Below are 71,523 nucleotides of genomic sequence, written 5' to 3'. Positions count from 1 at the left end.
GTTGATTCACTTGAAGAGCAAGTAAAATAATATTGGTCAAGTGATCAGTTTCATATCAATCTTTCGTGATGCACCGTCATATTTACATTATTTGTACGGTACGAATGATTTGCTTTGGTACCTGCTCAAACTTAAGCTCTCCTTAGTATGGCTGGCTCCGTCTCTCCAACAGCGCACTCACGGGCAGCAGCTCCCCCCGCCCCCTCGCTCAGTCGCTTAGTGCCTGAGCTTGGATCATACCAATATCAGGGGGGGATTCACGCACAGTCGTAAATTCCCACAGTGTGCACTATGTGCTTCGAATATTGTGTGTACTTTTTGTTTTATACAGTTGTCAGCCAGGCATCTAACTATGAAAAAATTACACTCCAAAATACCCCGGGCTTCTGACAGAACAACCCGGGCTTAAGCCCCGTAAGCCACCCCCACGCTCCGCCCCTGCTCCTGAGGTCTTGCTTTTATTTTAGCCCACACAAAACACGACTGAATTTTTCTGATTGTTTCACAAGAAATGCAATAATTACATGAGCTTTGAAGTAATTGTCACATTCAATGGAGGGACTCAAGCGCAGAGCAGAGTTCAATATGATGTTGATTTACAGAATCACCAACTGCAGATATATACAGTGGGGGACCTGAGGGGGTCCAAGGGAAAAATCCAGGAAGGGAATCTCATTCACACTTGCTCTCTTCTTCACTCACGTTCACACAGTGGGTAGGTCACGGGTGCAGGAAAATTATACACAGGGAAAGTTCGGTTACTTTGAGGCAAAAACACACAGGAGGTTCACAAAGCTAGAGATTCACTAATGTGTCTTGCACTGTCATCCAGCGACGAGACCGTCTGCGTCCCGGCCTTAAATGTCCAACACATAATTGCAGCCTGATGAAGAGCAGGTGTGTGAGCCAAGGGCGGGAGCCCGTAATGAGCTCCGCCCCGGCGGGGAGGTGAGAGGAGAAAGTAAACAGAAACACATGTGGCCTTGTGGAGCCGTCCGGGCAGACACGGGGACCATGACAGTAATACCCTACCCCAAACCCTAAATCTAAGCGTATGTGATCCTGAAAAGGTCAAATACTACAATACAGTTTAGGTGTTTGTGTAACTTGGATATAACCACATTCTGCTACTGTAACATGACCTAACCCGACTTTAGTTGTGTAACTACTTTTAGTTTGTGTTGAGTAAATGTTTAAAATGTGAAGTCTGAGCTGACTCTAAATCATCAGAATAAACCTGTACGCTCTGCAGAAAATCAAAGACGCGGGACAGCAGGCTGGTTGGCGCTCATCAAGCGTCAGAATCGTGTAATTACGCAGGAATGTTGACAGGTGAGATTCACCTGATGATAGACAGCCATTGTCCTTCGTGTATAGATCGCCTGAGGGCCTGGCGATGATTTGGGATTTGACACTAATGACACTAATTTAAACTTTCTGTTCACCCTTCACTGTTTATTTGGAATAATTGACAATGCTCGATGTTCCTGCTGATCTAACGAGTGAACAAACGCTCATCAGACTGAAGAACTGACTCGTTTTCATCTAGTTGAGGAAATAGTAAAACATCATCATGTAATTACACCACATTAAAGAGAAGCAGTTTTTATTTTGCGGGTCAGAGACTGAACCCAGAACTTTAGTGTTATTTTCTTCTTGTGCTGAGCTGAATGTTTGAGCACAAATGCACCGAATGCACATCTGATAGTGAGCTCACACACTTACTGCATACTTATAACATCCTGTCAGGTAATACAGGCGTAGTATTAGTGGTACGACATGCAGTGTGTGTCTGTGTGGTTTCTGTTTGTGAGATAAACGTGTTTTAATCAGGGTGAGTCACTCACTCACTCACTCACGCATGGTATGTAAATGATCTTCTGGAAAGGTGGTAAAACCAGTCTGATATTAGAGGTAAAACAACAGATGAACGACTACATAAACAACCAGAGTGGAAAAACGGAACAAAGGCAACAATCTGGAGTTCCTCTAGCGCCCCCTGGAGGCTCACCAAAACCAAAAGATGGCCATACAGACTGCACAATTACTCATAGATTACTGGACTTCAGATTTTAAAGTCTTGGCATTAGCCAGGGGCGGATCTAGAAGGGTGGCATGGGGTGGCAAGTTCCACCCTAAAATGATCCCTTGCCCCCCCTAAGTGCCACCCCAGTTTTGTATATGACAGTGTTTGTCAAGGTTCTGGGTCCGTTTGACCCAGTATTTTGAGTTGTTATGTTTTGGTGTGTTTTTGCATTTTGGATTCTTTTCTTATTATGATGATAATGATGATTATGACTCTATCTTTCAGTTATTCTTGTTTAGGGATTAGTTCGTAGGTTTTTGTGTTCTCATGTTTATTGCAGGTTTAGTTCAGTGTCTAGTCTGTCTCTGTGTCGTGTCTGCGTTTTTGTTTAGTGGTGTCTTGTTTCCTGTTTTACTCTGAAGGTTCATGTTCCTGTCTTATGTCAGTGTTTCTAGCAAAGGCATATTGCAGTGTAAACGCTGTAACGAAAACCAGCGGAGTGATACACCCAGTGTTGCCAACTCCTCAGTAAGGAAAATCGCTATTGGCTGTCCTAAAAGTCGCTAGAAGTCGCCAAATGATGTCATCGCCTAATTTGCATAATTGGTCATGCTAATGTAATTGTAACCTATGTTGTTGGAGAGACAAATAACATCGTGGAAGAGACATAAAGTGAGTAAAAAACGTCCTAAATGCAGTTTGAATTTATTTAGAACCACAAATTAAATTTCTTTTAGCAATTATTGTTTTTTAATGTCACAATTCCAACACTGCTCGTTTACCCGGGCCTGGACGGGCAAAAATGACCCGAAATTGGCACTCTGGTGGAGTTACTTTGTGTGTGTGTGTTTATAAGTAGTTTTAAACCTTGTGATCCACAAAACAGCATAAGAGTAAAAGAAGAACTGACTGCGTTACAGTCAGTGCGGGAGCAGCAGCTTCGCTCATGCGCGATTCATTTGCCGTTTGGACGCACAGGTGTGAACATCTCCTGCCCTGATAGCAGCTGGGGGAGGACTGTCCTCCACCTGGGAGCGCTTTGGCACGGGTGAGGTGCCCACCGCAGCACCGCTGCTTGTTGAGAGTAAGAGCGATCCGCGCTTTTACGTCAAAAAGTCATCATAAATAAGTCTCCAATAATAGCAGAAAAAGTCGCCAGATTTGTCGCTAGTCGCTTTTTAGAAAAAAAGTCGCTAAGGGGTCTGAAAACTGGCTAAATATAGCGACAAAGTCACTAAGTTGGCAACACTGGATACACCTCCTGTTGTCAGGCCTGCAGGTTTGTCCCTGTGCTGTTCTCCTCTGTCTTTTGGTGGACAAAATTTTCTTTCTTTTTTTTACTGGCACACATCATTTGTGGGGTATCTTATTGCGACACCTAATTGTTCTCTCATTTTAGTTTTAGTAATATTTTTAAATGGTTGTAGAAAATGGAAAAAAAAAACAGCAGGTGTATTGGCTGCATTTTTAGATAAATAGTTGTGTATGTTTACAAAATGTCATGAACTAGCTGTGTGAAGGCAGATGAGGACCCAAGCACAAAACTCACGGAAACAGGAGCTGAACTCAAAATCACTGCTTTATTGCAGGCCTTACAAAGAAACAGAACTAAACTGGCAAAACTAAACTAAGGACTGGGGGAACACAGAAAGGCACACAGGTTCGGGGAGGAGACGTTGACAACGCGACACTGAATTGAGGGAGACATTCACATACAAATACACAGAGGGTTAACGAGGGAAGTGGGAGCACACGGGGAACACAGCTGACACAGATAATCATAACGAGACACGGCAGGAGTAACACAACACTGATGGGAGACTATCAAAGTAAAACAGGAAGTACACAGAGGTGCAGACTGGAGGAGAGAGAGCGCACAGGCATAGCGTGCTGGGGAAAACATTGAATGAAACACAAGGAGGGGAGACGAGGGCTCACAGATACACAGAGGGGCACACGGGGGTAAAAGTCACGAGGGGAAATCAAATAAGGAACAACTTAACAGAGCAACCCAGGAACCATGGCCTAAATAAAGAACAAAATACAAAAATACACGAAAACTAAGAATGCTGGGCCAACACGGCCCAGGATCATGACACAAAATGTACAATTTATATTTGCATTTCAAGTTATAAAAATTTACTCAACAGGTCTGGTTTTTTTACAGTAAAAAATACTACTAGGATTTTAAGTGTGATTTCAGATCAGTAATACTAATGCAGTATGTCAGTGAAAAAACAACTAAATTCAGTTGAGCTGAAAAGATACCAAACAAGGCAAGGGGAAAAAAATAAACTGAAACAATCTGAGGGTGAAATACAAACGTAAACTCAAAAGGAGTCAAAAATGGCCGGTTGTATTTCAGACCTCAGTGGGTTCATCCAACAAATCATGAAAAATTTGGTTTAAATTTTTGTTCATGACGGTGCAGATTTCTGAACATTTTGTGTAATTTAAGCTGTAACAATGTGACTGTTTTCTAACAAAACAGTGAAACTCAAGTTAGACTTGTGTTTGTAAATGAAGCGCCCCATGTTGTGTAGCTTTCTGGATTTTATACTTATTGGGCTACATATTTATTTATTATACAGGCTATACAGTACATAACATCAAAACGCACATGTTTTATGTAACTAAAGTGTATGTGGGCTACAGACAATAATTAAGTTCTAGACTATATTTATATGAAAAACGTGTATACTTACTGAATTTGAATCATTTTAACCACATGTAACCACCTGCAGGTGGGGAGAGAGAGAGTGAGAGAAAGAAAAAAAGCAGCCGGCTCACGTCGTTCACTTCAAAGAGTCGGCTCTACGAGCCGTTTCGTTCGCGACCGACACATCACTATTGTGAAGGTTCATTAGATGGACTACCTGAGCAGCCCGAACAGGCTGCTAAACTATTTCCTTGTTGTCAGTCTGGTAAAAGGAGCTGAAATGGATTCAATGGTTTGTGGAAAGACTGAGATCACTGAAGGTTAACTGACCCTGATCAGAAAGTCTTTCCTTCATCTTTTTTTGGCTATGATAGCGCCTAGTTAAACATGAAAACTCCCTCAGCAAACAGCTAAATGTTTTTTCTGCTGACTCACCCTGAAGTATTTTCTATTGTGGTTTCTATTGTTTTCAGATTGTTATCGGATTCCCTTCAGGATTGTAAATTAAAGAGACTTAGTTTCGACAATACGGTCGTGTTGTGCTTGGTGCTTAGTGGAAATTTCAGTGTTTCACTTGTTCTAAAACCTCTGTGTACTGAGACTCTGACTAAAGTTCATTCAGAGCAACCTGATGCAGTTTGACCAGTTTATTCCTGAGCAAGCAGCAGGCTTATTGTTGACACTCCCCACAGTGTCGGTCCCACTGCCAGCGCAGTAAAATGAAGGATGCAAATGCATTGGCTTCATTCACAGAGCAGATGTGTGGTATATCTGTGATTTATTATCTCTGGGTGAGTCCTACAGCACAAACAGAAGCTGCTTCCTTAATGATTTGCATCGTCTGTTAAAAGGGTATGATGGAAAAACTTTTCCGATTTCCATTCCTGCCATCAGGATTAAAGAGCAGAGTGATCAGCAGGTTATGTAGTTTTTGTTAGGGAGGGGCACGGTGGCGGTGGACTGGAAGGATGGAGGCACAGACGACTGAAGGAGACACACAAAAATGTCTGTAAGAATGTCAGTCAGCTCTAAAGAGCGGGTCAACGGACTTTCAACCACTGAGTTTGTAGGACAGTTTCCTCATATATGAGCTGTGCAGTTTGGATGTTCTTGTAATGTAGATGAATATTACCACCTTTGGTTACTTACTTCAAATTTTGACATTATTAATTAAAAACAATCCTCCATTGCATAAATCTGATTTGATAACTGTTCTCAAATTTTCTGAAGCATCAGAAAAACCTGAATGCTGTACACGGGAACACTATGAGTAAGCCTTTTGGGGGGTTCAGGCCCCAATTCCCATGCTATGCATAGAGTGCCTTGCATTTAATATTACTATGCTACGAGCAAAATAGTTCAGTCCTTTGACACTTTTTTTTTTTTTGAAAAATGCAGCTTGACTGAAATTCAAAATTAAAATGTTTCCTTCAAAGACAGTTGGATGACCTATTGTAGCGTCTCAGCGATTCAGGATGATTAACCACAGTTTTTCAAATACATTGTCGATCGGTAGTGATCAAACACGAGGTAAAGTTTCATATCATATTTTTCCAAAATAAGTTAATCAACTATTTGTAGCAGATAATTGGCAGTGGCACTACACACACCTGCACAAACAAACTGGTTACAATATTAAAATGTTTTATACAAATGCTCCCTTTATTGTGCAAAAGCAACACATCAGGTAAAATAATCTCCAACAATCTGACCTGCACTGGTATAAATGACAACAACGACCTCACAACAGTTTGCACTTTTTAATGTTTCAGGTGAAGTAGGTTTTCAATTTGCACCACTGATTTGTGTCATGTACTCACCTCCTCGTCTTTATTTATCCACGCCACACCTCTGTGTGCTCTGTGAGATCATGACATCACAAAGACTTGACAGTCTCCAGGAATGTGGACAGGTGAGATTCACCCGGTGACACAGCAATGGTTGTTGTTTTTGTGCAGATCACCTGAGGGCCCGGGAAGTATTTGGGACATGTACTTAAATGTTCTGCCAGCCGTCACTGTTTATTTACTGTTTCACTGAGTGAATACACAAAAGATGGATGAAGAATCAACTCAGCTGGTTTTAACCTAACTGGAAATGTCCTCATGTCATTAAACCACATTACAAGTGAAGCAGCGTTGAGTATTTGAAATGTACCATTAAAAATACAATTACCACACTGATCCTTCAGACATGTCTGCTGGCTTTGCAAAGCTGGTTGTGGAAAAACTGAAGGGTACAGTTCTGTGCAAAAGTTCTGAGCCACCTCCTTTTAATTCTTATCATGGAGGAAAATGTCAAATAGATGCTATAGATGATTTAATGACAGACTATAGGCAGAGTTTGTACAGTTGTGACATGGATGTGAATATTTGGTGTGACCAAGTTGTTTCTGAGCTCCCTGTCAGCTCTGTGAGGACCCTCAGGAACCGTTTTCCAGGTGTCTTGAAGGACAGTCAGTGCTCTTTGGATGTTTCTGCATTTTGTTCTGTTCTCTGTTAGGATGGTGCCACACTGCTTCAGCTAGGGCTGCTCAATTAATCGAATTTTAATCTCGATTACGATCTGGGCTTTCAACGATCATTAAAAATGGCGGAGCCGATTATTAGCCCCTCCCTCGTGCTTTACTCTCGCGCTGCTCCGTGTGGCAAATCGAGCGCACCTCTCTGCATTTTGAACACGCGTCACAACAATTAAGAGGACCTGAGGGAAGCTCGGGAAGCTAAGCAGAAGTTATTTGGAGAGGAGAGTGACTGCCGTTGGTTGAAAAGAGAGTTAAAAAACTTCAGTGGTGTGGAAACATTATGGGTTGGCGGAGTCAGACGTGGATCAAGTAGACATAGTGTGTAAACTTTGCTACGGTGTCGTAGCTGCACCACAGAGCAACACTGCAAAGTTCACTAAACACAGATGTTTATATTTTTCATTTGTTTCTTATATTGCAAACATTTGCACTGTTATCAGTATTTGCACACTATTTTATATTATTTTTTAAAGTCACTATTCAATACGTTTTTATTGTTAACCCTTTAAAGCCGGTCAGAGCAGCACGCTCCGTTTTGTGTAACTATTTTTAAATCCCTGTAGAACCTGAACCGTGTAAGCTAGCGCAATAATTTGTTTTGCATAAGAAACTGGAGGAGTTGTACTTACATCTGATGCCATCAGCTTGTCCTCGGTCACGGTTTCCTTCCACATAAAGCTTTGCAAAAATTGCATAAAAGGCGCTTGCAGCAACAAAAACATAATATTCCAGAAACAGCTTTGCCGATCGGATCAGCTGTTCGTAACACTTCCTACATTTGAAACAGAGGTCAGCGTGAACTATCGCATGTCTGCCATTTCCTGCCCGAAACCAGAAGTGACGTCATTTTTGCGGAAAATGTAGTTTTTTACTTGTAGGCCTTAAAAGCCAATACTGGTGTTTTTAAAAGTCATGTTTGACTTTTCTGAATAGTTTCTGGGATGCTTAGAACTCGAATTGCACTGCTGGAAATAGTTTATTTTGATGCACATGCTGTTTTCTTTGCAAATTTGCATCATAGGATTGTTTTTTGTTTTTCCTGCAGTATATAAAAATTGCTGTATCTCCAAAATAAAACTATGAAGACACTCAAAATAAATTTCCTGTTGTTGTAAACTATTTTTTGCATTTAAAGTTTTGAGGGATAAGCCTCTTAAATTTCTCCAAGTAGAAATATATGTAAAACAAAACAAAAACAATTTTCAATTCTTTTGTAGTTTATTGCACTTTTTTGCAATTTATGTAGTTACTATGGACTTAAGGCATACATATTATTAAAATATGGGCTATAACAGTTGTATTGATGTATATCAACTTGAAATGTTCCCACAAATGGCACTACAGCATGTACAAAAAATAATATAAGCTCTGGCGGACTTGGTTCTATAGTAGGTCTTAAAGGGTTAAATAAATATCGTCAAATAATCGAGATCTCAATTTCAGTGAAAATAATCGTGATTATCATTTTTGCCATAATCGAGCAGCCCTAGCTTCAGCTAATTTGAGGTCTGGACTCCGGAGAGGCCGATCTATGACCGATAGTATTTCATTTGAAAGACAGGATAAAGACATGCTGTAGAAGAGCCAGATATTAATAATAAGTAATGTTTCAATGCACAGAAGTGTATAAACACAGTGCATCATGGGAATCCCCTACACCTATTGCAGCATAACTAAGGGAGGATTCAGGGTCACCAGCTCTAACTATATGGTTTAGCAAAAAGGAAAGCCTACAGATTAAAATTGGCATGGCCCGGATCTGGCCCACACAATGTGCTTACACATGGCCGACATACCGCAAAGACTGACGGCACAAGCCCAGTTGCAGACACACTGGTGGTCCTGTGCTGGCCCATATGTGGACTACCTCTGGCAAACCTGATCTGGGGCACCAAAGGGCCGTCATTCTTAGCGGTATGTGGACCATGTGTAAGTTGTGTGCGGCTACGGGCCAGTTGCAGACGCACTGCTGGCCCAGAACAGTTTCAGCTCTGGCCCCAGATATCAGCCAAATGTGAACCTTAATCAAGCCATGTAATAAAAACATGTGCTGGAACATGCAAAAGTGACATGACAAAACTCTGTTCAGACATTGAATGGACTGACTCTTATATAGGTTTCTAGTTTTCTTTCTTTTCTAGTCTCCCGGATTACTCAATGTGCTCTATACAACATGCCACATTCACCCAATCACACTGAGTGCTTCCTAACTACATTCATACACATTCACACTGAAAGAGCCAGGGATCGAACCACTAACCTTCTGACCAGTTGGTGAGCTGGTCTACCTCCTGAGCTACAGCCACCCAATGGCAAAGATGAGTAAACCCTCACTAGGTTTTGGATAAAGTGTACACTCACAAACCTGTCAAACCTGCATTTGAAACATTGGCTACCATAGCAGTACAGTATTGCAACATGGCATTTGGGTCTTCTAACTAAATAGGAACATAAACAGTGCCATCATTGCCAGACCTGGCCCACATCTGGTTGACATACACTCTGCCATGACACCAGCCAGTTTGAAAACTGAAGGCTCTGCCTCCCATTCTACTTTTAAATACTCTAGGAACAACAAGTAGGCCTGCAGAGCGAGAGCGAAGTGCTCTAATAGGGTGATATGGTACTACAAGGTCACTAAGAGAAGATGGGGCCTGATTATTTAAGACCTTGTATGTGAGGAGCAGGATTTTGAATTCTGGATATAAACACTCACTGTTGTACCTTTCTCCTGACCTCTGTACATACATGATTGAGTGATGAGTCATCACCAGATTTGTTGCCACTTATTGTGTATTTTGGCATACCGCAGCCTTTACTTCTAGTTTCCTTTTAAGATTGGTTCTTGGTGGCCAACTTTCCACGAAGACAATTTCCAATGAGGTGAAAACCAGCCAATGAAAGAGATTATATGTCATGTAGTAAAATACCCTTTTGTGACGTTTGTGATGTTGACTAAAGGCGCCTTCAGCCTATTTTTAAAAGAAAGATTTACTATAATTGGACGTACTTTCCCTGCAGACTTTTGTAAATGAAATCCTGCTGAGGGGATATTTTTCTCTGATGAAACTGCAAACGAATGATATCTGAGGTATCTCCTCAGGTAAAGGAAAAATATTTCAGTCTGTAGCAGGGCTTTGGTTTCCTCATGTGCAATGGATAATTAATCTAAAAAAAAGTAAATCATTAATAAACAAGTTCAAGACTGATGCCTGAAAGCTGAAATTCCTGTTACAGCGTGTTTGTTGTGAGGGAGATCAGGTGAGCTGCAGTGAGGTGTTGGGCGTGTCAGAGAGAGGTGTGCTTAATGCAGACAGAGAGGAGGAGGAGAGAGGAAGGTTATTTAAGCTTCAGCAGGTCTGGAGGTTTGGATCTTACAGTGATGGCTTTCTACAAAGTGATGTGTTTGGCTGCTGGGCTGATGCTCCTGACCCAAGGTAAGAGCTCTCTGCACACACCTGCATCAGGTACGACTCAGAGGGTGAAAACACTCAGGAGCACAGCGCTTCACTTTAAAGTGGCACTGCAGGAAGTAACACGACAGGAAAAGGAGGACTGGTGTTGTGCTTTAGCTTCATCTTTATCTTGGTGATGAAAGCTTAAACACAGATTAATGTGACGATCTGTTTGGTTTGGAAGCAGCTGAGAGGCTGAACTGCTCTCCATCAATCAGCGTCTGTGTCACAGTTATTAGAGCTGCTTTATTTTATTTGAACTTTTAATCACTTTTTAACCTTTATTTTATGTTAATGTTTTTTTGTTTCATATCACAGTTAGTTTTTAAAATTGCAGTGACATGGGTGATATTAATCAGCGGTAATATTAAGTTCAGAGCTGGTATTGCAGCACAAATACTTTGCTCAGAGTCACCTGTAGATGTCAACCAAGTGTTTGGACTCGAAGATTTTTCAGTTTTATTGTTTGTTCTGCGAAATAAGTATTTTTCAGCCTTAGTTGTGGTTCTAGTGAACTGTGATGCCTTTGTGCTGTACAGTATTAACCCCGATTCTTTTGTCCCCATGATAGAACAGAGGAAACCGACTCATAGTGTGTTAAAACATTTATATTTCTTTTTATTCAATCATCTGGAAGAGAGAGACCCCTGCACAGCCCAGACAGTTGCAGGATCTCTAACATTAGAATCATAAACTGTGTCTCATATAGGTGTTATTTTGGCACTTTACACATCACTTAGTTTGTGAGTCAAAAGTGGTCTTGCTCTACAAACCTTCACGATTAAAGTACATAAAACAATATAATTAAACAATAGGAATACTAAGGATATTAATTACACGACAGCCATTACAGCCTGAGAATATAAATCACCTCTCATAACATGAGATTCTGATCTGTACAGCTTATTATTCACATGAATGATTTGATTACAGCACATGTACATATTGGGTGTTTTGGGATGTGATAATGGAGTTAGAAGAGAGCTTGCAGTCACATGACGTCTTTTCTTATTGGAGTAAAGATTTTTCTTTGAAAGTATTCTCGACTTTGTGGTTTGGAAGATACTCTCACAAATTAAACTCCATGCTTCTGGACATGATGCAACAATAATAAACTAGTTTCAATGTGAACTGCAGGCAAAGACATGAGACTAAAGCAGGGGTCTCGAACTCCAGGCCTCGAGGCCCGGTGTCCTGCAGGTTTCAGATCTCACCCTGGGTCAACACACCTGAATCACATGATTAGGTCATTACCAGGCCTCTGGAGAACTTCAGGACATGTTGAGGAGGTCATTTATCCATTTAAATCAGCTGTGATGGATCAAGGACACATCTAAAACCTCCAGGACACCGGCCCTCGAGGCCTGGAGTTCGACACCTGTGGACTAAAGGAAGTAAATTTGTCAGTTTCACACCCTGACGTCATCTTAAGATGCTTTTATTACACATGAATGGAAGAAGTCACTCCATCAGGTATAATAATTGTAGTAAGATTTTAACAGATTGAAGTGTTGAAGAGATTAAACTCAGACTTAGAAATTGATTTGGTGTATTGATAGAACACCAAATAACAACAGTAACCTTACGGCACTTTGAACTGCAAAGTAAAGACCATAACGATCACTGTAGGGTCTTTAAAACGCCGGTAAAGTTAAAAACTAAGAGGACCAGGGTCAGGGTGCGGCAGTCACCTACCTCGGCGGTTTGGCAGGGTGGGGAAGGAGATGGAAAAAAAGCAGAATGACAGAGGACAAACAATGGAACGACATGCTGCAATGCTGTGCAAACAAAGCTGACGGGTTTGTAGAGCTTTTAGCATAAATCTGACATTTTTTAGTGAAGTGGTGGAGTAAAGGTTCTTGTGGCTGATTGTTACTGATTATCTATTTGTGAGATTAATTAAGGCCGAGGAGATGTTTTGAAAAGATGTTTGAACTCTGAATTTTTGTAGATAAATGCAAATGATCTGAGGTGTGATGACAGGTTTCCTTCGTGACGATAAGCAGGAAGTTGGTCACGTCCTGAGATGGCGCCACATCTCGCTATGATTGCAAAACATTGATGAGGAAGGTGAATCTCCAGAAGCAGAACAGGCTGTCTCAGTAAATATCTCAGAAAACCATTTTCTAATTAACGATGGAGTAACTATGGAGGGCGAGGACTCTGTTGGGGTCAAGCATGAAGGATTAGTTGTACAACACACAGTGTGTGTCCTGTATTTCTCTGTGTGAGAGACCATCATCAACAGCTCGTCAGTGTTTTCATCTTACTGAGTCACACAGTAAACCCCTCCTCCCTCTGAGTCTGACACACACACACACACACACACACACACACACACACACACACACACACACACACACACACACACACACACACACACACACACACACTTTTATGTATATGAACACTATTGCACACTCTGGTAGATGTTAGAGGAACTGCAAGTCTTGGCTTAATTTTTAACACTCTTGCTTCTAGCAAACCAGACTTTCCCACTACTATTACAGACAGTGAACTAATCACAGAACAATGAATGGAGATTATTTGCTTTAAAATGGTTTGTTTCTGTGTTTCAGAGTCTGAGTCACAGCTGGATGGTAAGAAAAAGCCTCTTTGTGTAATAAATCTTTAGTTTCATATGAATATTAGTTTGTGAGTGAACTGTAGACTCCAGGATCACTGTGTCCTCACTCAGCAGTTTGTAGTGCTGAGAGTTTACAGCTCCTACAGTAATGCTCACTCTGTGTTTTAATGTCGGTCTTCAGTTTGTGGTCAGCCAAAGCTCAACACCAGGATTGTAGGAGGACAGGTGGCCCCTGTTGGCAGCTGGCCCTGGCAGGTCAGTCTGCAAACATCTGGGTCCCACTTCTGTGGAGGATCCCTCATTAACAGTCAGTGGGTGCTGACTGCTGCTCACTGCTTTGAAACGTGAGTAATGAGGCTGAAGCTGCACTCTAAACATGATTTAAAGACGCTGTGAAAGGTGCTAATCTGGGGGCTCAGGGGGGGTAACAGGATAAATATTTAACAGGGCAGGAAGTCAAACTTTATATATGTTTTCTCGTCTATAACAATTGTAACAACTGTGCACTGTTCGTGTCGCTCCTGATGATCTCAGCAGTACTCCAACCGGTCTGACTGTGAATCTGGGACGTCAGAGTCTACAGGGATCTAATCCCAATGCAGTATCTCGAACTGTAACAAAGATCATCAAACATCCAAACTACAACTCTCAAACTTTCAACAATGACGTCTGCCTCCTGCAGCTCTCCTCACCGGTGAATTTCAGCAGCTACATTTCTCCCGTCTGCCTGGCAGCTTCAGACAGCATCTTCTACAGCGGTGTTAACAGCTGGGTCACCGGCTGGGGCAGTATAGGAAGTGGAGGTGGGTCATAAAGACACCTGATCGTTTTTTAAGTAATGATGAGTATAATGTACCATTTTAGAAATAAATTGAGCAATAAAATTCTTATGTAAGGTCCAGGTCTGTGGAGACGCATTAAAAAAGAAAGAAACACAGAGAATTAAAATTTAACAAATGCAAAAGTTATATATATCATTATCATACACATTATGACAATGATATATGGAACAAGGAAACACACAACCATGAGTGATGATGCAACAAAAAGGAGATCTGAGGCTACAAATGGGGGGAGGAAACAACTGGGAGAACAGCTAAAAGTAATCAAGAAAACGATTCAAAGGAAGTAAAACTTCTGTCTCAGAGAAAAACCATTATCAAAATACACCAGGATGTAGCTAACAATGAATCAGACATACACACAACACACAAAGAGAAACACTCCAAACTAAACAAATAATATTAACAAACAGAAATACAGTAAACCACAAAAACTTTAATAATAAACCTTTACGGTAAAGAACCCTGGGACTGTGACACTTTTTCACATTTCTTTGTGTTTTACTGCCACCAACTGTCAGCCAGTGGAACAGCACAGGAGAACCCACAGCAGATAAACATGTCTCACTGTCTTTGTTTGCACACATGACTGCACTTTGTTTTTAAGTTTGGTAGAGCCATCCTTTGAGTGCATTTAATCAATCACGTTTCTTTGACCTGACTTTTTTGGGGGGTCCGTTCAGTGCCCCTTCCTTCTCCACAAAACCTGATGGAGGTGGAGGTTCCTGTTGTGGGAAACAGGCAGTGTAACTGTAACAATGGAGTGGGAAGAATCACTGACAACATGATCTGTGCCGGGTTAAGTGCAGGAGGAAAGGACTCCTGTCAGGTGATTGTTGTTACCTGTGTTTGGCACATTTTCACCTTCTACAGTTTCTTCTCCTCAGCTAACAGTAAATGTTTCTGCTCTCAAAGGGGGATTCAGGAGGTCCAATGGTGAGCAAGCAGAACGGTCGCTGGATTCAGGCGGGAGTCGTCAGTTTTGGGGAAGGTTGCGCCTTGCCTAATTTTCCAGGAGTCTACGCCAGAGTATCCCAGTACCAGACCTGGATCAACAGCAAGATCTCCTCCAACCAGCCGGGCTTCATGACGTTCACGTCCACTGGGACCAACAGCGACCTCAGTGTCTCCTGCACAGGACTGCCACCAGTGCCAACCACCACCCCTACTACCACCACCCCTCCAACCACCACCAGCAAACGTATGTTAAGCACCAACCCTAAAACCATCACCTTTGTAGCTACCACCACGGATACCAATACAAAACCCACAAATCCTACAACAACCACCACACCTAAAATCAGAAATGTACTGATCACTATTTTATTTGATTCCAACCAGCTGATACCGAGTTGTGTTTACTTCAGTTTACAAGTTTCCTTTGTCATATAACAGTCATATTATAAGACACTGGATTGAAATGAAATTTTTCACAGACAATGTAATAAATAAAAACCAGAAAACACAAAGAGGCCTTTTTGATTTAAGAACCTGATGAACGAAGGAAGCGAGGGGGCCTTCACAGTGGAGAAGCCCTTGTTTTTGCATCTGAGACGATCCTCTCAGCCATCACCCTGCGTTGCAGTCTTATTGTCAGTCATGCCACTATACCAGGGTGCGATGCAGCTCATCAGGATGCTCTGAGTAGTGCTTCGGTAAAAGCCTTCTAAGGAAGTGATTCCTCCTAAGGCAGCAAGGATGAGGAAGAGTTCCTCACTTACTTCAACCTCCTGAGGAAGTGCTTGCTGTGCTGAGCCCCTTCTCGGCCAGGTGTGTGGGTTTCAGAGTCCAGGAAAGCCCTTCATTGATGTAGATGCCTGGGAATTTTGTCCTGCTGACCCTCCGATGTGGGATGTCAGCCTTTGTTAAAGCCCACAATCAACTCTTTCCTCCTGTTTATGCTAAGCTAGTAGCTAGCAGTCTCTCACTAACGGTTGCACTTCTGCTCTGTAAGCAGTTTCAACTGAAACTGAAACAGAGTGAAGTGCTTAGTCCTAGCAGAGAGAGCAATAGTACACTCATGTCAACTACATGAGTGTACTATTGCTGTGAGATTTATTACTATTACTGAAGGTTACTCACCACACCAACACCAACTAGATGTTTAAATCTTAATATAAAACGAGTAACAGCATGGTGGACAATAGGTAAGGCTGCACTTTTTGCAGCGATCTCGTGTAGAAAACTAGTATGCTAATATGGTCCACGGCTCTGAACCGTAGTAAAGGGACCTCTGGCTAATACGTCGGGTTCATGTTGGGCTCATAGCTTTTTTTGAATAATACTTAAAAGTAAAGGTAAAGTAGGGGTGACATGGGCCGTGAGATTGAGACCCAGGCATTAGAGCCTCTTAATGCGTGTTTTGTTTAGGTTTCCACTGGTGTGGAATTACCAAAAATAAAGAGGGCATAGCCTAACATATGAAACAGGAGAAGACCGCTGTGTAATCCATTTATTTCAACAATGTAACTGTATTCTTAGTACCACCTTTTTAAATGGTAACTGTAACGGAATACAGTTACTCATATTTTTTATTTTAAATATGTAACGCCGGTACATATATTCCATTACTCTCCAACACCGTCAGTCTCCAACTACTGGGATTCATTTTTTCTAAGAACTTTAACTGATAGTATACACAGGCAAAAATCACATTTTCTCCAGTGATAGATGCTATTTTTTAACATTAAATAAAAATGTTTTGTTTTTTTAAAAGTGTTTCACCTCACACCCAAGTAGCTTCTTTACCTCTAAAACCATCCTAGGATGAACTTGTGTGCTTTCATAAAGTCTAAACTTGCTGACCTGAAATGATAGTTAAAGATTTTAACATTTCTTTGTGTGTGCCTCTGGTTTTTCTCTTTAGCGATATTCTGTGGACAAGCTCCGAAGAATTCTGGCATTTTGGGAGGAACCTCAATGGCGACAGCTGGCTCATGGCCGTGGATGGCGAGCCTGCAGAAGAATGGAAGTCATGTGTGTGGTGGGACTCTGGTGGCCTTGGACTCTGTGCTGAGCAACGCCAACTGTTTCTCAAGGTGAGTTGCCACTGGGGTTGAAGACTCTGATCTAACCAGAGTCTGGAACCTGACTCTGGTTCCAGACTACTACTGCTGACTACTCCTGACATGTTAGCTCTTTATACAGTAAAGTTACAGTGGGATACAAATAATAATGTTTAGGTGGTGGGGGGCCGCGAACAGTTTTCTCGTAAAACAAAGTGGGGCCCAGCAAAAAGGTTTGGGAACCAATGGGTTAGATTATTGAAGGAAACGGTTTCCAAGGCCTAATCCGTGGATCGACTTCCTTCGAGGCGTGGACGTCTATCAGCAGAGAATGTACCTTCACCTATCAGCAGAGAATGTCCCTTAGTCTGTAACACAGTCAAATATATTCTCAAGCAATATTCAAGCATGCCATTCAGCGTGTTAGTACGAGCTCGGGAGCAGCTTGGGAGAACAAGAAAACAGAGACTGCTTCAGGTTGTCTTCCCAAAGTGACTCAACTTTATTCACAAGTACAACAGTTTATATAGAGGGTAAAATTCATGAGACAGCAGATTATCAGTTTAAACCAGTACAGACCAAGATAAGGGAGCGTCTTCCTGCCCTTGGGTGAAGAAGCATCCTTTGTGTAGTGTATCAGTTCAGCTACAATTGTGATTATCTCAGCGACATATTTTCAAGGCACAAAACAAAGAGTTCTTACATTAGTGAAATCTGAAACAAACCATCTGGCCTTCAACAGGCGTCTAAAAGATTAAGAAACTAATGTAGCTGAGGGAGTGATCTCTGTGGTATTTCAACCTTGTACCAGCCTGTGATTCTCACACATCAATTCTTGGGTCAAAGAGAAAAATAACTAAAACAAAGGGGCCTTATTGAATGACAGAGTTTTCCTGCATAATGTCACTATAAAACAATATCCAGTAAATGCTACCATGGTACTAAAATACCTAACAGTTCCCCTCTTTTATTATTTTTAAAAATAATAACTCAAATAGAAAGGAAAAATCACAAATGTAATAACATAATATAAAAAGCAAATCATAAAATGTAATAGTTCACAACCTAATGTTCAATATACACATCAGGAACATCATTGGTAACATCTGGCACATCCTCAGGATCAATTTGTGCTAATTGCAAATACATTGAAGTAGCTGTACTAGTAGCTATATGGGTTATCATTGAAAATGTGGCTTGCAGAAATGTGAACAGGGTTGCACTTTACAATACGAAATAGTAAATAAAAATCCTAAGGTTAATGCAGTAGATATGATTAATAACCTAAATATATAAAAAAGACAGTTCTTTAGTCGTCTTCTGGCCTGGTCCCAGGTTCGAGAGACACCGTATAAGCGTCGTGTGATGACAATGGGCATTTCATTTTCTCCATTATCAGGATGAAACGAGTCTATCTTTATCAGGTTAGACATTGTGTGGTACTCTAGGCTTTCTGTTCCTGCTGGATGTTCGAGTACCTTGTTGTTGTTCTTTCAGGCGTTGTGTGTTAACCAGTGATTGTGTGTGTGTAGGTGGATTGGATCCGGGCGTTGGCTCGCCTGAGTCGTCATCTACTTGATCCGACGCCTTAGGTGGTTTGGTGGGGCTGGTCTTAACCCTGCTGGCATGAATCCACTGAGGTTGTCCGTCTGTTAGGATGCTGGTTCTCGTCACTGCAAGTACAGTCTGGGGGCTGGAACACGCGGCCTCCCCGAGTGCCCTTGGTTTTAGCGACTTTACCAACACCGCATCTCCTGGTTTCCACGGATGGGTTGGATCTATGGAAGGGAGAGGCTGAGAGAGACAAACTTTCTGATAGTTATTATTCAGTGTTTCTACCAGGTTATGAACATAGTCAGACAATGCAGTGTCTATGTCCCCTTCCAATAGCGGTGCCCCTCTGGAGGCTGACCATGGTGTTGGAAACGGTCTTCCCATGATTATTTCAAATGGAGATAATTTGGTTGCTGCGGATGGAGTCATTCTAATCTCGCAGAGGATTTGAGGAAGTAGTTTGATCCAGGTCATTCCTGTTTCTATCATTGCTTTAGTCAGGCGATTTTTTATGGTCCTATTCATTCTTTCTACAACTCCTGAACTCTGAGGATGGTATGGCACATGATATTTCCAGTCTATTGCTAGAGTTTTAGCACACTTTTGAATTACTTCTGATGTGAATGAAGGTCCTCTATCACTGTTAATTTGGTGAGGTATTCCAAATCTGGGTATTATTTCATTGCACAACTTTTGACAGACTACTTCTGCAGTTTCTTTTGATGTTGGGTAAGCTTCTACCCATTTACTAAATTGGTCCACTATTACCAGTAAGTACTTGATGCTTCCTTGTGCTGGCATGTGTGTAAAATCAATTTGTAATGTATGAAATGGGAAATCTGGTTGTGGTAAATGCTGATGTTTTGCTTTTGAGCTACCTACATTAGTTCGTGCACATGTTAGACAGGTTGCTAATATGCGTTTTACTGCGTGTGATGTTTTCTCGATTACAAATCTTGATTTTATTGCTCCTATTACCCCTCTTTGTCCGACATGACTCACACTGTGAAAATGGCAGACAAGGATTGGCAGTAGTGAAGATGGGAGGGCAATCAAACCCTCAAGGTTTTTGTATAAGCCGTCTCTGTTATCTAAGGTACAATTATTACTTTCCCAGTAAGTGTAATCTGAGGCAGAGGCTTGCTCTTGTATGAATTTTAGGTCAACATTTGCTTCTAAATAGTCTGGGAGTGTGACAAGTGGCAGCTGTAAAGGCAAAGATAATACTTCCTTTCTGGGTGGTTGCTGTGAGGCAGCAGCTGCTTTCGCGGTTACGTCTGCAAGAGCATTAGAAAACATAGCTGTTATCAGTATCTGCAAACATTTCACCCTTTGTGTTAAATGAAATACACAAGTTCATTTTTGCCATTAAATCTCTGCCTAATAAATTGACAGGCGAGTTTGGAAGAATTATGAATGGATGATATGTAATTTCGTCTGGTTTTGGGCCCCAGTGTGTCTTTAGAGAATGAGTTTTGGGGCATTGCACTAGAGTTCCGTTTATTCCCATGGTGTTGATGCACACAGAGGAAACAGGCCCACTATAGAATTTTCCAGACAGTGAACTTTTAGTGGCTCCACTGTCAACTAAAAAGGAATAAGTCTTTTCACCTATCTCTATATCTAACATGGGCAAGCTTTCTGTGTTACGGGACAATTGCAAATGCAGCATCGTGTGTAGTGCTTCACACTGTCCCTCATCATCACCTGGGCCTCCCTATGGTTGGTCCAGTCTTTCGTTATCATATGGGTGGGGATTAAAATGTGGATTATAAGGTTGCTCCCTAAGTGCAAAGGGGCCATTATTTTGATGTGATTCCTGTCTGCGTTGCCAGTTACCTTGTCTGTAAGAGCTCTGCTGACGCCTAGTGGCAGGAGCTGGTCCTGTGTTTTGTGGTTGAGACCTATGTGCTGCTGATTTGCATTCCCTCCTCCAGTGTCCTATTTTTCCACAGTAAAAACATACGTCTCCACTCCTATCTCTCCTTCTGAGATCTCCCTGCTGCGCTTGTTGAGGGGGCGGGGCCCCTGCATACATCATTTTTTCACTTTCCTCTGAGCCTTCAACATCAAAATTCAACATCATCTTAACACTTTTAGCCTTCGTGCTGTTGGGGAAAAGATCTGCACCAGCTTTTGTTTTGACAAGTGTGATAAAGTTCTTTATTTTCATGTCATAGAGATTATCAGTGGCAGTCAGCTTCAATAGTTGTGAACATTCTGGATGAATATTGTTTAAGAATGTTGTTATGAAAATCTGATCATTTCCTCCTTCAGGCGTGCATGCCTCATTAGTCCAGCAGTGTGTGAAACGTTTCATAAACACTAGAATGGATTCATCTGGCTTTTGCTTACACATGGTTACTGCATTTAAATCAATTTTATCTCTAGACATTGTGAGCAGAAATTTCTTTAGATTTTGAAAAAAGGCTGTGATTTTGTCATCGTTTATCCACAAAAACGAGGTGGTGTTGGCTGCTTGGTCATTTTTAGGGTCTAGTTCCTCTACTTCTTCAATAAGCTGAGATTCAGTCACACCTGGGATTCGTTGACATAATATATATCTATAATCAGGCCCACCCAAGTGGTGGTATCTGGTACTTCTCTGTAATGCAGAAACAAAGGCTGTAGGATTTTGTAGAGGATCGGGAAGTTCTTTAATGGTTGCTGCTAACTCTGAAATTTTAGGGGGTTGAATGCAACACATGTCCCCTATTATCATGAACGGGAGGGAGGGGCTGACGTCATTAAATTGTGATCCCTGCTTTTCTTTATAACGGGTGTTTTTGTGGGGGCCCTCTTGAGTTTTTTCCTCTTTTTTCTGCTTTAAGTAGTTCCTTATTAAATTTCTGGTGTTAGTTATTGCTTTTGGCACAGTTAAACCATTCGCTACTCTAGTGTGGCGCTGAACATGATTATCTATGACGGAAACGGCTTGCTGCAGTTCAGCTTCCGTACGTTCAGTTAAAGGATCTTTCATGATTTCCTCACACTCTGCCATTAACTGTTTTGTTTGCTTTTTATGTTCCTGTAACTCTCTTTCTCGTTCAGTGTATTCTCGTTCCTGTCTTTGATCTAGGTTAAACCAGTCATCTTCTTCTGATTTAGGTGTCATTTCAGTGCCTTCCTCACTCTTTTGGGATTCTGCTGTTATATCAGGATATACGCGCTGATGACGTGCAGCCGCCGCAGCAGCTATTAATTCTGTCTTTTCATCATAAGGCGGCGGAGCCGTAGGTTGAACGGATGGGCATATAAGGCTAGTTTTTTCTGCAGTGGATTTACTAGAGCCTACACTGGCTTGATTTAAAGCATTTACGTCTGGCTCGGGTCCTTTTTTCCATAGCGGTAGCATGCGATTGGTCACATCACGACATTCTATCATATATTTTTTACAGGACTTTTTAATCAGCCTACTTTCCTTATCACAAATAGTATTTAACATTTCTACTGACCTGTTTTCTGGCGATAATCGTTCGGGATAGGGCTCCGGAAATACATTAGGATGCATTAAAGTTATAGTTCTTAAGTTCGAGACGAAATCAGTCACGTAAGCACTTCCGCATGTTCTGGATACGTAATCATGGAAGTCTTCATTGATTCGCGAGCGTGGGTTAAACGTAACCGGAAGTGGGAGTCGTACTGAGCCGCTATTTGTGATTTTATATTTTATTTTTTTCGGTTTTACAGTTAATTTTGAGTTTTTATCGGACCCGTCTAAGGTCTTTGAATTATTCTGACCCATGGTCAGTGATTTCCAGAGGGGTTTAGACGCTTGAAGGATTTAAGTTAGTTTTTATTTTTGCTGTGGCACACCTGAGGTTACTTGATTTTTTGCTAGCAATTTTATCTTTTTAGTGAGCAACTTCTCACTTTTTAACGAGCAACTTCTCGTTTTATGACCCCAGACAACTTCCTGTGTCCTTTCTGCTGGTGAGCAACTTCTTAGTTTATGACAGCAGGCAACTTCCTGTGTCCTTTCTGCTTTTATTTACAAAACAACAGGCAACTTCCTGTGTTTCTATGTGGGCCACTAACGAAGGCTCCTCAGCGTATCCCACTTGTTACTATGTGGGCCACTGAAGAAGGCCTCGTCAGCGTATCCCGTTTCTATGTGGATCACTGAGAAAGGCATAACACAGTCTTATAAAATAAAAGACGAGTGCCTACCTTCGTCAGGATCCCACTTCTGACACCAAAATTGAAGGAAACGGTTTCCAAGGCCTAATCCGTGGATCGACTTCCTTCGAGGCGTGGACGTCTATCAGCAGAGAATGTACCTTCACCTATCAGCAGAGAATGTCCCTTAGTCTGTAACACAGTCAAATATATTCTCAAGCAATATTCAAGCATGCCATTCAGCGTGTTAGTACGAGCTCGGGAGCAGCTTGGGAGAACAAGAAAACAGAGACTGCTTCAGGTTGTCTTCCCAAATTGACTCAACTTTATTCACAAGTACAACAGTTTATATAGAGGGTAAAATTCATGAGACAGCAGATTATCAGTTTAAACCAGTACAGACCAAGATAAGGGAGCGTCTTCCTGCCCTTGGGTGAAGAAGCATCCTTTGTGTAGTGTATCAGTTCAGCTACAATTGTGATTATCTCAGCGACATATTTTCAAGGCACAAAACAAAGAGTTCTTACATTAGTGAAATCTGAAACAAACCATCTGGCCTTCAACAGGCGTCTCCTAAGAGATTAAGAAACTAATGTAGCTGAGGGAGTGATCTCTGTGGTATTTCAACCTTGTACCAGCCTGTGATTCTCACACATCAATTCTTGGGTCAAAGAGAAAAATAACTAAAACAAAGGGGCCTTATTGAATGACAGAGTTTTCCTGCATAATGTCACTATAAAACAATATCCAGTAAATGCTACCATGGTACTAAAATACCTAACAATTATGATACAACTGATGATGTCCATAAAAATTATGAACAGAATTGGTGACAAAGGGCAGCCCTGACGGAGCCCATCACCCACCAGGAATGAGTCAGACTTATTGCCGGCTATGCAGACCAAGCTCTTGCAACGGTCGTATAGGGATCAAATGGCCCGTAGCAAAGGGCCAGACACACCATACTCCCAGAGCACTCCCCACAGGACACCCCGAGGGACACGGTCGAATGCCTTCTCCAAGTCCACAAAACACATGTAGACTGGTTTGGCAAACTCCCATGCGCCGAGAGGATAAAGAGCTGGTCCAGTGTTCCACAACTAGGACAAAAACCGCATTGTTCCTCCTGTAGCAGAGGTTCGACTAATGGATGAACTCTTCTCTCCAGCACCCTGGCATAGACTTTCCCAGGGAGGATGAGGAGTATGATTCCCCTGGAGTTGGAACACACCCTCCGTTCCCCTTTTTTAAAGATGGAGACCACCACCCCAGTGGGTGTCAGTCCAGGGGTACTGCCACTGATATCCACGCAACATTGAGACGTTTCAACCAAGACAGCCCTACAACATCCAGAGCCTTCAGGAACTCGGGGCGGACCTCGTCCACCCCAGGGGCTCTGCCACCAAGAAGTTAACTGCCTCAGTGACCTCGCCCCCAGAGATTGGTGGGTCATCCCCTTTGTCCCCAGACTCTGCTTCCGCCACGGAAGACGTGCCAGTGGGATTGAGGAGGTCCTTGAAGTATTCCTTCCACCGCCTGACGATTTTCTCAGTCGAAGTCAGCAGCACTCCACCTGCACTATACGCAGTGCAGGTAGAATACCGCTTTCCCTTTCTGAGTCGCTTGACAGTTTGCCAGTATCTCTTCGAGGCAGTCCAAAAATCTTTTTCCATGGCCTCTCCGAACTCCTCCCACACCCGAGTTTTTGCTTCTGCCACTGTCCGCGCCGCATTCTGCTTGGCCTGTCGGTACCTATCAGCTGCCTCCAGAGTTCCACAGGCTAACCAAGCCTTCAGTTTGGTGGCTCCCCTCACCTCAGGTGTCCTCCATTTGGTTCAGGGGTTACCACCAGATGTGTCCTGGTGCCACGTGCACTTATGTTCGAACATGGTGTTCGTTAAGTCCAATAACAAAACACCGCTCAGGTTCAGAGTCCAGCCCCTCTCCAGGAGACTGGTTTCAGAGCCCAGGACATGCATTGAGGTGAGCCTGACTATATCTATCTGGTACCTCTCAATCTCACGCACTAGCTCAGGCTTCTTCCCCACCAGAGAGGAGACATTCCATGTCCCAATTGCCAGTCTTGGTAGCCGCGGATCGGACCGCCAGGGCCTTTGCTCCTGGCCGGCGCCCGGCACACATTGCACCCAACCCTGACGGTGCCTCCTGTGGGTGGTGGGTCTGCAGGAAGATGCGCCAATGTCCCTTTTTTGGGCTGTGCCCAACCGCGCCCCATGGACTAAGGCCCAGTCACCAGACGCTCGCCCTCGGGCAACCTCCCGGGGCCTGGCTCCAGGGCAGGGTAAACTGTTCCCTGGATGTTTTCCTCATAAGGGTCTTATGAATCGCTCTTTGTCTGGTCCCTCACTCAGGACCAATTTGCCATGGGAAACCCTACGAGGGGGCGGAGGTGACTTTAAACACTTTTTACTTAAATCCAGCTTCACGTTAAATGTGACACTTTTTACCTGGCATAGACTAATCCAGAGCTTCCCAAACTGTGGGGCCCACTCCCTAAGGGGGGGGGGGGGGGAATAGGGGGGTGCAGAGCCATTGCAGGGGGGTGCGGTATGAAAAGGAAAAAAAAGAACGCTTGGACACTGCTAGCATAATGGACAGGTTTTGGACGGGGCGCCCACACAAACGCAAAGCAGGAGATGAAGCATCGCTGAATATGTTTCCAAACCAACTTCATTCTAAGCCAAAGACTAGAAAATCTGCTGAAGCATATTTTTCCTTTGGCTTCACCTGCACAAGTGCCACGGTAGGTCTCCCCTGCAGAATTGTTTTTCCTTCGTCGGGAGCACATGTTGGGCTCTTCAAATCACAGACAAACAGGATCCCACATTTTTGATTTTTAGTTCACAAACACTTCTTGTAACGACTAACTACTCCTGACATTTTGGAGATGTTAGCTCTTTATACAGTAAAGTTACAGTGGGATACAAATAACATCAGGCTGATCCTGCCACGATTTGTTCCCCCGGTTCAAATCACGGACAAACAGTATCCCACAGTTGTTTATGTTTTGAAGCCATTTTGCACAGAGAGGCATTTTTTGAAAAATGTATTGATAGCAATGTTGAACATTATTCTCCAAAAGTTAATTCTGTTCATCTGGACGTAGCGCTTTGTGGGAGAAACGTTTCGTCACTCATCCAAGTGACTTCTTCAGTCTCAGCTGACTGCAGGTTTCCCCAAATCTTATAAACAGTACATTTGCATAATGGCTGAAGCCAGCCCACTGAAGGAACAATGGGCTGGGACAGGGGTCAGCAACACCCAAAGAGCCACTTGGACCTGGTTTCCACGCAAAACAAAACACCGAGAGCCGTAAATACTTTCTCCGCAAATACCCTCCGCCGACGCTAATCCGCTGCAGGTGTGTGGCATCCTCCTTGGGCGTGGCCAGTCATCCACAGGCCTGACGTGCCTGTAGCCCGGAGCACAACCACGCACACACACATAGGCTGTATCCCAATTCAGGGTCTGCAGCCTTAAAGGCCGCATTTTAAGGCCGATTACGTCACAGCGACGCGACAAAGGCTGTCCCAATTCGAAGGCTGCTCGAAATGCGGCCCTCAAATGCGTCCTTCATTTCCCTGAATTTTAAGGCTGTGGCGGTGTAGACTTCGTAGCCCAACGTATCCCAGAATGCATAGCGCAGCGGTGGGTGTGGATAATTTTGCTGAAAAAAAAACGGCGGATGAGGGGCGCCCAAAGAGTAACTTAGTAAACTAAGTGCTGAATATTATGTCACTTATTTATGTGCAAATGTTTAATAACGAAGAACATTGAACATTACTGTTGGCCACATGTCGGCAAAGTCATGTGACATTAGTGACGTTTGTACTAACTTGGTTTTAAAGCCTTTACTTTAAAATATACGCCGTTCAATAGCTGAGCTTAATCTTACAGAGAATGATCAAAGCTCATGTAGAAACAAACAAATGAACAAAAGATTTTCTCCTTCATTTCTGTCAAACACAGCTGTATGACACGTTTCCAGCTGTTAGTATCATGGTTGCTAGGCAACCTGGGCAGCGCAACAGAGGCTAGACCGCCCATTTCACAAGCCTCACACTTCCGGCCTTAGCGGTCTTTGAGAGAATTTGCATACTTATGATTAAGGAACTGACCTCCCAGCCCATTGTTCCTTCAGTGGGCTGGTTTCAGTCATGATGCAAATGTACTGTTTATAAGATTTGGGGAAACCTGCAGTCAGCTGAGACTGAAGAAGTCACTTGGATGATGACGAAACATTTCTCCCACAAAACTCTACGTCCAGATGAACAGAATCAACTTTTGGAGACTTACTTTCCTGGATGATTGAGATGCATCAAGACGTTGAACATTATTACACAGGAAAAAACAACTGCACGTAAAATAATCACACCGTGACGCCTCTGCCTTTCTAAATATAGGGACAGTAACTGCGTGTGTGTATGTAAGCGTGTAAAACTTAAAAAAGATAGTCAGATTAACAGTATTTTGTCTCTATCTGCCATTCTGTAATTCATCTCATGTAAACAATACAGGAAACAGTTCACAAAGACGCAGACTAAACACAAGACTAAAGCAATACTAAACACGAGGGCACAAGAACCACAGACTATAAATAATAATAATCAACAAGACAGAGATAAAGAATAACCCATAATACAAAATCAAACCAAAACATAAGAAACTCAAAATGCCATGACAGTTTGAGTGTGGATGAAACAGCTGCATTTTCAAAAATACCCATGTAGGTGTGGACATAGCGTAAAAGAGTTAGTAGTTTATTTTATTACTACCTGTAATTTATTGCAGTTCACTTGTATTTTTTTATATTTGTATTTGTAAAACACACGGGGGCCTAGTACAAAAAGTGTGGGAACCACTGGAGTAATCCATGGTATAAATTAATTCAATTCAATTCAATTTTATTTATATAGCGCCAAATCACAACAAAAGTCGCCTCAAGGCGCTTTATATTGTACATATATAATATGTATATATCATACAGAGAAAAACCCAACAATCATATGACCCCCTATGAGCAGCACTTTGATGACACTGGGAAGAAAAAACTGCCTTTTAACAGGAAGAAACCTCCAGCAGAACCAGGCTCAGGGAGGGGCGGGGCCATCTGCTGTGATTGGTTGGGGTGAGAGAAGGAAGACAGGATGAAGACATGCTGTGGAAGAGAGACAGAGGTTAATAACAGATATGATTCAATGCAGAGAGGTCTGTTAATACATAGTGAGTGAGAAAGGTGACTGGAAAGTAAAAACTCAATCAGAATCAGAATCAGAATCAGAATACTTTATTGATCCCTGGGGGAAATTATTTTTTGTTAATGCATCATGGGAATCCCCCGGCAGCCTATGTCTATTGCAGCATAACTAAGGGAGGATTCAGGGTCACCTGGTCCAGCCCTAACTATATGCTTTAGCAAAAAGGAAAGTAGAGATAGTGTCTGTCTCCTGAAAAATTAGCCAGGTATAGTGTATTATACAGGTAGTGTTTTATGATGTCCTGCTCTAAGAACCACTTATACTTCTGTGTTAAATGTAGTCTGTAGGTATATCATATTTTACAGCATAACCTGATGTACACCTCCATAGAAATATGATTATGCTTTCACTCAGACTGGAATGACTGTGATTGGCTCGTTTGCTACCTTTGTTTTCTCCTATGCATTTCTGGTTACTTTTTCTTCCCAGTGCCCTTTCAAAATCTACAGGAAGAGAATCAACAAACTCCATCAAGAGCTAGTATTTCAGCAGCAACATTACCAAACAACTCAGACCCACCATACATGAGTATGAACGATAGATGCGGGCCACATGCATAGGCTACGTTTTAGGCCCAAAATAGAGCAAAAGTATGCATTAAGCACTAGTCTATACACAGTTGCTACGAATCAGCAAGCACCTTTGTATTGCACTTCCAGCCCCACTCCTCAGTTACATTTCTTTAAGTCAGTATTTCATGCTGACTTAATGTCAGTTCTGCATGGATGACACTGATGTCAGGAATGCTCCCTTCTATATGGCTCATCTTCTCCCCAGCTTGTGTTTGCAAATTATGCTTGAAGAAAGGTGGGGAGGTTTAACACAGCCATTACAGGTTGACATAACGAGTTCAAATCTGTAAAACTTGGGTCCCATGAAGTTGAGCGTAAAGGTGTAGATCTTGTTTGAAGCTGATGAAATTTATGTTTGTGTGCTTCGTTCCTCCCACAGCTCCCCTGTAGCGTCCGAGTGGACTGTCGTGTTGGGGCGTCTGAAGCTAAATGGATCCAACCCCTTTGAGGTGACGTTGAATGTGACAAATATCACTCTGAGCAACACGACCGGGACCAACATAGCCATCCTCCGTCTATCTGCCCAGCCCACCCTGACCGACTACATCCAGCCCATCTGCTTGGACAACGGGAGAACCTTCGCCGAGGGCTTGGCGTGCTGGGCGGCCGGTTGGAGTCCTGGAAGAGGAGGAGGTGAGTCAGCAACATGAAGGCTGACAGAGTTCTGCCCAGACTCTGCACCAGTCCATCTCTCAGATTACACATGTGGACCACTGCACTTACAGTTTCTTTAGTCAAACATCAGGATTTTCTTATCTTTCATGATGTTAGCTGAGGAAGTTATGCAGCAGTTTCAGACCTCGGTGGTAAACTGTGGGAACTCATCATCGAGTGAGAGCATCTGTACAGACGTGTTTGCACTGCAGCAGGTAAATGACTGGATTCTTCTTCTTATAACACTGTCTGCTGACATGTTGTTTATTCTGGATCTTGGATTTAGCTGCTTTTCAGAAGCAAAGCTTTAAACAAAGTTCTCTGATTTCTCCAAATGTTCAGAAACTGAATAAAACTCTTTAAAATTGTTTAAACCTTTAGCTGGAAGATTTTAAAGTGTTTTTAGCAGCTCTGACTGATGACTGTGTACATGTAGATTTTATGTCCCGATGACCTATAGTTTAGAAAATACATAAATTAGGTGCCCATTTCAATATGGAAGCTGAGTGGTCAGATTTGAAGAGCACCTTCAAAACAAAATGAATCCTGAAATGCTCTGACTAGGGCAATACAAGGAAAATATAATATTGTGATATTTTTTGGCTATATTGTGAAACACGATAAATAATGTAATATGTCTTGAGGCCAAGCGCAAAGGGGCTTAGCTGCAGTTTAAACCTCTGTGCAGTCAAGTTTCTTTATATAAATATTGGCATGTGTGTATCCACAGAAACCTCTGAATCTCAGCTACAACCACCAACTGATAATATTAATGATACATTCACAGCGTGCGGGAGAAACAAAAACTCACAGTGAATTATGTGTAGAGGGCTTAATATTTCCATTGCAACCTATACTCAATGGTTACGATTAAGGCATTTTAACCATCATACGTAGAATATTATAGATTATAATAATAACTGACCCTTTCCGTATGTTCAGGGTGATTCTGGCGGCCCGCTGATGTGTAAGCAGAGCGGCTCTTGGTTCCAGGCGGTCGTGTTAACAGCTCTAAGCTCCTCTGCCAGGAGGAGACGAAGCTCAGTCATGACCTTCACCAGAGTGAGCACCTTTGATGCCTTTCTGACGAAGACGCTGGGGACCCTCTTGTCTCCAGCCTCTAACACCACCACAACTACCTCACGCCCCGTATCACAAAGCAGCGGGGGTCATCCTGCTCATTCCTTCATCTTTGTCTTCTTCCATCTCCTCAGCCTCACAGTTTGTCTCCAGCTCTTCCTGTAGAGAGTTTGACTTGATCGACATGATGTGATGGACACAAATGAATGTGAACAAGCTTTGACTCTAAGACTTTACAGGCTTAAAGCTGTGCCTGCTAATCTTTGACTTGATTCTGCCTCAATCGGTTATCTAGAGCTCAGTGGTGACGTTTGGGCAGGTTTACTGTAAGCTAAGGGTAACTTTAGTGTACCACTACCAAGAAAATTAAGCTAGTTGTGTAATGCGTGCCATATCATTTTTGAGGCGCAGCATTTTTATCATGAATTCTGACCCATAATGTGTACTGTACACTTGTTTATGATTATATACGTACCCCAGACTTGACAAGATGTTTGCCAGACGACTTGCAGATGAATAACATGAACAACTACGTACCTGTGCACAGGTAGCTGCTTTTTTGCAAACAGTTTTACTTTCCCACCAAATTTAAGTTGTCTTTTATTCGAACTAATGCCCATGTGCTCGAGTGATGAATAAAACCGATTAATAATTTTTTATTCTGTAAAGAAGATCTTTCTTCTGATTTCCAGCTCCATGTCTTTATTATTTATGTTCACTTTACTCCTGCTCTAATGTGATGGTGGCACCAGGCGTCGGAGCTAAACTTTGGTATAAAAATGAAGAATTCCTTTAAACTTGCACTGAACATGAAAATTTATCCCAGCAGTTCATTATCTGCACTTGTTACATACATATCTATATATTTGAGGTAATAACGGTGAATGGTGTTTCTAAATCGTTCATTCATTTTCAGGAGTGTTGTGTAATTCTAACAAAATTGTAACACAAATACTGCTAATGGCATATCCTGCAGTCGTAATTAATCTGATTTAAAGAAACATATTTTGGAGCTCTCAGGAGCAGGATGATGATCGGGCTGTTCCTCGTCTACCTCGTGTCTGGGCCACAACGCTAAGTACTCAAACTATTGAACTGCAGTGGAAAACAAATGTGTAATTTGAAGGAAAAACAATAAATATCCAGTAAATGCAATAAATAAATAAATAAATAAATAAATAAATAAATATATATTAGGGGTGCAACGATACACAAAATTCACGGTTCGGTTCGATACTTTGGTGTCACGGTTCGATATTTTTTCGATACAAAAAAAATGTTCATGCCTTTTTAATTTGTCATTTATTAAAATTATAAATATATATTTTAACTCAAAAGTACAGTTTTTAAATTTAACCCTAACCCTTGTGCGTGTTTTTTATTTTGACAGCGAATGCGCACCTGCGGACCACTTATGTGCAGCCCTGGTTATTTAGCTCGTCATATTGCAGCCACAGAAATTCTTTTGTCCATGAAACCATAAAGCTGCACTTTCTTTTTGCCTTATAGTCTGATTTGTCATAACTTTTCCGTTTTGTGGTAAGCTTTTCTTTGGCTGTCACTTCTTCACCCTGACCTGTCTTATTTGGCTCAGCAGAACTAAAATATATATCTGTCTGTGAAGGTTCTCAGTCATCCAGGTCATCGTAGTCAAATATAAATCCTGCTGCTTTTACACACACACTCACTCAGCGATTCTCTGCGCGATCAACCTCTCACATGTTTAAGCTGCGGGAGATTTCACTTGTCATGTTTGCATAGTAAGCTAACAATTAATAAGATGATGTCAGAGGAATTGGTGCGCAAATTATCATCACTCACAGATCAGTGCTGTCGCTCTCTATACACAGTTCGCGCGATTGCAAAGTGAAAGCAAAAAAACAAGCGCAAATTCAAACGCGATTTCAATATGTCACATATTGACAGTGGCTCACCGATGCCAATGACATAATTACCCAGCTACATTTCTGAAAGAATGCAAAAGCATTGACATATATTTTTCCTTCTTACAATAGCCCGACAGGCAGGGCAGAGATAGATTTTGGTAGCCCGACTGAAAAAATCACTAGCCCCGGGACGTTGGGCTAGCGATATTGCGAGCAAATGCACATTTCTATGTTTCAATGGTATCTGATTGAGGAATCACTCATCTTTGGAAAAGAGAGTTTATTACAGAGAAATGTCTCTTTCCAAAATAAAAGCTATACTATCCGCTTCTTCTGGGCTATATTCTCAGCAGCATATTAAACAGCTGTCTAAATGACTCGGCTAAAGTTAGTAGCATGCTTGCTTGTTTTTGTCTTTGCACTAGGATGATGTCGGCGTAAATGTGCAGTCATATTCGTTGTGTTCCCACTAGTGCTTTCAGGTTAATCTCGTTGAAATGACCTTAACGCCACAACACGGCAAATCTCCGTTAACGAGCTACCGCCGATCGCCCCGTGCATGGGGCTAGACGGCCAACACGTTAACGAGCTAACTGCGCTGACACACTAGTTCCCACCCATGTAATTGAGCATTGCATGGCACATCCAACATACTGTTTTACTTTAGTCCATGACTCGCTTACCTTCAGGGTCATACGTCACATGAAAACCAAAATAATTCCAAACGCCAGATCTGAATGAGGGTGGGGAGGTCCATGTTGTAAGGAGAGCTTAACTTCTGTCTCGCTAGCTTGCCCTGCGCTCTTCCTTCTGACGATGCTGTCTGTGTTGAGCGCTCAGTGAATCTGCGTTCGACTACTCCGCCTAGGCTGCACTGTCGACCCTAGGCGGAGTAGTCGAACGCAGATTCACTGAGCGCTCAACACAGACAGCATCGTCAGAAGGAAAGTTGATAAAATAAATTACAAATGTTGTATTGTTCGATACATATGCGTACCGAACCGAAAGCACTGTATCGAACGGTTCAATATCGATATGAATATCGTTGCACCCCTAATATATATATATATATATATATATATAAAACCCTATGTCTTTCTTTGTTTTCGATACATATATTCATTGTGGGATGTTTTTTGGGGTTTTTTTTTTTAGATCATTGGGGAATTTTTCTGGGGAAAACCTGGTCTTGTTAGCAGACATGGCATCCATCCCACTTTGGATGGCGCAGCTCTCATTTCTAGAAATCTGGTCAGACCTGTTAAACCCTCAAAAACATGATTGTCCAGAGTTGGGACCAGGAAGCAGAGTTGCAGTCTTACATGCCTCTACTCCACTCCGTCTTATTAATCAACCACAGACCCTGACAGTGTGATGTAGAGGCTGTGTGTAGGCACCAGAGATGGGCAGTAACACGTTATGCGTTACTGTAATCCGATTACTTTTTTCAAGTAACGAGTAAAGTAAGGGATTACTATTGCAAAAACGGTAATTGGATTACTGTTACTTTCCCGTAGGAACGCTGCGTTACTGCGTTACTAAAGCCGTGATTTTTTTGCGAGAATGTCTCACGACAGTGACATAAGCGAGTGCGACGTTCATGACAACAGCTGTGTGCAGATCAACAATGGAATATATATCGAGTGCAGAGAGAGTATGAGCGTGCAGCGTTTAAAGCGTGGAAGTACTGACCTTACTTTGAGTTTGATTCCATAAAAAGTGACAAAATCATTAGTGTCCGCTGTGCGTGGGAAGAAAACTTCTTTTTACAGCGAAAAAAACCCCTAAACTTCCAAACAAGCACTGAGTAGCTACGACGTAATGGGAAACTCACAGAGAAACTCACGGATTCTTCCACTGACCGCGGCACACCTGCACCAGGGTAAACCTCCGCCTACCCCACTCCTGCTTTACAGGTGAAAATAGAGCAACAGCACCGCTGAGTCTTTGACTTTATTTATTTTCTGCTGTGTTTTACTTGCATCTATTTGAAAGCGCGAGTGTAAACACACACAAAAATATATAAATATATATATATATATATATATATATATATATATTTTTTTTTTTTAATGTGGTGGAATGTGCAGAAAATAGGTTTAAATATTAAACAAATTTCTTCCAGTCAGAGAATGTTGCATATAATAAAATTTTTGCTTGATGCATAAAGTTAAAAGATTAAAACTAATAAAACAAGTTTTAAAAACAGACTTTTCCATTTGATTACATGTTGTATGATGGATTATGCAGAAAAAGTAGAATTGGGCTGAAAGATCTATTGCTTTATCACCTGTTCAGGTTGTAAATTGTATTTTCAAAAAGTCACTAAGTAACTAAGTAATTAATTACTTTTGAAAATAAGTAATCAGTAAAGTAACGGGATTACTTTTTTGGGGAAGTAATCAGTAATTAATTACTGACTCTTGGTGTTCGCTGGCTCTGCGGTAGAGTATCACTTCCTGTTCCTGCTCAAACACAGTGGTGTTTCTGAGTAGCTTATTTGCTTAGCAATTTAATTAACAACTTTTAAATACATTCTTCTTTCATAGTATAATCTTCACGTGCTTCATCCGAAGCACACTTTCTGTGTACTCACTACCTAATTTATAGCCAAAGTATTCACTCACTGTCTCTGTACTGTTTCGCTAGCGTAGCTTAGCTCGTAGCCGACTCGTTAGCAGCATGGCCTCTTCTGTCCCTGTCCCTCCTGCACTTTCTTGCTCATTGTGTCAGATGTTTAGTTACTCCTCGGCCTCCTTTAGCAGTAATGATATCTGTAACAAATGTAGCATATTTGCAGCTCTGGAGGCCAGGATTACTGAATTGGAGACTCGGCTTCGCACCCTTCATTCACCCATAGCTAGCCAGGCCCCTGTAGCTGGCGCAGCCGAAGATAGCATAGGCCCCGCTAGCTGTTCCCCGGCAGACCCCAAGCAGCTGGGGAAAGAGGGCGGCTGGGTGATGGTGAGGAGGAAGCATAGTCCTAAACAGAAGCCCCAGGTACACCACCAACCCGTTCATGTGTCTAACCGTTTTTCCCCACTTGGCGACACACCCGCCGGGGGTCAAACTCTGGTAATTGGTGATTCTGTTCTCAGACATGTGAAGCTGGAGACACCGGCAACCATAGTCAACTGTCTTCCAGGGGCCAGAGCAGGCGACATTGAAGGAAATTTAAAACTGCTGGCTAAGGGTAAACGTAAATTCAGTAAAATCATAATTCACGTCGGCAGTAATGACACCCGGTTACGCCAATCGGAGGTCACTAAAATCAATATTGAATCGGTGTGCAACTTTGCCAAAACAATGTCGGACTCTGTAGTTTTCTCTGGTCCCCTCCCCAATCAGACCAGGAGTGACATGTTTAGCCGCATGTTCTCCTTAAATTGCTGGCTGTCTGAGTGGTGTCCCAGAAACGATGTGGGCTTCATAGATAATTGGCAAACCTTCTGGAGGAAACCTGGTCTTGTTAGGAGAGACGGCATCCATCCCACTTTGGATGGAGCAGCTCTCATTTCTAGAAATATGGACAAATTTATTAAACCCCCCAAAATATGACTATCCAGAGTTGGGACCAGGAAGCAGAGTTGCAGTCTTACACGCCTCTCTGCAGCTTCTCTCCTCCTGCTACCCCCCCAAAAACCCATCTCCATAGAGACTGTGTCAGCTTCCAAAAAGACAAAAAACAAACTAAAAACCAGCAACAAACAACTTAAACATAAACAATCACAAAGAAAGAACAATACAGTATCCACATCTGAACCAAAGAGTAAAACAGTGAAATGTGGATTATTAAATATTAGGTCTCTCTCCTCCAAGTGTTTGCTTGTGTGTTTTTATGACCCTTTGATCAGCAGTACCACACACACACACACACACACACACACACACACACACACACACACACACACACACACACACACACACACACACACACACACAGTATTCTTTGTTCACATGTATACCTATGTGAGATGCTATATGTTAATGACCCTATGCATATTCATGTAACCACAATAAAAGGAGTGCTATGGGGAGCCTGGCTGAGAGTCTGATGGTGGTCAAGTGGAGGAACGACGCTTGGCTCCAGCCAGGTCTCCCTCATGCATGAGTAAACCAGAGAACTTTGGTGCCTTGTGTCTTGCTTTTTGCTGCGTAGCAGATTGTCCTTAACGTTCCAGCGGATGGGTTCAAGCTACAAACCTATCAGCAGCTATCTGAACGCTACCCCAACAGAGGTCGATCATCTTGTTAATAATTTCACCTCCTCACTACGTACGACTCTGGATACTGTAGCTCCTGTGAAAACTAAGGTCTCAAATCAGAAGTACCTGACTCCGTGGTATAATTCTCAAACACGTAGCCTAAAGCAGATGACTCGTAATCTGGAGAGGAAATGGCGTGTCACAAATTTAGAGGATCATCATTTAGCCTGGAGAAATAGTTTGCTGCTTTATAAGAAAGCTCTCCACAAAGCCAGAACATCTTACTATTCATCACTGATTGAAGAAAATAAGAACAACCCCAGGTTTCTCTTCAGCTCTGTAGCCAGGCTGACAAACAGTCAGAGCTCTGTTGAGCCAACCATCCCTTTAACGTTAACTAGTAATGACTTCATGAACTTCTTCACAAATAAATTTTTTATCATTAGAGAAAAAATTACCAGTAATCATCCCACAGATGTAATATTATCTACAGCTACTCTTAGTACCATTGATGTTAAGTTAGACTCTTTTTCTCCAATTGATCTTTCTGAGTTAACTTCCATAATTACTTCCTCCAAACCATCAACCTGTCTTTTAGACCCCATTCCTACAAAACTGCTCAAAGAAGTCCTGCCATTAATTAATTCTTCGATCTTAAATATGATCAACCTATCTCTAATAATCGGCTATGTACCACAGGCCTTCAAGCTGGCTGTAGTTAAACCTTTACTCAAAAAGCATCTCTAGACCCAGCAGTCTTAGCTAATTATAGGCCAATCTCCAACCTTCCTTTATATCAAACATCCTTGAAAGAGTAGTTGTCAAACAGCTAACAGATCATCTGCAGAGGAATGGTTTATTTGAAGAGTTTCAGTCAGGTTTCAGAGCTCATCACAGCACAGAAACAGCTTTAGTGAAGGTTACAAATGATCTTCTTATGGCCTCTGACAGTGGACTCATCTCTGTGCTTGTCCTGCTAGACCTCAGTGCAGCGTTCGATACTGTCGACCATAATATCCTATTAGAGCGATTAGAACATGCTGTAGGTATTACAGGTACTGCACTGCAGTGGTTTGTATCATATCTATCTAATAGACTCCAGTTTGTGCATGTAAATGGAGAGTCCTCTTCACACACTGAGGTTAATTATGGAGTTCCACAGGGTTCAGTGCTAGGACCAATTCTGTTTACATTATACATGCTTCCCTTAGGCAGCATCATTAGAAGACATAGCATACATTTACACTGCTATGCAGATGACACCCAGCTCTATCTGTCCATGAAGCCAGATAACACACACCAATGAGTTAAACTGCAGGAATGTCTTAAAGACATAAAGACCTGGATGGCCGCTAACTTTCTGCTTCTTAATTCAGATAAAACTGAGGTTATTGTACTCGGCCCTGAAAAGCTTAGAAATATGGTATCTAAGCAGATTCTTACTCTGGATGGCATTACCTTGGCCTCCAGTAACACTGTGAGGAACCTTGGAGTCATTTTTGACCAGGACATGTCCTTCAATGAACATATTAAACAAATATGTAAGACTGCTTTCTTCCATTTGTGCAACATCTCTAAAATTAGAAATATCCTGTCTCAGAGTGACGCTGAAAAACTAGTTCATGCATTTATTACTTCCAGGCTGGACGACTGTAATTCATTATTATCAGGAAGTCCTAAAAACTCCCTGAAAAGCCTTCAGCTAATCCAAAATGCTGCAGCAAGAGTCCTGACAGGGACTAGAAAGAGAGAGCAGATTTCTCCTGTTTTGGCTTCCTGTTAAATCCAGAATTCAAAATCCTGCTCCTCACATACAAGGTCTTAAATAATCAGGCCCCATCTTATCTTAATGACCTTGTAGTACCATATCACCCTATTAGAGCACTTCGCTCTCGCTCTGCAGGCCTACTTGTTGTTCCTAGAGTATTTAAAAGTAGAATGGGAGGCAGAGCCTTCAGTTTTCAGGCCCCTCTTCTGTGGAACCAGCTTCCAGTTTGGATTCAGGAGACAGAAACTATCTCTACTTTCAAGATTAGGCTTAAAACTTTCCTTTTTGCTAAAGCATATAGTTAGGGCTGGACCAGGTGACCCTGAATCCTCCCTTAGTTATGCTGCAATAGACGTAGGCTGCCGGGGGATTCCCATGATGCATTGAGTTTTTCCTTTCCAGTCACCTTTCTCACTCACTATGTATTACAGGGAGTGCAGAATTATTAGGCAAATGAGTATTTTGTCCACATCATCCTCTTCATGCATGTTGTCTTACGCCAAGCTGTATAGGCTCGAAAGCCTACTACCAATTAAGCATATTAGGTGATGTGCATCTCTGTAATGAGAAGGGGTGTGGTCTAATGACATCAACACCCTATATCAGGTGTGCATAATTATTAGGCAACGTCCTTTCCTTTGGCAAAATGGGTCAAAAGAAGGACTTGACAGGCTCAGAAAAGTGAGATATCTTGCAGAGGGATGCAGCAGTCTCAAAATTGCAAAGCTTCTGAAGCGTGATCATCGAACAATCAAGCGTTTCATTCAAAATAGTCAACAGGGTTGCAAGAAGCGTGTGGAGAAACCAAGGCGCAAAATAACTGCCCATGAACTGAGAAAAGTCAAGCGTGCAGCTGCCAAGATGCCACTTGCCACCAGTTTGGCCATATTTCAGAGCTGCAACATCACTGGAGTGCCCAAAAGCACAAGGTGTGCAATACTCAGAGACATGGCTAAGGTAAGAAAGGCTGAAAGACGACCACTGAACAAGACACACAAGCTGAAACGTCAAGACTGGGCCAAGAAACATCTCAAGACTGGTTTTTCTAAGGTTTTATGGACTGATGAAATGAGAGTGAGTCTTGATGGGCCAGATGGATGGGCCCGTGGCTGGATTGGTAAAGGGCAGAGAGCTCCAGTCCGACTCAAGACGCCAGCAAGGTGGAGGTGGAGTACTGGTTTGGGCTGGTATCATCAAAGATGAGCTTGTGGGGCCTTTTCGGGTTGAGGATGGAGTCAAGCTCAACTCCCAGTCCTACTGCCAGTTTCTGGAAGACACCTTCTTCAAGCAGTGGTACAGGAAGAAGTCTGCATCCTTCAAGAAAAACATGATTTTCATGCAGGACAATGCTCCATCACACGCGTCCAAGTACTCCACAGCGTGGCTGGCAAGAAAGGGTATAAAAGAAGAAAAACTAATGACATGGCCTCCTTGTTCACCTGATCTGAACCCCATTGAGAACCTGTGGTCCATCATCAAATGTGAGATTTACAAGGAGGGAAAACAGTACACCTCTCTGAACAGTGTCTGGGAGGCTGTGGTTGCTGCTGCACGCAATGTTGATGGTGAACAGATCAAAACACTGACAGAATCCATGGATGGCAGGCTTTTGAGTGTCCTTGCAAAGAAAGGTGGCTATATTGGTCGCTGATTTGGTTTTGGTTTGTTTTTGAATGTCAGAAATGTATATTTGTGAATGTGGAGATGTTATATTGGTGTCACTGGTAAAAATAAATAATTGAAATGGGTATATATTTGTTTTTGTTAAGTTGCCTAATAATTATGCACAGTAATAGTCACCTGCACACACAGATATCCCCCTAAAATAGCTAAAACTAAAAACAAACTAAAAACTACTTCCAAGAACATTCAGCTTTGATATTAATGAGTTTCTTGGGCTCATTGAGAACATGGTTGTTGTTCAATAATAAAATTATTCCTCAAAAATACAACTTGCCTAATAATTCTGCACTCCCTGTACATGCTGATAAATAAACTGTAGGCAGAACAAACCTGTCGTTACAGGTAAGTTTACAGGTGACTTTCTACCTCAATAATGGTAGAGAGGACAGCTTTTGTACCCGAGCTATCGGAAGAGCGTTCCCAACAGCTTGAACCAGTCTGATGACTCGTGTTTCTGAAACACTCAGCTCGTCTGGCACCAACAACAATGCCACGTTCAAATTTAAATCACCTTTCTTCCTCATTCTGATGCTCAGTTTCAACCTCAGAAGGTCATCTTCATATATCTGCATACCTAAATGCATTGAACTGCAACCATGCGACTGTCTGTCGTAACAGGCAGCTGAACAGGTGTACCTAAAAGTGTCATAAACACTGTTATCCTGATCTGCTGGAGCCTGTAAAGTACAGTACTGTGATAACAAAGGTGTGTTGCGTTTTCATAGCACAAAGCAGCAATGTGTCGTTGAAATACTCAAAGTGCTCAACACATGTGTTCGCATTTCTCCACAGAAACTGAGACACAGCTTGTACTACCCCCCAAAATAATTATTAAACAGAAAAATGCACCAAGTTTAACAAGAACCTTTTTTCTTGTTTCAGCTGTGTCAAACTGAGCGTGTGCAGAGGCTTTAATAACCTGCCAGCTGTCGTGCTAGGATCATTTAGCATGATTTTTTTCAAATCATCTATCATCTCATTTAACCAGTGGATGTTTTCTTACTTTCAGTGCTGCCAACATGAATTTGCACTTTTGCATACACCCATTCAACTCTTGAACTCTATTGTGCTTTTAATCTGTTACTGGCAGATCCAGTTTGTCACTCCACAAAAAAACTCATTGTCACAGTCTGGCAGAGGCAGACTGTATGTATTATGAAAAGGACCTAAAATGCGGACACCATGAAACAAAAACTTAAATGTTAACAGAAAGCGAGCTGTTTATTAAGGCTGGTGAAAACATTACAAAACAAAAGGCAGAGGAGAAGCTAAACAATAACCTAAACTGGGAGAGCTAAGATAACATAGAAACCCAAAACATGAACCCTAACATGGACACAAAAATACCTAGAGCACAGAACCTGGAAGCATGACACAAAGGACAACAAACGACCTGACAATGACACACTGAAAACAGAGGACTTAAATACACAGGAGGTGATTAGGGGAAGTGGGAACACATGGAGGAACAGCTGACTTACATGAGCCTAATGACAGGACAAGGGAAGTGAAACTAAATACAATGAACAAAGAACACACGACTCCTTCAAAATAAAACAGGAAACATGAGACAGACAGACACATACACTGATATGCACACACTCATCCCCCCTCCCTTTCCAAATGCCTTCGACGCTTATTCCCTTCCGATGCTGCACCCTTTACCCCCCCTGTTGCTTGTCATGTGTTTCTTTGGTGTATTAAAAGTTTTTTCATGTGCAGAGGTGTTTTTTTCTGTTCTCAAACTGATCTCCCTTTTTGTTTTGTCTGGACACTAGACGTCGCACAGCTTCATCATGCAGCTCTTCAGAGCGGTACCGGGCTGATTTGGCTCCTCTGCTACAATAAAATTTGCTTTCACAACAGCTTCACTTTGTGATTTACCAGTTTACCAGCAATGTAAACTGCTGGTAAACTGTTTACCAGCAATGTCTGTAAACATATATTCAGTCTCCCACCGGTGCTGAAAGGCTCTGTTTTCAGAATCAACTTTTCTCTTCGCCATTGTGAGCAGCTAGCTTCGCAATAACTGAAGTTTGACTTGATTGATGCGGGAATGTTCCCAGGTAGCCTAGTGTTCGGCAAAGAAGGCTGCAGCACTGCATTATGGGATCTGTTGTTTGTGTGTTATTAGCACCGCATATTGCCGGGCCATACATAACAGTAATAAAAAATCTATATAAAATGATCTCGCAGGCCGGATATGAATGTATGCCGGGCCGTGTGTTGCCCACGAGCCTTGAGTTTGACACATGTGCTCTAGATGAAGACCCCGCTCAACCTCTCATTTGCATTCCTGAACAAAGGCAGCACCCTCCTGTAAAGCAGCAACCGGAGAAGATGAAATCCGAAATAACTTCGAAATAAATAACTTTGGTCTTCGTGTACAAGCTCTAGTTGGTTTGCTTAGCACCACGGGTGATCAAGGACGGACAGAACTAAATTGTGGCTCCTATGTTGATCGCCTGCTTGAACAGTTGCCTGCAGAGCATTGTAGTCGCTTTAAACGGCATGTTTATAGGAAACAAGGAGAAATGACATATAACTTACCTTTCTTATCGTGGTTGCAAATGGAGTGCAGGTGTCAACCAAGAAAGGACAGTCCTGTTTCGTCCTTCAGCCAGCCACGAGCTGCCTGTAAGTACACCTCTCCACTTGCAACAATATTACATGGGGCAAATACATCTGATGATCCTGTACAGGCATCACAACCCATCCTAACGATTAAGGCTACATGTGCTGCTGCTCACCTGAACACCGCATCAGTAAGTGTCCTGAGTTTATTCACAAGACAAAGGATGAGAAAATAAACCGGGTAAAGAGGAACAAACGGTTTTGGCATTGTGCTAGGACTCATCAGGCTGCAAAGTGTGATCTGAGGAAAGCATGTGTCACCTGCATGGGACGACATCTACAGATCCTGTGCGAGGTAAATCAGAGACCTAGAACTGAAATTAATCCTGTAGTGAGGACGTTGTATTTTGATATACTGTTGACTGTCCTACTGTACTATTAAAAGTTGTGAAAGTGCTCCTGTGTAATGGCATATGACATATGCAGTATTTGATGATGGCTCCCAACGTACCATGCTTCTGACATCAGCAGCTCAGCCACCTAACTGGGAAAGCTGAGAATTTGTCACTTAGACCTGTCCGTCAACATGTTGAAACTATTCAGATTTTTTCTGTGAGTTTCAGGATCTCTTCCACTGCACACCCAGAGAAACACCCGTATTCTCTCTCCAAAGGAATTACAAACATCTTCAAGGCATCTCATTATCAGCTGTTAACAAAGCAGCTCGACTACTGCTCATAGGCTCAGATCATACTCGCCTCATCACGCCGACTGCACCAGTTAGCCATGGTCCATATGGCTCTTCTGCTGTGGTCAAAACCTGCTTAGGATGGACACTCCAAGGTCCGATCACAGACTTCCAATCACAGAGCAGTTCAGCGCAAGCCCAGTGTTTGTTCACATCTTTCAGTTCAGGTGTGCTCCAGCACAACCTTGTGTCCGCTATTGGCTCTGAGTCCGTTCAACCACCTCCTACTCTACCATCAACAGTTTCCACATCGTCGCCTGCAGTTCCACCATCACCAGCTCCACCGCCTGTGGCTGCCATTCCCCCACAGGTCAGTGAACCGCCCGGTCCTGCCTCTGCCAAGCCCCGTACACTGGGCCCTGCAAAACTGCCCGATGGTCTGCAGTTATGTACATGCGGCTGCATCCCACATGGTTGGCATTTGGACCAGCTTCATCGCCACCGCTGGCTACACGATCAGCCCCTGAACTGTTTGGCCTTATCAATTACACCTATCACATGATCTGTCTCCATCCAGAACAAACCAAAGAAGCTGCTGAGAAAAAGCTCTATCGCAAAATCTACTCCATGAGGAAAAAGGATGAGTTCAAGTGCTTCCTCACCTTTTCTCTCAGACACCACCGGAGGTAGGAAAAAAGAAAAGATGATAAGAGGGCAGAGCACATGTGGAAGAGCACAGTGGGTGAGCAAATGGTAAATGGCCTGTATTTATATAGCGCTTTTCTAGTCCCTAAGGACCCCAAAGCGCTTTACATATCCAGTCATCCACCCATTCACACACTGGTGATGGCAGCTACATTGTAGCCACAGCCACCCTGGGGCGCACTGACAGAGGCGAGGCTGCCGGACACTGGCGCCACCAGGCCCTCTGACCATCACCAGTAGGCAACGGGTGAAGTGTCTTTGCCCAAGGACACAACGGCCGAGACTGTCCAAGCCGGGGCTCGAACCGGCAACCTTCCGATTACAAGGCGAACTCCCAACTCTTGAGCCACGATCGCCCCGGGGTAGCTCACTGGAATGAGAGGGTGAGTGTATGCCGAATTTTTTTTGACTGTTGTTTCTCACACTAACTTTAACACGAGCGCCCCGGGATTAACCTGGAGGCTATTTTAGGGACTCTCTCCGTGAGTGACGTAGTTAAAGACTGTGCGAGTGGATGTGTTCAGACCTGATTTTAGATAAAATAAAGTATCATTCAAATTCCTCCGCTGTGCAAATTTGGAAAGAAATCTGAATCTTTATTATCTGAAGCATCAGGGAAAAAACCTGCACGCTCCACAGTGTGTGAAAGATGTCTGTGAGGTTGGTGTTCACTGAGTGACAGATTAGTATCAGACTAATGTCATTACACAGGAATGTTGACAGGTGAGATTCACCTGCTGATGTTCTGCCATTGTTCTTCCTGTACATGTCAGCTGAAGGTCTCATAGTGATCTGGGACTGTAAAGGACACAAAATGAAATGTCTCATGGAGGGGGGAGTCAGAGAGGCTGAGATGATCTGAGAGGAGGAGGGAGGGGGGATATACCGGACAGAGGACGATGAAGATGGAGCTGCCAGGCAGGAGGAGAAGAGATAGACGTGAGCGAAGAATCTTGGATGTAGTGAAGGAGGACATGTGGCGGGGTGGAGTGACAGAGGATGATGCTGGGATAGGAGGACAGGAGGAGGTGGAGGCAGATGATCTGCTGTGGTGACCTCTAAAGGGAGCAGGAGGAAGAAGACAACAGGTTTATAGTTTATGGGTTTATGACCAGTGACTCACGTGCGGGGTCCCTCAAGAGTCCAATCTTGGTCCACCTCTTTTTTTTCCTCTTAGAAGTAGAGGACACGCTTATGTTCCATCCATCTTATCCTTTTCAGGGTGACAGGGGCCTATCCCAGGGCTCCATGGTACACCTGGACAGGTCGCAGGCTGTTGCAGGACTAACACATAGAGACAGACAACCAGTCACACTCACATCTATGAGCAATGTAGAGTTACCAATTACAGCTTTTATTCACATGTCAGTCTAAAACAGCATCAGTGTTGAGAGTCCAGCTAACACAACTTTTAATACTCCTTTTCTATAAATTGATACGTTATCTTAAAATCCTGAAAGAGCCTCAGTTGTGCCAAAAGCCTGATTTAATGAGCAAAAATTTTGGTACACTGAGCTGTCATCCCTGTTGGACAACATCTCCCACCCCATGCAGCAGACTGTGACAGCACTGAGCAGCTCCTTCAGTGGGAGACTGCGGCACCCACGGTGTGGGACGGAGAGATTTCGCAGGTCTTTCCTCCCCACTGCTGTCAGACTCCATAATAAAGACTTTAACTGAACAAACACACACATCCACACATGTGCAATAACACTAAGTGCAATAATCTTTTCTGTCATCGTTGTATTTTTACTCAGTTGTATATAGCATTCGTATTCTATTTTTATCTTATTGTATATTTTTATTCTATTTTATTCTACTGTATATAGTATATTATTTTATTCTATTCTGTACAGCTGTGTACTGTATTTATTCTTATTGTATTCTAATTTTTGCGTCATAACTTTTGCACTGTCCACTTCCTGCTGTGACAAAACAAATTTCCCACGTGTGGGACTAATAAAGGTTATCTTATCTTATCTTATCTTATCTTATCTTATCTTATCTTATCTTATCTTATCTTATCTTAACAGCTAGCTTACATTGTATTTCTGATTGTGCTGCTGAATAGTACTGAGCTTCTCAAGATCAGCTGAAGCAAAATGACTTCAGGAAATCAGGGGATGCAGATAAAATGCATTAAGGCTGCCACGCAGACACTGGAGAAACTCAGGTGCTGACCATAGTTTCTGACCCAAGAATAAATCCGTGCGTAACTCTACGCAGGAGGTCCATCAGGTTACCGGGAATAGAAAAGATTGTGTGTTTTTTTGTTGGAGTGAAATCATGATTCCTCTTATTCCGAGTCACCCCTCTCACGTCGCCCACATTGGCTTCTTTGCTTTTTCACTGTGTCTGATGTGAGGAAAATCAGGTGAGCTGCAATGTTGGGCGTGTCGTCAGACAGGTGTTGGTGTGGGATGCACCGCAGACAGAGAGGAGGAGGAGAGAGGAAGGTTATTTATGCCTCAGCAGGTCTGGAGGTATGGATCTTACAGCGATGGCTTTCTACAAAGTGATGTGTTTGGCTGCTGGGCTGATGCTCCTGACCCAAGGTAAGAGCTCTCTGCACACACCTGCAGCAGGTACGACTCAGAGGGTGAAAACACTCAGGAGCACAGCGCTTCACTTTAAAGTGACACTGCAGGAAAAGGAGGACTGGTGGTTTATTTTAGGTTCACAGATAAACGTGATGATCTGTTTGGTTTGGAAGCAGCTGAGAGGTTTTAACTTCTTTATTTCACCTTAACTTTTGTTGGTTTATTCAGTCAGCTTTGATTGACACACATCATTTATTCATGAGGATCTAAACGTGTGACAAAGGAGGATATCACCTTAACCTGATTAAGCTTAAACATTTCAGATCAATAACTGAGTTCCAGTACATGTACATATATCGTGTTTCAGAGCTCATGATCACATGATATAATAATATAAATGTCATATATAATACATGTTTTATTTAAAAATGTTCTCCTGATTCTTCAGTAGCAGTTTACTTTCTGTCCTGGTCAATAAAGCTTCATTCAAACTTGGCTGTGATTCAAACCTCTCATAAAAGTTTCTTCATGAGAGGTTTGAATCTTTATGTTTATTAATGATTATTTGATGGTTGTTTATAACTTTAAAACTGCTCTCTGTGCGTATGACCGCTTTCTGCAGCTGCTGTCTTCACTACATGAATCACACTAATGGCATCTGAAAAAGAAACAGAGAGGATTATTTTTAATTTCCTCCAACAATAAAAGTTTATTTTATAAATATTTTTCAATAAAATTAAAGCTGCCCCGTCATTATTTAGTGACATTAAGTGTCGAGTGTCAGATTTAGTAAATATTTTAGATCTGCTTTCATGATCATATCTCAGTCTGCACAATGTGGACTGAAATGTTGTATCACTTTAGTTAAAATTTAAAAAATGTGTGTCTTTAATATTTAATTGGAAATATATTTAAGGGGAAAGCTGGCTGTCTTATTTCTTTAATTCAGTCATTCATGGGATTATTAGCTGCAGCTTAACCGACTGAGACGTTCCAAAAGGATGTTTGATCTCTGAGCTTTGGAGACGTTTTTTAAATGAAAAGTGTGACGGTGATGCGCAGCAGTTTGTCGTGCCAGTTAAAGATGTGATAACATCTTTAACAGTTAAAGATGTGATAACAGGTTTCATTCATCATAGCTCAGTGCAGGAAGTGCGTTAGATTCTGAGAAGGTGCCGCATCATTTGTGTCCAAACTACGGTGAGGAAAGACCTTTTCTATGAAATGATGGAGGGTGGAAGATGAAAATACTGTGTGTGCAGCCCAGACCAACACACACACACACACACACACACACACACACACACACACACACACACACACACACACACACACACACACACACACACACACACACACACAAACTACCTACAAAGATAGTCTAAGGAGCTTAGAAAGAAAAGCGTCTGGACTTCTTTAAGTTGCTTGAAGACATTTCACCTTCATCCGAGAAGCTTCTTCAGTTCTAAGGTCAAATGGTGGAGAGTCCCAGATTTAAACCCAGTGGGAGTTTTCCCCCAAAGAGGGACAAAGGACCCCCTGATGATCCTCTACCTAATCACATGAGTTAAGGTGTAAAAACGGGTGTGGGTCCCAATCAGCCAGGGTTTCGGGTGAGCTCATTGTGAAACCTGGCCCCACCCTATCATGTGATTTCCTGAGGTCAGGTGGCCCAGGATGTGAGTGGGCGTTAAGGCGTCTGGGGACGCTCCAACTGGTAGAGGATCATCAGGGGGTCCTTTGTCCCTCTGTGGGGGGTTACTCCCACTGGGTTTAAATCTGGGACTCTCCACCATTTGACCTTAGAACTGAAGAAGCTTCTCGGATGAAGGTGAAATGTCTTCAAGCAACTTAAAGAAGTCCAGACGCTTTTCTTTCTAAGCTCCTTAGACTATGATGACCTGGATGACTGAGAACATTCACAGACATACCTACAAAGATTGCGTTTAACAGATGGATGAAGCTGCCCACTGGCGTCATTGACTGCTTTGCTCGGTCAATGATTAGTTGGAATTATTGGAATGGAGTCCAGTGGGTGCCGTCATCCGTCTGTTAATGAAGAAATACCACAAATGTAAAACTAATGGAGTAAACAACACATACAGTACATATAAATATATATGAATATGTATACAAGTTGAAAATTTCCCAAAATACATTCAATTAATTAACAGGTGGCAGCATAAACAAAGCTGGTCACATAATCAAGATTTTAAAGGATCTGTTAGTAGAGTCGCCTCACAGCAGCCGTGCTATTGGTCAGATGATGTCATTAAAATTCTCCAACATGGGGACTGACTCACTGCTACAGCCACTACTGGAGCTTCTGCTGGATGCTTATAGCTAACCACAGACAATCAACTTTCCCACTATTATTAACGACAGTGAACTAATCACAGAACAATGAATGGAGATCTTTTGTTTTAAAATGGTTTGTTTTCTGTGTTTCAGAGTCTGAGTCACAGCTGGATGGTAAGAAAAAGCTTCTTTGTGTAATGATTTAGTTTTATGTGTAATAAATCTTTTGTTTCATATGAATATTAGTTTGTGAGTGAACTGTAGACTCCAGGATCACTGTGTCCTCACTCAGCAGTTTGTAGTGCTGAGAGTTTACAGCTCCTACAGTAATGCTCACTCTGTGTTTTAATGTCGGTCTTCAGTTTGTGGTAAGGCGTCTCTGAACACCAGGATTGTAGGAGGACAGGTGGCCCCTGTTGGCAGCTGGCCCTGGCAGGTCAGTCTGCAAACATCTGGGTCCCACTTCTGTGGAGGATCCCTCATTAACAGTCAGTGGGTGCTGACTGCTGCTCACTGCTTTAGAAGGTGAGTGATGAGGCTGAAGCTGCACTCTAAACATGATTTAAGGAAATTATGGAGGGTCCTAATCTGGGGGCTGAGGGTGGTAACAGGATAAATATTTAACAGGGCAGGAAGTCAAACTTTATATATGTTTTCTCGTCTATAACAATTGTAACAACTGTGCACTGTTCGTGTCGCTCCTGATGATCTCAGCATTACTGCAACCGGTCTGACTGTGAATCTGGGCCTTCAGAGTCTACAGGGATCTAATCCCAATGCAGTGTCTCGGACAGTAACACAGATCATCAAACATCCAAACTACAACTCTGGTACCAACGACAACGACGTCTGCCTCCTGCAGCTCTCCTCACCGGTGACTTTCAACAACTACATTTCTCCCGTCTGCCTGGCAGCTTCAGACAGCATCTTCTACAGCGGTGTTAACAGCTGGGTCACCGGCTGGGGCGATATAGGAAGTGGAGGTGGGTCACTGGTTAGAACAGATTAATATTGTCTGAGGATGACAGGAAACAAACAGCTTCTCCAAAGTATCCATAAAGGAGCCTTTGTCTGCTTATTTTATGATTCTGTTGCTGAAGAGAAGCCTAAATGTTTCAGAAACTATGATTTATGAATTTATTCAAGGTTCAAGGTTCTTTATTTGACACATGCATAGTTATACAAGTATAACACACAGTGAAATGTAGCCTGACACGCATCTCGACATGTGCAAAAACTTTAGGGGGGGGGTGTAGAGGAAAATATATATATATATATATATATATATATATATATATATATATATATATATATATATACACATTGTGCATGTGCAGTAGTAGCAGCAAGCAGGTGAATTCTGTACATTAATATGAATAGACATCTGACTATTTTACAGGATAGACAATATCAACATATTTAAAATTAAAGGAATTGAAATGTACATTGTGCCTTGGTTTAGTGTCTGGAAGAGTCCTGTCTCAGTCAGTTATAGATGATGTGAGAGGGCGGGTGTGTGTGTTTAGGGCACGGATGGCTTGGGGATAGAAGCTCCTCTTGAGTCTCTCTGTCCTTGCCCAGAAGATGCGGAACCTTCTACCAGATTGCAGAAGTTGGAACAGTTTGTTGCCAGGATGGGACGGGTCCTTCAGTATCTGTGCTGCTCTAGTCCGGCATCTCCTGGTGTAGGTGTCCTGAAGCGGGGGGAGAGCAATCCTGCAGCAGCGTTCTGCTGTACGGATCACTCTCTGGAGAGCTTTTTGGTCCTTCACACAGCTGTTCCCAAACCACGATGTCATGTTCTGTGTGAGGATGCTCTCCACAGCGCCTGTATAGAAAATCCTGAGGATCTTTGGAGAGACCCTGAACTTCCTCAGTTGTCGTAGGTGATACAGGCGCTGCCTAGCCTTTTTGGTCTGGACCTGAATGTGGGCAGCCCATGTCAGGTCTGAGGAGATGTGGACACCAAGATACTTGAAGGACTGCACCCTCTCCACTGGAGCTCCATTGATGATAATGGGCTTGTAGTCTCTGTGCTGACCCCTTCTGAAGTCCACCACCAGCTCCTTGGTCTTGCTGACGTTCAGCTGGAGGTGGTTGTCCTGGCACCACGATGCCAGATTCTTCACTTCATCCATGTAGGCCGCCTCATCGTTGTTGGAGATGGCACCGAATACCACTGTGTCATCAGCAAACTTCACAATGGTGTTGGAGCCATGGGTGGCCACACAGTCTGAAGTGTAGAGGGAGTAGAGCAGTGGCGAGTGGACACATCCCTGAGGTGCTCCTGTGTTGATGGTGATGCTGTTGGAGAAGCACCTGCCCACCCTCACCACCTGAGTTCTGCCAGTGAGGAAGTCCAACACCCATGCACACAGACGGCTGTTAAGTCCCAGATCCCTCAGCTTTGTGAACAGTCTGCAGGGCACTATTGTGTTAAACGCTGAACTGTAATCAACAAACAGCATTCGCACATAGTTACCCTGTTTCTTGTCCACGTGGCTGAGAGTGGTGTGTAGGACGTGGGCGATGGCATCCTCTGTGGATCTGTTGGATCTGTAGGCGAACTGCAGCGGATCTGTGGTGTCTGGGATGGAGGAGGAGATGATGTTCTTCAGCAGCCTCTCAAACACCTTCATTACTACCGAGGTCAGTGCAACTGGCCGGTAATCGTTCAGGGATGAGGGTTTGCTGTTCTTGGGCACAGGGATGATGGTGGATCTTTTGAAGCATGTGGGGACCACAGACTTCGCCAGGGACTCGTTGAAGATGTAAGTGAACACACCTGCTAGCTGGTCAGCACAGCAGCGCAGCAGACGGCCGGTGTTGTCGCCTGGCCCCGCCGCTTTCCTTGTGTTCACTCTCCTCAGTGCCGCTCGGACGTCATGCTCCGCGATGCTGGTCACCGGTCTCTCGCTGATGACGTCACTGTCCTCGAAAAGTCAAAAATTCACCAAGTTTCTGAGCCAACCTCAAAGGAAATGTTTGTAAAAAAGAAACTGGTCTCATGCAGTTTCGTTTTTGATGATAAACCTGTGCGCGTGGAGGGGAAACAGACTTTATAAACACTAAAAGAAACATGGACTGAATTATTTGGGAAATGTCTGAAGCATCAAAGATAGAGATACGAACAGAACGTCAAAAACACTTTTAAAAACTGATTGTGCATTTTTTTTACTTTTAATCAGATTTGTCTGTTGGTTCAATATATACAGCTTTCTGTCATGTGACCACTGAAAGTTGGAAATCCTTTGAGTTAAAACTTAGTCACCACCAGAATAAATGCCTGGAAGTGGAACGATCCTTTGTTTACTGTTCAGGTTTGTACCTTTAATCTGTCACACGCTGTTTATTAAACAGATTTTGTTTTTTACCCCGTTCAGTGTCCCTTCCTTCTCCACAAAACCTGATGGAGGTGGAGGTTCCTGTTGTGGGAAACAGGCAGTGTAACTGTAACTATGGAGTGGGATCAATCACTGACAACATGATCTGTGCCGGGTTAAGTGCAGGAGGAAAGGACTCCTGTCAGGTGATTGTTGTTACCTGTGTTTGGCACAATTTCACCTTCTACAGTTTCTTCTCCTCAGCTAACAGTAAATGTTTCTGCTCTCAAAGGGGGATTCAGGAGGTCCAATGGTGAGCAAGCAGAGCGGTCGCTGGATTCAGGCGGGAGTCGTCAGTTTTGGGGAAGGTTGCGCCTTGCCTAATTTTCCAGGAGTCTACGCCAGAGTATCCCAGTACCAGACTTGGATCAACAGCCAGATCTCCTCCAACCAGCCGGGCTTCATGACGTTCACGTCCACTGGGACCAACAGTGACCTCAGTGTCTCCTGCACAGGACTGCCACCAGTGCCAACCACCACACCTACTAACACCACCACTACAACCCCCACACTTCCAACAACCACCAATCATCCAACAACCACAACCCCCCCAGCAACCCCCACCACACCTACAAATACAATACTTCCAACAACCACGCTGCATCTGACCACTGCCCAACGTGAGGACCCATCATGACAATACTTTATTAAAGAAAACATTCTAACCTTGAGTCTATTATACACTACATGAACTTGAACTGATGGGTTCATGTGGTTAAAGTTTTTAAGATTTCTTTGTGTTTGCCTCTGGTTTTGTCCTCAGCTGTAGTCTGTGGACAAGCTCCGAGGAATTCACACATTTTCGGGGGAACCTTGCTTGCGTCAGTGGGCTCGTGGCCGTGGATGGCGAGCCTGCAGAAAAATGGAAATCACGTGTGTGGTGGGACTCTGGTAGCCTTGGACTCTGTGCTGAGTGACGCCAGCTGTTTCTCAAGGTGAGTTGGAGCTGTAGTTTGGCCGGATGATCATACAGTTAATTTGCCTCGGACTAGGAAATATTCAGTAAATCTGAAGGCTGTTTAGATTTTTCAGTCATGATGGCACTCTGGCCCTAATAGGCCACATTTTTTTTCTGTGGTGTACTTCATTTCCTGGTAATTTAATTCTTTAAACTGCATAGATGGTTTAGGTACCATAGTGTACATTTATAAAAGATGACCCCAGTATCTTGGTGAGGCGTGTAATAGGACACATATTAAGAAGTTGCACTAATAATAATAATAATAATAATAATGGATTGCATTTATATAGCGCTTTTCGAGACCCTTAAAGCGCTTTACAATGCCACTATTCATTCACTCTCACATTCACACACTGGTGGAGGCAGCTACAGTTGTAGCCACAGCTGCCCTGGGGCAGACTGGTTACAAGACGAACTGCCAACTCTTTGAGCCACGACCACACTAAGCTGTTTCAAGCCAGCATGAAAATAATTACAGGAAAGGATTTAAACAGACACATTTACATGTAAATACATATTAGCCACCTAGCTACACACCTTCCTTGGTTGCTCGTAACTTTTCTCTTTTTGGCAGTGCTCTCCCTGGTAGTACTGCAGCTTCTGCACGTGTGTCTGTTACACACTTTGGTGGGATGTTGGTTACATTTTTCATGATGCTATTGATTGATAGAGCTCATAGTGAGCAGTAGACTCATTTACTAATTCAAAATCTAATTCAACAGATTTTATTTTATATATACACACACATATATATATATATATATATATGTATATATATATATATATATATATATATATATATATATATATATATATATATACACATATATATATATATATATATATACACATATACATATATATATATATATGTATATGTGTATATATATATATATATATATACACATATATATATATATATATATACACATATACATATATATATATATGTATATGTGTATATATATATACATATATATATATATATATACACATATACATATATATGTATATGTGTATATATATATATATATATATATACATATGTGTATATATATATATATATATATATACACATATACATATATATATATATACACATATACATATATATATATATATATATATATATATATATATGTATATGTGTATATATATATATATATATATATATATATATATATGTATACACATATACATATATATATATATATGTATATGTGTATATATATATATATATATATATATATATATATATATATATATATATATATACACATATACATATATATATATATATATGTATATGTGTATATATATATATATGTATATGTGTATATATATATATATATATATATATATATATATATATATATATATACATATATACACACATACATATACATATATACACACATACACATACATATACACACATACACATACATATATATATATATACATGTATATATATATATATATATACATATATATATATACATGTATATATATATATATATATATATATATATATATATATATATATATATATATATATATATATATATATATATATATATATATATATATATATTAGGGGTGCAACGATACACAAAATTCACGGTTCGGTTCAATACTTTGGTGTCACGGTTCGATATTTTTTCGATACAAAAAAAATGTTCATGCCTTTTTAATTTGTCATTTATTAAAATTATAAATATATATTTTAACTCAAAGGTACAGTTTTTAAATTTAACCCTAACCCTTTTGCGTGTTTTTTATTTTGACAGCGAATGCGCACCTGCGGACCACTTATGTGCAGCCCTGGTTATTTAGCTCATCATATCGCAGCCACAGAAATTATTTTGTCCATGAAACCATAAAGCTGCACTTTCTTTTTGCCTTATAGTCTGATTTGTCATAACTTCTCCGTTTTGTGGTAAGCTTTTCTTTGGCTGTCACTTCTTCATCCTGACCTGTCTTATTTGGCTCAGCAGAACTAAAATATATATCCTGCTGCTTTTACACGCGCACTCACATAAGCTCAGCGATTCTCTGCGCGATCAACCTCTCACATGTTTAAGCTGCGGGAGATTTCACTTGTCATGTTTGCATAGTAAGCTAACGATTAATAAGACAATGTCAGAGGAATTGGTGCGCAAATTATCATCACTCACCAATCAGTGCTGTCGCTCTCTATACACAGTTCACGCGATTGCAAAGTGAAAGCAAAAAAACAAGCGCAAATTCAAACGCAATTTCAATATGTCACATATTGACAGTGGCTCACCGATGCCAATGACATAATTACCCAGCTACATTTCTGAAAGAATGCAAAAGCATTGACATATATTTTTCCTTCCTACAATAGCCCGACGGGCAGGGCAGAGATAGATTTTGGTAGCCCGACTGGAAAAATCGCTAGCCCTGGGACGTCGATGTGCAGTCATATTCGTTGTGTTCCCACTAGTGCTTTCAGGTTAATCTCGTTGAAATGACGTTAACGCCACAACACGGCAAATCTCCGTTAACGAGCTACCCCTGATAGCCCCGTGCATGGGGCTAGACGGCCAACACGTTAATGAGCTAACTGCGCTAACACACTAGCTCCCACCCATGTAATTGAGCATTGCGTGGCACATCCAACATACTGTTTTACTTTAGTCCATGAGCGCTTACCAAAATAATTCCAAACGCCAGATCTGAATGAGGGTGGGGGAGGTTCAATTTGCCATGTTGCAAGGAGAGCTTAACTTCTGTCTCGTTAGCTTGGCCTGCGCTCTTCCTTCTGACTATGCTGTCTGTATTGAACGCTCAGTGGATCTGCGCTCGACAGTGCAGCCTAGGCGGAGTAGTCGAACGCAGATTCACTGAGCGCTCAACACAGACAGCATCGTCAGAAGGAAAGTTGATAAAATAAATTACAAATGTTGTATTGTTCGATACATATGCGTACCGAACCGAAAGCACTGTATCGAACGGTTCAATATCGATACGAATATCGTTGCACCCCTAATATATATATATATATATATATATATATATATATATATATATATATATATATAGTTAAATATATACCTCTTTAATTAGAACCAGGCCTGAATGTCACCAGGTTCAAATCTGTAAAACTTGGGTCCCATGAAGTTGAGTGTAAAGGTGTAGATCTTGTTTGAAGCTGATGAAGTTTATGTTTGTGTGCTTCGTTCCTCCCACAGCTCCCCTGTAGCGTCCGAGTGGACTGTCGTGTTGGGGCGTCTGAAGCTAAATGGATCCAACCCCTTTGAGGTGACGCTGAATGTGACAAATATCACTCTGAGCAACACGACCGGGACCAACATAGCCATCCTCCGTCTATCTGCCCAGCCCACCCTGACCGACTACATCCAGCCCATCTGCTTGGACAACGGGAGAACCTTCGCCGAGGGCTTGGCGTGCTGGGCGGCCGGTTGGAGTCCTGGAAGAGGAGGAGGTGAGTCAGCAACATGAAGGCTGACAGAGTTCTGCCCAGACTCTGCACCAGTCCATCTCTCAGATTACACATGTGGACCACTGCACTTACAGTTTCTTTAGTCAAACATCAGGATTTTCTTATCTTTCATGATGTTAGCTGAGGAAGTTATGCAGCAGTTTCAGACCTCGGTGGTAAACTGTGGGAACTCATCATCGAGTGAGAGCATCTGTACAGACGTGTTTGCACTGCAGCAGGTAAATGACTGGATTCTTCTTCTTATAACACTGTCTGCTGACATGTTGTTTAATTTGGATTTAGCTGCTTATTACAGTCACATGTTGAATTTGGATAGTTCATCATCTTGAGTTTCCAGAGTGCTTACAATCTTCAGAAACATGTAAGAAGTTCCAGCTCTGAAATTTCAGTTTTCATTTTTGGCCAGTTAGATTTAATTTAAGAGTGTCTCTGTATCTTTGTTTTAAACCTTTAAAAAACATTATTAGAGGGAAAAACATGGCAACCAAATAATATTAGATATGATTTTCTGATTTTAAATTGAATTCCCGTCTCTTTGTTCAGGGTGATTCTGGCGGCCCGCTGATGTGTAAGCAGGGCGGCTCTTGGTTCCAGGCGGTCGTGTTAACAGCTCCAAGCCCCTCTGCCAGGAGGAGACGAGAAGCTCCAGTTATGACCTTCACCAGAGTGAGCACCTTTGACTCCTTCCTGACGAAGACGCTGGGGACACTCTTGTCTCCAGCCTCCAACACCACCATCACTAACCCCACCAATGTCTCCGTCACCACCACCACCATGGCCACCACAACTCGCTCGAATTGTTTGTTTGACAGCAGCGAGGGTCGTCCTGCTCACTCCTTCATCTTTGTCTTCATCCATCTCCTCAGCCTTGCCTTTTGTCTCCAGCTCTGCCTTTAGAGAACCCAAACTTGATTCACATGATGTGATGGACACAGATGAATGTGAACAAGCTTGACTTTGAGACTTTACAGGCTTAAAACTTTGTCTGCTAATCTTTGAGTTTATTTGTAACTGGTTATCTAAGAGTTCAGTGGTGAAGCTGTGGAGGATCAAATTGGACGTGAAATTCTACTTGATGAATTATCATCACAATTAGAAGTGGCTGTCAAGTCCGTCTCAGGGCCTTTCTCAGAGCCAGAATTACAGACCATGTACATGCTAACATGGGCACTCCATCGTGGATGTTCAAGGCTTGGGAAATCTTTTTGTAGCCTAAGCCTGCCTTAAATTTCTCAATAACTTTATCCCTGACCTGTCTGGTGTGTTCTTTGGACTTCATGGTGTTGTTGCTCCCAATATTCTCTTAGACAACCTCTGAGGCCGTCACAGAGCAGCTGTATTTGTACTGACATTAGATTACACACAGGTGCACTTTATTTAGTCATTAGCACTCATCAGGCAACGTCTATGGGCAACTGACTGCACTCAGACCAAAGGGGCTGAATAATTACACACACCCCACTTTGCAGTTATTTATTTGTAGAAAATGTTTGGAATCATGTATGATTTTCGTTCCACTTCTCACGTGTGCACCACTTTCTGTTGGTCTTTCACGTGGAATTCCAATAAAATTGATTCATGTTTGTGGCTGTAATGTGACAAAATGTGGGAAAGTTCAAGGGGGCCGAATACTTTTGTAAGCCACTGTATGTTCTTGGCAGCTGAGACCCCGCTTTACGAAAGGAGTTACAAATTGGAAGAATTTTGAAAAAATAGATGCTAACCCGCACCCAGAAATAAGCGGAGCACCTGAGAACCCGGGCATGCCATTACCAGCCTGAAATTCATAATATTTTATGAATCTATTATTATCCATATTGTTTATGAATTACGACAGATCCTCAATAGGCCGGAAATGTAGCTTAACTATTGTTTTATTGTAGGTAAAGTTCACAGTTTCCTTCTGATCCGTTTTGATTTCAATATGAATATTTTCGATATGGTTCCGACACTGGTATGTAATCTGGTTTGTTAAAACTCAGTGTAACGACATCTCCATAGGTACCCTGTATTTTGACAGCATGCAGCAGAAGCAAATAGATGTCACCAACAAGCTATGGCGTCACAATGTCAGAATAACAAAAGAAATGGTAACAGCCAGCCGTTATATCTGCGGGATACAGGGCAAACTTGCGCTCGAAAATTAACCAGACCCCTAGTGTGACACCAAGCATATATGCAAGGGGGGGGGATAAACTCTGAGATGATATATTCCACCAGATGAAAATTCAGACTTTTTCTGAATTGGGTTATATTTGAGAAAAATATCAAATTCAATACGTCTAAGGCAGGCATCATCAATCTGTGATCTCAGCATGTTAGGATCCTCATAAAAACCATAAAAAAATATTTTTTGCTTATCAACATCAGCGGGCTTCTGCTCTGCATCACTCTTTTTCCTCCATTCAAAGTATGCCATATCATTTGGAAGATTGAACCATGTATAGGGATAGGAAATTTTAATGACAGCCACCTCCCAGGGCCCATCGAGATAGAGATACTGGGCGAGATCCTCACGGAAACTGCTACTCGTGTTATTTTTAAATACATTTAGGCTAGCGTTTGAAGGTAGTGTTACGTAAAAGCCTTGAGACCTGAGAGTCATGTCACCAGCATGAAATGAGGTGGAAGGTTTTTATTTTAGGTTTTTAAGGTCACTGGCTTTAATCCAGCTATTAAACTTTTCAGGCCAGTTTTCCCATTTGACAGGAAATACATTTGCCCCCTCTGTTTACGTTTTGTCAGAATGCTCTCTATATGATACAGCTTACCCACAACCACATTGATTTTCTGTGGCTCATGCTCGTAAAAACTACAGATAATTAGTTCCCCATCGTAATCTTTGATTTTACAAACCGGAGGATCCCTAGGTATGCATTGGTCTATAGTGAATATTTCATCCGTGAAAGTCTGTTCATAGCGTTTATCAAACACACCTCTAACTTGAGACAATCTCACGTGATCTCCCTTTTTAAATTTCATGAGCTTATTTCTGGAACAAATAGAAAAAGTGCCATACATTCGGCGCCAGCTGCGGTCTCAAGGCTGGAGCCCAACAAAAACACCCTGATAACGACTGTTTAGTCTGTACCTTCTCATTCCATGCAAGGCCACCTGGGTTGGCTGGAAGACTGTTTTTACCTAGCCTGGCAGGGCGAAGGACACTGTCTCAGCTGAACTATGGACACACACACACACATACATATACAGTGATATGCACACACTCATCCCCCCTCCCTTTCCAAATGCCTTCGAATCTTGTTCCCTCCTGAGAACACGGCGAGTCTGAGCCCGCGCTGGAATGGTAGCGCTGGGCAGGATGGCTGCTGTGTTTGCTTCGGATTACTCTTCACCCCCCACCCGACCCTGTGGCTGGTCGCGTGCTCCATAATGTTGTGCTGTGGACATTTATGTGCTTCTTTGTGCAGAGGAGTTTTTTTGTTTTCTGTTCTCATGCTGTCCTCCCAGGAGCCCAGCATGAGCAGAGCTCTCTTTTTTTCCTCTTGTACTTTCCCATTGTAGTGTATATTTCAGTGTTTTTCTGTAACGCTACCGATCTCTGACCTGTATCCCCATGTAATGTCTGTGTTGTGTGTGTGCAACCTGCACGTGGCGAATAAAGCTTTGATTGATTGATTGATTGATTGATTAAATACTAGTGGTGTGTTCTCTCAATGTACTTGACTGGGGGAACGATGATGACTGGTAACATCCACATATCTCCAAGTATTTACAGCCGTGAAATATCTGCTCGATGGTGTTACACCCCGGCCTAGGCAACCAGCGTGCAACGCAAGAAAATAAAAATAAGGAAAAGACACACGAGAAAAAAACCACTAAGGCTCTCCACCAAAATCCCAAAACGAAAGTATTGACAAATCCATTCACAGCTATTTACGACAAATCCATTCACAGCTATTTACGACAAACTATTTATTTACAACACAGGGGGAGATCGCGACCATGACATACTGAAACACAAGGCTTAAATACATAGAAGGAGCAATCAGGGAATGGACCACAGGAGGGAAACACAGCTGGGGCAAATTAGACCTGACGAGACAAGGAAACGTAAACTGAACACACTGAGATAACACAGACTTTCAAAGTAAAGCAGGAAATACATGACAGTCACGCAAAAAACAAAACACTGACAACACCGAAACGTAACAATGGGCATAAGTGAGGCGGTGGACCCTGAAGACTTGCCGGGTGTCTGGTTTGGAGATTCCCAGGGAGATTCGCGAGGCCCGGGTATGAGTTCCAGCCTTGAGGGGATGACGATGGCGGGGTCGCTGGAGGCAGTGTGGCCACATTTGCCGGCAGGCTCGGGGGAGGCATAGTTTCAGAGCAAGGCTCGAACCAGGCATGAGCAGCAAGGGCTCTGAAGCTTATGTTCAGGTTCATTTATGATCTTAGGTATTTTATTGTGAGTTTTCTCACTTGATTATTAGATTCCCTCTTGTGTCTTTGCCCTGTGTGTCTGTTTATATATGTTGTGTGAGCCCTTGCGTCTTGTTTCCCTCCTTGTGTTCCATTCCAGATAAACACTCCTCTACCTCACTAACCCCCTAAAACGAGTGAACATACAAAACCGTAACAAGTTTATTCTTACTAAGAAACTTGCTTATGTATGTTACATTCTTTGTTGTTACTTTTTCATCTCAATAAACTTGCTGTGTTTCAGGTGTGTCAAACTCCGCGTGTGCAAGCGCCGGCTCTTCACTTGCACTTTAATAACCTTTTTTTTGGCAGCCTTTAATAACCTACTTATGTAAACAACGTCTCATACAATCTCTGTTGACCTCATTTGTTTATCATCTATCGTCTCCTTTAACCAGTGGAATTGTTTCATCCTCAGGGCCTCTCCTGGCACTACAAACATGAATCTGCACTTCTGCATACCTGTGAACTCACCTGTGCTTAACTGTTCCTTATTCTGATTCTAATCTTTTACTGGTAGATCCAGTTTGCCGACAGACATGAAAGCATTGTTCCAGGAAATCATCTTTTACATAACAGTTTCCAAAAATACACTGATCACATGATGGCCAGAACAAGCCAAAGAACCTGCTGAGACAAAGGTACTGTGCAGAAGGGAGTATGGCTCTTTAACCCTTTAACAACCTGCTAAACCAAACGGTTGAGAATCATTTTAGGAAGGCATATTTTTTTTGACATGTGATAGATGAATGAAATTTAATGTTTGATTTTTTTTTTAAAGTGCTCCACCAAACGGTTGATTTGTCACTTTATGGTGCTAATGCAAACATTAACCTAAATGTTATTAAAAGCTTATCAAACATCCAGACTACAACTCTGATACCGATGACAGCGACATCTGCCTCCTGCAGCTCTCCTCATCTGTGACTTTCAGCAGCTACATTTCTCCCGTCTGCCTGGCAGCTTCAGACAGCACCTTCTACAGCGGTGTTAACAGCTGGGTCACCGGCTGGGGCAACATAGGAAGTGGAGGTGGGTCATAAAGACACCTGTTCATTTTTAGAGAAATAATCACTTTAATGCAGGAAACAAGTGTGCTGTCTCACAAGTATCTAGAATAAGCATATTCTTCTATAAGGTTAAGTCTGTGGAGACAATTCAAAACAAGAAAGAAAGATTATGTGTAACCAGTTGGAAACTATATATTAGTCTATTTCAATCAAAATCAATCCTTTTATACAATTTGTGTCTCAGACTTTGTTGGCACATTTCTACATTTACTTTGTTTTACTGCCACCAACTGTCAGCCAGTGGAACAGCACAGGATGAGCCACAGCAGACAGACATGTCCAACCTTTGAGGTGACGTTGAATGTGACAAATATCACTCTGAGCAACACGACCGGGACCAACATAGCCATCCTCCGTCTATCTGCCCAGCCCACCCTGACCGACTACATCCAGCCCATCTGCTTGGACAACGGGAGAACCTTCGCCGAGGGCTTGGCGTGCTGGGCGGCCGGTTGGAGTCCTGGAAGAGGAGGAGGTGAGTCAGCAACATGAAGGCTGACAGAGTTCTGCCCAGACTCTGCACCAGTCCATCTCTCAGATTACACATGTGGACCACTGCACTTACAGTTTCTTTAGTCAAACATCAGGATTTTCTTATCTTTCATGATGTTAGCTGAGGAAGTTATGCAGCAGTTTCAGACCTCGGTGGTAAACTGTGGGAACTCATCATCGAGTGAGAGCATCTGTACAGACGTGTTTGCACTGCAGCAGGTAAATGACTGGATTCTTCTTCTTATAACACTGTCTGCTGACATGTTGTTTAATTTGGATTTAGCTGCTTATTACAGTCACATGTTGAATTTGGATAGTTCATCATCTTGAGTTTCCAGAGTGCTTACAATCTTTAGAAACATGTACAAACATAAAGCAGATCTAGCTTTGAAGTTTCAGTGTTCATTATGGGCCAATTAGATTTCATTTTAAAGAGCTTCTCTATTTTGTGTTATTTTTAAGCCTTTTTACATTTTTTATTAGAGGGAACAACCTGGCACCCAAATAATTCTGAATTTTAAATTTGAACCTTCCCGTCTCTTTGTTCAGGGTGATTCTGGCGGCCCACTGATGTGTAAGCAGGGCGGCTCTTGGTTCCAGGCGGTCGTGTTAACAGCTCCAAGCTCCTCTGCCAGGAGGAGACGAAGCTCAGTCATGACCTTCACCAGAGTGAGCACCTTTAACTCCTTCCTGACTGAGACCCTTGAGATGCGCTTGGCTCCGGCTTCCAACACCACTGCCAACCCCACCAATGCCCCCATCACTACCTCTACCAGCAGCACCTGTACCGCCACTATGGCCACCACTACAAATGACTCAAATAGTGTGTTTGACACCAGCGGGGGTCGTCCGGCTCAGGCCTACACATTTGCCATCTTCCACCTCCTCAGCCTCTCCCTTTGTCTCCAACTCTTCCTGTAGAGAGTCTGACCTGATTTACATGATGTCGCGGACACAAATGAATGTGAACAAGCCTCGACCTTGAGACTTTCAGTCGTAAAGCTGTGCCTGCAAAAATTTGACTTGATTCTTAACAGGTTATCTAAAGAAAGCTCAGTGTTGAAGCTGTGGAGGATCAAATCATACATTCTGCTGGACGAATCATCAGCACAAACATCTGGAACACCTGATGGAGAGGTTGACTACAAATCTTAGTTAGTGAGCAGAAGTCAGCAAATATCTGCTAAACAGATAAAATGAAATAAAGAATTTACATGTGGAAAACAAATGTTTGATATGAGGGATGAAAGAATAAAAAAATTGTGGGGTAAACACAAAATGTGTCTGTTTTATTGCTTTGAGATGACGTGGAAATCCTTCCTGTTTGCAGTAGTCCTGGAAACATAAACAGGAGTACAATCCCTGAACATGCTCATGTACATATGGCACTGTGTGCAAACTCAGCTGTAACTTTGTAGCTACTTCCCGAGGAGGGAGGTTTTAGTGGGAGGAGATAAAACAAAAAGAAGCTTCTGTGGTGTAAATGTGGATTTAATAAACCATTCGTCAAAAACAAGGTACTGAAGGAACTTTCAGCAAAACAGACATCAGCTCGGCGTGACCTCAGGCCGTTTCATAAGGCACAAGGTCTCTTTTGGCGTTGATGCTTTTAATCCAAGACCCGCTGCTCAGGGATAATAGCACCGTTTTAGAGACCTACAGTCGACATTATCACAATCCACCAAGGGCGGACCCTGATCAGGAAGGAAGCGAAAACCTGCCCATTCAGTGAGCTCTGTGTGATCCGAGTAAGATCGATGCAGCTACTCAGATGAACACACAGATGGTCCAAAGGCAGTAATTATAGTAAATGTAGAGGAGGATATGTGATGGTGGTGGTGGGTAGTCTCTTAAATTAGCGGAAATTAGTGTATAGAAAAGGCCAGCCAACCATAGTGATTATGGAGCCACATTTACAGAAGAAATATATCAGCATACAGCTGCCGGTTAGCCTATCAGTGGCAAGGCAACCCATTCTCTGGCAATGAAAGAAAAATGTTCAGTCTCAAAAAGTCAAAGAGAAAAAGTCAGTGAATGACTCAGAAGAGAAGGTGTAAGGCCGGTTCTGTGTGTAGCCACCTCCATCTCCGCTGTAAATGCTATAACAAGTATAAAATTAGTTCGGTGGATGAGCACCTCCATCCTCGCCTCCTACTTCATCCTGATCTCGAAGCATAAACAGTTGCAGGTGTCGCAGTCAGGAACCTGGCAGGTACAGGCACAGTCCCACCTGGAGCACTGTAGGAAAGAAAAACACAGCAGCTCAGACAGGAGACTAACTTTCTGGGCAAGGATTTAACGGCAGCACCTGCTGTGTCCTGAAGAACCCGCAGAAACCAACAAGCACGCTTGTGTAGCTTCACCTGTCCCAGCAGGTGAACTTCTCCTGCAGCCAGGAAGCTGTTTTACCCACACACATTCATTATTTTAATTTACCATTATAACCCTGACAATAACACTTAGATCATGAGGCGTGTGGTGATGCATACCTCCTGATTTTATTAATGCAAACCAAACTATACATTTTGCATTAATGATACACTTTGATCAGCTAACACAGCTGACAATCTTGATCATATGTAAGCTCACTTTCTTCACATAAGGCAACAACAAGAAGCAGCTTTTTCTACAGCAGCACAGAGTTCAGAGGTCAGCTGTGGGTTTAACAGCCTGCTGATTCAAATTCTTTGTGGGTTGCAGCATGATATGGAAAATGCAGTGTTGTTTAACATTTACATGATCTGCAAACCTTTGTCAGTCACGGTGGGGCGGTCCAGCACCCTCTGAGGAACCTTTCCTTTCTGGCGACAGCTGACACACAGCTCTGCAGCAAATGTTCACCTCACTGTGAATGGGGTCACTGGCTTCCCAGTTCACAGACATTATCAATACACCATGTCATTACTGATAACATCTGAGATCACCAGGATTAGTGTCTCCAAAGTGGTTTGAGAAAGTGAAGGGTTGCTGGTTTGTCTCCAGTAATCTCATTTGGTTTAGGGGTAGTGGCACCTGATGTGACCACTACAGGAACAGTGAGGCTTCATTTTATTTACGTCAGTTTTTAATCGCTCTGCTTTTAATGACTATCATTGATTTATTTTATATAATTATTCACTGTAAAATGAACCTTCTGCCCACCTCATCAGCATCATTGTTTGAATGTGTCTGAGTGTTTTATCACATTTTACACCAACATTGAGGAGAGTGTTTCCAAACGTGAGCTGATGGTTTCTGTGCCGGAGCTCGTGTGACCGCCAGTGCTGCTGGTTTACTTACAGAAGCCGGAGAGCAGGATTCAGCCAGGAATGGTCCCACAGCCGGCAGGCGGCAGTCGCACATTTCACCCAGTCTGATGCACTGCTCGCACACAGAGAGGTCTGCACAGCATTCACTGCACTCTAAAGAACAGTAGTCCTTAAAGGCACACAGAAATGCAAAAATCTGTCACATGACCTCAGTCAGAATCCTGCTAGACCCCGGACGTCACGCTGTAACCTCAAATACAAGCTTCTTTAAATGCTGAATAAATAACCCTTCCACAGCTGGGTCGGATGATCTTCTCCAGAGTCCAGTCGTCTGTGTTACACTTTATAAACTGCATCTCTCAGAATCAGGGGAACAGTAAAAGTGCATGCCTGCCTGCACAGCCACAACCTGAATAAACCCACAGGGTTAACTACTGCAGCTCAAGCAGACACAGGCATGTTTCTGAGAACTACTGAGATATAAAAGTGTTCATAAGCTGTAAAATGATAACTGCCAGCTTTACAATAGAAACATTTCATGTATATTTTCCTATAACTGCATGAATCCAGCAGAGAATTTATTATAAGTTAAAGCTGACAGCACAGTGGGTAAAACACAGCCCATAGAGCAAAGACGGGTCCCTGCAAGGGTCAAACCAAAGCTAAGTACCTCACAGGGAACCATTTCTTAGTTTTCTGGTCTGTAAGAAGCATGAACAGAGCACCAACCTTGAGGCAGTATCGGATCCAGAGCCCAATCCCTAGGACGATCATGTACAGACTCACAGTGATCATCAGCACTGCAGGTAGAGGGATTGCAAGCCTCCAAACAGGCAACACCTGAAGAAGAAGACCAACTGAACATCAAACACAGTCGAGCTGAAGAGGCGTCACACCTGCCGTCCTCTGACAAAAAGTAATGGATTAAGGTTCCTCACCGGCATTGTGTTTTTCTGAAGTCAGAGGAGCCTCGGGAGTGTCTGAGGAAAACACAGAGACTTAAAGTTTCACCAGGACACAGGAAAAACTTTGCGTTATCTTCTGTTTCAGAGAAAATCAGCTGCCAGAAGCACCGCGGCTCGTCCACAAGCATTTCAGAAACCTGTGCTCAGCTCTTCTACGTTTGTGGACACGAGGGTGCTGCCGGAGCCACCCCCATCAGAGAGCCACGCGCACTACAACCACACAGGATTATCTCAGAGGTTTCTGTCGCTTTTCCTCCTAAACCTCTCCACCTGTTAAAATCGGGTCTGCAGCCACGCCCATCAGCTCCAGGTTTGTCCTCAGTGCTTTTTACCAATCTGGAGTGCTTCAGAAACCAATTTAATGGAAGGAAGTCTAACGCTGTTATTAAAGTCTGGCCGTTTCTGAGCTTTGAGTGATGTCCCTGTCTGTTGTTCTGATTCTATCTCATTTACTTTTCTTTTGTTTCCCTCTAAAGGATTCTGGCTGGTTCCTTGTTTACAATACTTCTTTAATGTATTTATTTATTTCACATTATTCTGTCATCTTTAGCTCGTTCTGTGTCGTTAGCTCTGAAACGTTTTTATTCCTGATGAATCCGTTTTGGCAATTACAGTTTAACTGCAGTTACCTGTTAAACTGAAGATGCTGCCGTTAATAAAACCATTTAAAAGCCTGAAACGTTACAGACGTTTTACAACGAAACAAACGACCGGAAGCTCCTCCTGCGCGTTCACGGCGCTCTCGGTAACAAACATGAGCGCGGAGAGTTTCGGTGAACTCACATTTGTCAGGTTTGATCGCTAAATGTGGAAGAAAGCAGTTTCTCTGGACCCACCGCACTGCTACTGCTCAAAAACAAGACAACGCTCGCGCTATGGCGGTGCCTGCGTTACCATGGAGACAGAGGGGAGCCCACCAGGAACAAAAAAGGCGAGCGCGAAAACCGTCCAGCTGTCCACAGCTTTGTTAAAACCGATTATTTTGTTATGAAATTTGTTTCGTGTGGTACAAATCTGACAGATTATGATGATGATTTATGATTAGAATAAAATGCAAATTCTGATTGTGGTTGAAAATTAGGAAAAACTTTTTTTAGATAAGAGAGAGATAAGATTGTGTTGATAGGAGTTATGTGGGTTAGTTCAGCTTCACAACTAGGGGGCTGTCTAAACCAAATTGTGATATATACTGTCTTATATTTACATGCATGGATGTGAGCCACGTTAAAATAAAGAAGCTTGCTCACTACTACTGATGTTTTAGAGGGAGTCTATGGCTGACGCGTGTTCCTGGTTTCCAAAAGAAATGCTTCCAGTTGCATTATGATTTGAAGACTATTTATTACAAACTGAAGATGTAACAGTTATCCAGAACTACCTGTGCACACGGTCAGAAAACCGTGAGACTCCTAACCTCTCTGTCCATGCTCCGCCCCTTCCCTCTTACACAGGGTTTCATGCTACTATCCGGTCGTTAAGTGATGACGTGACGAATCCTACTTCCGGGCCTAAAGTAGTCTGCGTTTAATATGGCTTTTGTGTTGTTAACATGTTTAATGTTTTGTATTTTCTTCTATTTAATCTCAAAAAGCTCCTAAAACAGTCAGTGATCACTGTTGACCTCCCTCGGCTTTTATTACCGCTAGGGCTGCCACGATTAGTCGACTAGTCACGATTACGTCGACTATCAAAATCGTCGACGACTGATGTAATAGTCGATGTCTCGTTTGAAGCTTTGTAAGATCACAAAAGACGCAGGAATAAGTAGCAGGATTTAAGAGTGTAATAACGGATTGAAACAGAAGATGGCAGCACTGCATGTACAAGGATGCCAGCTGCCGTTAAACCCCAAAGAAGAAGCTGTGTCCCAGAATTCATAGCGCGGCCCAGCTCAGTTTCCAACAATGGCGGCAGCTAGTTAGTTTTAATATTACTCTTATTATTCTTTCTGGGTCACAAAATAAACGTTTAACACATTTTCAGGCGGGAATGTAGCTGTGGAAACCTCAAATATCTGCTCAGTTTATCAAGACACCGCATATTTTCAAAAGCGCTCCGACGTTTTCGGAGACGTCTGTTACCCACTAGCTCGATAGCTAGCCGGGGGCTAGGCTAACTAGAGCCGTGAGAACACCGGACTCCCGGCAAATCGTTTTCAAACCCACCGCCGTCTTTCGCTACTCAGGTTAAACATGATATATGAGTCACTTAGATAACTTAAAAATGTTATTGTTTGGCTTTTTTTTAAAGTATTTTATTTGTTCCTGAGTAAATCTGTTTGGCTGAGATTAAAGTTATAGTTTTTACACAGCTGAATAAACGTCAAGCAGACAGCTGATTATCAGAAGTGTGAGATGCTGGAGAATCTACTCTGGTGTCCTGTTATATTTTAGATAGCAAGGAGTTTATTAAACTTCACTGAAACAAACTATCATCTTGTCTTTATTTTTAGTTAGCACATACCTTAAACACTTAAAGCTGTAAGCTAATGATAGTTATATAAGAGCAGATGCTGCTGGTGCAATAAGCTGTACGTTTTACGTCCAATGGATGATGATCTGATTAGTCGACTAATCGCAAAAATAATCGGTGACTAGTCAACTATCAAAATAATCGTTTGTGGCAGCCCTAATTACCGCTAATCATTTATTTAAGCTCAGTTTTTAAAACCTTAGGATGTAACTACAGCCCAGCCCATGCAGCAGTATATGAATGACTAACCTCGTATTGTGGATGTATTATCTCAGTTGTTCTCCTGGCTGAAGTTTGGTCCTTTTACAGCATCCTGCCATGCGATTACATTTGTTCCTGACCACCGAGAACACTCACGTTAACTTTTATCGAGTGGAAAAAAAGTTAGCTTGTTTATATTATGCTAACATAGCTGTGTCGCTAGCGGTCACGTAGCACATCATTATATACCAGCTAGCCAAACTTCAGTAACCCTACAAACGTCCCTGCTGTTTAGTTTTCTGTCTTCATTTATGCTGGAAGTGATAACAGAGCTGTACGTTTTAATTTGTTTCCAAAACCCCGCAGTCAGGACATGCTATATTGTATTTAGGTAGAAGCTAGCGAGCTAACATCCTGCTAACTTCTAACTCCGTTAAATGTCATAAATTCCGTTTTCATGGATGCCTGGATGTTAAACTCAATTGTTACACCTGGTAGAGCAGAACGCTGATCATTTTATTAAAGATGAAAGACTTTAGACAGTTTTTCAACTCTCAGTAATGCCATAGTGATCGTTTGATATATGGACCTGCAGCGGAGTTTAGGCCCAGACACGGCTAGTGACGTCAGACTGAACGACCGGATTGCACTTACATACTTAAAGTGAGAGGTACCCCCTTTTAGGTTCCAGTCTCAAAACAGTGACTTAAAATTACTTTATGTAAACACATATATTTTCACATTTATTAATCCTGAAAAAATGTCTTATGTAATGAATCTATGAATTATAAAACAAACATGAACTCAATCGTAAATAAAAATATAAAGCAGACGTCTGGCGCTTACAATAAAATAGAACTTTATTAATCCCTCGGGTGGATTCCTCTGGGAAATTCAGTTTCCAAATAGCACAGCACCAACAGAAGTTACAGAATGTGAGCAGAATATTATATATGTCCACATATATAAATACAGAGACATGTGTAAATAAAGAGAATACAAAAGGGATAAATAGAATAAATAGGAATAAGAATACAAGGGAATTGCACATTTCAAGTATTGAAGTCTATTACACCGTTGGTTATTAACAAAAAGTATTGCACTGTGAAGAGGCACTACAGCTTAGTACAGATTAGTTGTCCCCCCCTCCTTTGTCCCCCTGTCTCCCCTCCCCTCCAGAGAGGAGTTGAACAGTCTGATGGCGTGTGGGACAAACGAGTTTTTAAGTCTGTTGTTTCTTGTCTTTGAAGCAACCTGTCACTGAACAGACTCCCCTGGTTGTTTATGACTGTGTGCAGAGGATGCCCAGCATTGCCCATAATTCTAGCAGTTTTTTAGTGTCCTTTTCTCTGCCACTGTCACCAGAGTGTCCAGCTTCATGCCGACCACAGGGCCAGCCTCCCTGATCAGTTTTTCCAGCCTGGATGAGTCCTTCTTTACTGTGCTGCTCCCCCAGCACACCACAGCATGGAAAAGTACTCCAGCAACCACCGACTGGTAAAACATCCTCAGGAGCTTCCTGCAGATGTTAAAATTTAATTCTAATTTTGATTTTAAGAAGATCAATGAAAGATGAGAAAGAACAGGAATTCTCAGAGAAAAGACAAAAAGCGTCTCTTACTCAGGGGAACACATCGCTGCATCTTTCATGGTGAAGTTGGAGTTTGATAGCACTGAAACCAATAACTCACAAAAATCTTTCAGGGTAATGTTGTTTTACCGTTTGTGTAGTCTACACACTCAACCTTTTGAACAATAATTGAGTAACTGGCATTTTAACTAGGGAATGACTTACACTCGCTTCACTGGCCTCTTCATTAGGTACACCTTGGTAGTCCTGGGCTGGCCCCATTTTTCATATGGAGAGGGGGTCAATTAATTGATACCCAATCAACGACGGCACCAGTGGTTGTGAATTTTTCACTCACTCTGTGTCTACACACCTCTCTGCATTTAATTATTAGTTATTCTTAATCTCTGGCTCTCTTCCACCGTGTGTCTTTGTCCTGTCTTATTCCCCCTTATTCACCCCCAGCCTGGCTGACTGAGCCTGGGTGTGCTCGAGGTTTCTTTCTGTTAAGTTTTCCTTCCCATT

General features: G+C 42.4%; 4 protein-coding genes across 6 annotated transcripts; 3 read left to right on the top strand and 1 right to left on the bottom strand.

Moving 5' to 3' along the window:
• The first annotated feature begins 10,515 nt into the window (after positions 1-10,515).
• LOC308411687 (transmembrane protease serine 9-like) lies at positions 10,516-31,010 on the top strand. Of its 2 annotated transcripts, none has more exons than XM_080905671.1 (10): positions 10,516-10,646; positions 13,244-13,264; positions 13,433-13,595; positions 13,789-14,054; positions 14,777-14,922; positions 15,009-15,294; positions 16,960-17,131; positions 29,002-29,255; positions 29,394-29,491; positions 30,219-31,010. In XM_080905671.1, exons 1-10 carry the CDS (start codon positions 10,517-10,519, stop codon positions 30,519-30,521), a joined length of 1,839 nt encoding a protein of 612 aa, XP_080761797.1. In that variant the 5' UTR covers position 10,516; the 3' UTR covers positions 30,522-31,010. The 2 variants fall into 2 exon arrangements, with proteins under 2 accessions (XP_080761797.1, XP_080761796.1); XM_080905670.1 differs by having other exon boundaries at positions 13,786-14,054.
• A 13,187-nt stretch (positions 31,011-44,197) lies between these two features.
• On the top strand, positions 44,198-58,187 carry LOC308411686 (transmembrane protease serine 9-like). Its single transcript, XM_080905669.1, has 11 exons — positions 44,198-44,248; positions 46,273-46,420; positions 48,857-48,877; positions 49,066-49,228; positions 49,418-49,686; positions 52,087-52,232; positions 52,319-52,706; positions 52,850-53,021; positions 56,266-56,519; positions 56,658-56,755; positions 57,081-58,187. The coding sequence occupies exons 2-11, from the start codon at positions 46,351-46,353 to the stop codon at positions 57,432-57,434; spliced, it is 1,935 nt and encodes a 644-aa protein (XP_080761795.1). The 5' UTR covers positions 44,198-44,248; positions 46,273-46,350; the 3' UTR covers positions 57,435-58,187.
• Positions 58,188-61,388: 3,201 nt separating this feature from the next.
• On the top strand, positions 61,389-63,728 carry LOC308411703 (chymotrypsin-like protease CTRL-1). The gene is made up of 4 exons (XM_080905700.1): positions 61,389-62,012; positions 62,288-62,525; positions 62,664-62,761; positions 63,092-63,728. Exons 2-4 carry the CDS (start codon positions 62,306-62,308, stop codon positions 63,461-63,463), a joined length of 690 nt encoding a protein of 229 aa, XP_080761826.1. The 5' UTR covers positions 61,389-62,012; positions 62,288-62,305; the 3' UTR covers positions 63,464-63,728.
• A 294-nt stretch (positions 63,729-64,022) lies between these two features.
• LOC308411706 (uncharacterized protein) lies at positions 64,023-67,651 on the bottom strand. Of its 2 annotated transcripts, none has more exons than XM_080905705.1 (5): positions 67,385-67,491; positions 66,729-66,770; positions 66,520-66,630; positions 65,822-65,959; positions 64,023-64,780 (listed from the first exon to the last, which is right to left on the bottom strand). In XM_080905705.1, exons 2-5 carry the CDS (start codon positions 66,732-66,734, stop codon positions 64,694-64,696), a joined length of 342 nt encoding a protein of 113 aa, XP_080761831.1. In that variant the 5' UTR covers positions 66,735-66,770; positions 67,385-67,491; the 3' UTR covers positions 64,023-64,693. The 2 variants fall into 2 exon arrangements, with proteins under 2 accessions (XP_080761831.1, XP_080761830.1); XM_080905704.1 differs by lacking the exon at positions 67,385-67,491 and adding an exon at positions 67,539-67,651 and having other exon boundaries at positions 64,025-64,780.
• Between the last annotated feature and the right edge of the window lie 3,872 nt (positions 67,652-71,523).

The sequence above is a fragment of the Rhamphochromis sp. 'chilingali' genome, assembly GCF_963969265.1.
Source record: "Rhamphochromis sp. 'chilingali' genome assembly, chromosome: 15".
In the NCBI taxonomy this organism is placed as follows: Eukaryota; Metazoa; Chordata; class Actinopteri; order Cichliformes; family Cichlidae; genus Rhamphochromis; species Rhamphochromis sp. 'chilingali'.
This window is presented reverse-complemented; position numbering and strand designations above follow the sequence as displayed.

Excerpts from the sequence above, each read along its gene's own strand:
- LOC308411703 (XM_080905700.1), top strand. The coding sequence starts at position 62,306 with ATGAGCCACAGCAGACAGACATGTCCAACCTTTGAGGTGACGTTGAAT. Across the intron at positions 62,526-62,663 it reads GAGTCCTGGAAGAGGAGGAG|CTGAGGAAGTTATGCAGCAG; the intron begins GTGAGTCAGCAA and ends TCATGATGTTAG. Across the intron at positions 62,762-63,091 it reads ACGTGTTTGCACTGCAGCAG|GGTGATTCTGGCGGCCCACT; the intron begins GTAAATGACTGG and ends CTCTTTGTTCAG.
- LOC308411686 (XM_080905669.1), top strand. The coding sequence starts at position 46,351 with ATGGATCTTACAGCGATGGCTTTCTACAAAGTGATGTGTTTGGCTGCT. Across the intron at positions 46,421-48,856 it reads GCTGATGCTCCTGACCCAAG|AGTCTGAGTCACAGCTGGAT; the intron begins GTAAGAGCTCTC and ends TCTGTGTTTCAG. Across the intron at positions 52,233-52,318 it reads GAGGAAAGGACTCCTGTCAG|GGGGATTCAGGAGGTCCAAT; the intron begins GTGATTGTTGTT and ends CTGCTCTCAAAG.
- LOC308411706 (XM_080905704.1), bottom strand. Across the intron at positions 65,960-66,519 it reads GGATCCGATACTGCCTCAAG|GACTACTGTTCTTTAGAGTG; the intron begins GTTGGTGCTCTG and ends TGTGCCTTTAAG. Across the intron at positions 64,781-65,821 it reads AATCCTGCTCTCCGGCTTCT|TGCTCCAGGTGGGACTGTGC; the intron begins GTAAGTAAACCA and ends TCTTTCCTACAG.
- LOC308411687 (XM_080905670.1), top strand. The coding sequence starts at position 10,517 with ATGCAGACAGAGAGGAGGAGGAGAGAGGAAGGTTATTTAAGCTTCAGC. Across the intron at positions 10,647-13,243 it reads GCTGATGCTCCTGACCCAAG|AGTCTGAGTCACAGCTGGAT; the intron begins GTAAGAGCTCTC and ends TCTGTGTTTCAG. Across the intron at positions 14,055-14,776 it reads GGGCAGTATAGGAAGTGGAG|TGCCCCTTCCTTCTCCACAA; the intron begins GTGGGTCATAAA and ends GGGTCCGTTCAG.